At 38.0% G+C, this 71,075-nt stretch overlaps 4 protein-coding genes across 7 annotated transcripts; all 4 read left to right on the top strand.

Moving 5' to 3' along the window:
* Positions 1–1,816: 1,816 nt before the first annotated feature.
* LOC121175498 (gap junction gamma-1 protein-like) lies at positions 1,817–9,541 on the top strand. 2 transcript variants are annotated; one of them, XM_041029277.1, is made up of 3 exons: positions 1,817–2,074; positions 3,044–3,118; positions 6,767–9,541. In XM_041029277.1, exon 3 carries the CDS (start codon positions 6,820–6,822, stop codon positions 8,197–8,199), a length of 1,380 nt encoding a protein of 459 aa, XP_040885211.1. In that variant the 5' UTR covers positions 1,817–2,074; positions 3,044–3,118; positions 6,767–6,819; the 3' UTR covers positions 8,200–9,541. The 2 variants fall into 2 exon arrangements, with proteins under 2 accessions (XP_040885211.1, XP_040885212.1); XM_041029278.1 differs by lacking the exons at positions 1,817–2,074; positions 3,044–3,118 and adding an exon at positions 4,146–4,252.
* A 474-nt stretch (positions 9,542–10,015) lies between these two features.
* On the top strand, positions 10,016–16,488 carry dbf4b (DBF4 zinc finger B). 2 transcript variants are annotated; one of them, XM_041029276.1, is made up of 12 exons: positions 10,016–10,095; positions 10,480–10,681; positions 10,921–11,112; positions 11,538–11,588; positions 11,715–11,784; positions 12,024–12,088; positions 12,208–12,247; positions 12,378–12,423; positions 13,320–13,448; positions 13,646–13,784; positions 13,882–14,015; positions 14,141–16,488. In XM_041029276.1, the coding sequence occupies exons 2-12, from the start codon at positions 10,532–10,534 to the stop codon at positions 15,642–15,644; spliced, it is 2,520 nt and encodes an 839-aa protein (XP_040885210.1). In that variant the 5' UTR covers positions 10,016–10,095; positions 10,480–10,531; the 3' UTR covers positions 15,645–16,488. The 2 variants fall into 2 exon arrangements, with proteins under 2 accessions (XP_040885210.1, XP_040885209.1); XM_041029275.1 differs by having other exon boundaries at positions 10,046–10,095; positions 10,477–10,681.
* A 1,157-nt stretch (positions 16,489–17,645) lies between these two features.
* adam11 (ADAM metallopeptidase domain 11) lies at positions 17,646–38,978 on the top strand. Of its 2 annotated transcripts, XM_041067023.1 has the most exons (27): positions 17,646–17,879; positions 18,154–18,287; positions 20,719–20,795; positions 21,276–21,342; positions 26,236–26,318; positions 26,815–26,872; positions 27,968–28,022; positions 28,926–29,065; positions 30,058–30,132; positions 30,298–30,369; positions 31,393–31,559; positions 31,966–32,050; positions 32,248–32,338; positions 32,671–32,722; positions 32,855–32,954; positions 33,095–33,166; positions 33,528–33,620; positions 33,791–33,871; positions 33,985–34,035; positions 34,140–34,203; positions 34,298–34,403; positions 34,524–34,643; positions 35,157–35,325; positions 35,415–35,529; positions 36,254–36,344; positions 37,866–37,883; positions 38,806–38,978. In XM_041067023.1, exons 1-27 carry the CDS (start codon positions 17,822–17,824, stop codon positions 38,819–38,821), a joined length of 2,310 nt encoding a protein of 769 aa, XP_040922957.1. In that variant the 5' UTR covers positions 17,646–17,821; the 3' UTR covers positions 38,822–38,978. The 2 variants fall into 2 exon arrangements, with proteins under 2 accessions (XP_040922957.1, XP_040922956.1); XM_041067022.1 differs by lacking the exon at positions 38,806–38,978 and having other exon boundaries at positions 37,866–38,017.
* Positions 38,979–42,269: 3,291 nt separating this feature from the next.
* On the top strand, positions 42,270–49,704 carry fkbp10b (FKBP prolyl isomerase 10b). The gene is made up of 10 exons (XM_041066900.1): positions 42,270–42,644; positions 42,956–43,101; positions 43,898–44,087; positions 44,331–44,476; positions 45,684–45,873; positions 46,302–46,447; positions 46,912–47,101; positions 47,209–47,351; positions 47,873–48,036; positions 48,701–49,704. The coding sequence occupies exons 1-10, from the start codon at positions 42,448–42,450 to the stop codon at positions 48,893–48,895; spliced, it is 1,707 nt and encodes a 568-aa protein (XP_040922834.1). The 5' UTR covers positions 42,270–42,447; the 3' UTR covers positions 48,896–49,704.
* The last annotated feature ends 21,371 nt before the right edge of the window (positions 49,705–71,075 follow it).

The raw sequence follows: 71,075 nt of genomic DNA on the forward strand, positions 1-71,075 counted from the left end.
TCAAGCTAATAGCTTTGAGCAGTGACACTCCCTGAAAGAAACAGTCAGCTTGCAACAGATGGCGAGTGAAAGAAGAGGGATGTGAGGGCTGTCTGAGTTAATGTCCTTGAGATGAACGGTATTGATAAAGCTGAGATTCTTTGGCTTGTCGGTCATCAGCCACACAATGTCTGAATTGTATCTGCATGTCCTTGAAGATATATAATATCACAAATAAATCTCAATGTGACGCGAGAAGCTTTCGTGTATTCATGAGTTATCTGCCGAAGCTGTAGCAGTGTGAGAAGAAGCTGAACAAAGGAGTGGGATATTATAAAATAACCTGTTATCTTCTGGGACATACAAGGTAAAATGTATGTCCCAAATTTTAAAGGGGTAACTCCTGCAGTTCAGTTTTGTACTTCCATAAAGCAGTTGGACTTGCGAGATGCCGATTAAAAAGAAAAAAAGAATCATCAAAATTAAGCAGCACAAACCAAGATATACTGGCTTTAAATCACCAGTATGATTCCAAAAACAATGGATTCCCACAGTGCAACTACATCGTGTTTTTCATTAGAGCTTCTGTGTCTGTTAACTACCCTCATCTTTTACACAGGTTTCACACAGGCTGATCATATCGCCTGTGTTACTTTCTAGGACTTCAGAAAGCTCCCATCAGAATCACACATGACATTGTACAGCACTTTTTACAAGTAGTGTTCTCCGTGACGAGTCGACTGCCCTTCATGTGTAAAATTGGTGGAGCACCCCTATAAGGCAGCTTGTTGAGTGTATTGTGCGATAGCAGAAGGCAAAAAGCCCCTGACAAAACAAGGTTTACAGATCCACGATTTGTATCCAAAGCCTGGTGGAAGAAGATGAAACAAACTGTTGGTGTCTGTTCAGTCTCAGACTCAGTCTTAAGAAAGCAATGCGGTAAATGTACTGTACGTGTTGTCTAAAAACTCTTCTCTTTGCCCTTTTCATGAAGCGCTGACTCTGATCAACTCAGACCAACCGTCTGTGCAGCCAGAGACAGAAGGAGCTGGATGAAATCATATATTTTACAATGAGAGTTCTACATACTACAGTGTTGACATGTTTAACAACACATTTTTGACATGCTCTTCTGCACTGAATGCTATCTAATCGAAATCCATTCCTGCGCATTGTTGACAAAGCAGCATATGTGCATCTGCCCTGTCTGGAGTGGATAAATCTGCCATTTAAAGTTAGTGAACGGCAAAGTCCCTCATTTGTCACTAGATAATCTTCCACGTATCCATGACGAAAGACAGACAAAGATCAAGATGATACCTGATAACCTCAGAAAATATGTCTACAGAACAATAGATTGTGGATGTGCCATGTTTTAAATAGCAGTAGAACTGGTATTTTAAACACAGTTAAGTCTTCTTTGGAATTGAACTACAGGCGGTGTATGTTAGGCAGTGACACAGTGAGAAAGAAATGAAGATGTGACATTGTTTGTAAGTTTCTAGGACCTGTCCTGACCCTGACCATGCTCATGGAGCACAAAAACAATAGGTTACTTTCAAGATATATTTTTTTAAAAACACCATGTCCTCATGATTTATATTAACTGGATGGAGGTATGTAAAGAAAGTTACTAATTTGCATGATGCAGATGTTGACCAGCCTGGCCTTGACATTTAGCTGTTATTTTGATGCTTAACTTGCTCTCTTTCTCTCTCTCTCCCCTTCAAACACACACACACACACACACACACACACACACACACACAGTCAAACCCCTCCTTGCCTTGCCCTGCACCAGCCCGTTTGTCTTCCTCTTCACATACAATCAAGCTCTCTCTCTCTCTCCAGTCCAGTCTCCATGACTTAAAGTAAATTTAACGTTAATTAGTCAGATTTTCACTCACCTGAAACTTTGGGGATATTTTTATGAGTGAACGAGAATACTGTACTTTTTTTTTTTGCTGTAATTCGGCGATGAAGATTTTATTTCCCCTGCACACTGGTACCATATTTTGCCGGTTGATTGGAGACGTCCTAACGCATATCCAGCTCTCTGGCCGATGGGAGCGGCTCCAAATGTGCGTCTGAAAAGGTGAGGATGCCGCTGTGGTGAGGTAGGCAAGTAAATGTCCGTCTCCCGTTACTGGAGCAAATGTATTCGAGGAGAAAAAAACACTAGAAGATTGTAGAGAAAAGCTAAGAAATACAATGGGATTAGTCTGTTTCCAGGTCAGTTGGGATGAATTTTGACTTCATGCTATGTTAGCTGAGTTAGCTAGTTAGCTAAAACTAACGTTGGCTGGCAGGTTCAACTACCCAATCTTACCTGCATATCAGCTTTGTTCGTTATGTTTTCACGCTTTAAAAGTTATTGTAACATGACATTTGTAATTGATAATAACTGATAGGCATTACTGGGCATTATACGACAGTTTGGTAGTTAAAACTTTATGACAGCCCTTTCTTAATTACTTTAATGTTAGCTCAGTTTTCCAGTCATAGTCTTGAAGGTTTAGGGAAGTTTAGGGTGGGCAACTATTATTTGCTATTTAAGTTAATCTGTCTTTGTTTTTTGCTTTTTTTAAATGAATCGATTAGTCTGTGACATGTCAGAAACAAGTAAAATAGAGCCATCACAAATTCCTGGAGCCCAAATCAAAGTTGTTGACCGACCAACAGTTTTTTATCATTAGAAAACTAATGATAAAAATTAGAGGGAAGCATCAAATGCTTGTCTGTTTTTTTTTAATTTTGTTTTAGAATCATCTACTTAAACGATATAAGTCTATCATCAATATTGCCAGCAATTAGTTTTAAGTGAAACTTTATACTTTATATTTGCAATACTATGCAGCTGTAAGTGAGAAAGAAATTTAACTATAGTCAACAGGCAGAATCATAAAGTGAAAGCTTTATGATTTAAAACAAGAACAAAAACATTTACATTTGCTTGTTGAAAACACAGATCAACTGTCAGTTAACAAATATAGTGTTAGCTATAAAAACTGTCAGGAATTTGATTAAATAAATGTTTTTGGTGTTATCTCTCTTCGCTTTGCAGGCACTTGGGGTTTGAAATCTCTCCAGATTCTTGCTGGGAAAACAAGGAGGATAAGAGGGACAAAACGAAAAAAGGGTAATAAGAATGATGACATTAATTCATTAGAGCCAGTGCTGCAAGGACATTAAAATTTAGAGCATTTTATTGTTCTTTTTTTTTTTTTTGTAATTAGGTGAAGTAGTTGTGGAGAAAGAGGAGGAGGAGTAGGACCAGCGGGGGTTGCTGTAAAATAGAAGTCAGAAGTAGCATGTTCAAAAATCGCTTATTTGTAGTTCACACAGTTAACACCCTGAATATATGTTACATCATAAACAGATTTTACTATTTGTTATTATTGTCACTTGGTCAAGTAAAATGCTAGAAACCTGGAATCTGTTTAAAATTAAAGGCAAATACTAAGTAGTTTATGGATTGTGTTTACTTCCACAGTAAAATAAGATTCTTTTAAATTCTTGAATTGACACTGGGCAAAATAATTACTACAACTGAATTGCCTATATACAAGGCAGCAGTTCTTCATTTGCTTCTGTAGTAATACTGGGTACTTCCCAGCTGGATATTTAATGGTTTTCCAGTGATAGTGTACTTGTATGGACTTTCTGCACATGGACAAAGTCACTGTCTTTGCTAGAGGCTGTGTCTATTTACTTGAGTTATTGTGACTGGATTTCATTTTTGTTCTCTCTTCTTGGAGCATCAGAGTGACCCATTGTACCTTAACTATGTCTGTATGACATGGCAGGTGTTGGTTGCATTTCGGATACTGGCCGTTTGGTTGTAGTGTACCTGGTTCAAGTCCAGCCAGGGACCTTTGTTGCATGCCATTCCCTCATTTCCCGTTTTTCCCCCTGTCAGCTTTCTTCTGTGTTGTGTATATCTAATGAAAAAAAAATACTCCCCAAAAACAAGGTTTTACAGTTGCCTTTCAAGTTAATAATGGGCAAGCGTTTCATACTCAGAAAGTGGAGCATCACTTAAACTGTGTAGAAAGAAACCACAACCCTTCACATTCACAGCTTGAAGCCTTCTTACATAGGCATGCACACGGGTGGCTGCTCTTTTAACTTACACTCCTCAAATAGTTCTTTTACTGGCACTGTAGGAAACTGGAGGCTGGTGGTCTGGGGCTGGAAGACATCTGGAGGAAAGTGCACTGTAACAGCTTCAAGCATTCAGTGTGGCACTGCTAGCAACCTGGACTATGGAGCTGTTAGTACATTTTTTAAACTAAGCGGTTTTATGCAAATACATGAAGTATATGTGAGGTTCATTATCTGGTCGACCTACAACAGATTTTAGTCGTTTCCTGACAGCAGGGTCTGATTTGGTGCATGTGTGTTTAATAAGAGAGGATGATATGTTTATCAGAAAAATCTGCTAACAAAACTGAAAGATAATCCCTGTTTTCCTCCCCGAAGAAGTCTGGTAAAGTTGGGGGATTGTAACAGCTGACACAGAACAAGATACAAACAATAAGGGAAACCACTCATCAAAATATTTACTTGAACGTTTATACGGTCTGTGACTTGAACAAAACTCCACAGGGTACATTTAGATTTATTGAAAATGCAAACAAAGCTCTGATACCTACTGTCACTGTTACTCGCCCTGATCTGTTGATGAGTCACTTATTAATTTGATTCAAGGTGGCCGATAGGTAGCCTTAACGTCTTTTGTGCGTGTTATTCTGAAGGTAACAGTGCATTCTTAAATTATACACACAAGATTTTTAGGACGAAAAATGCATGAGTCAATGGCAGGCAATTAAATTTGATTTGCTCTATGGTTGTGCAGCAACGTGATAGACTTTGCTGATGAGCTGAAAGAGGGAGTGTTCCCAGTTTCTTGCCTCCGCTCGACTTGTGTTTGGGTGGTGAAAGCTGTGCTACTGGGTCTCCAAATAGTACATTACACAACATGGCCATATGTGCAGTTTTAGAGAGTACGTGACTCTTAATGAGACAGTCTGGAATTTTTTTTTTCTCAGCTGAGTGAGACATGAGGAACATTGTTAACTCTTGTGTTAGTAACAGCTGGAACCTGCTCTCATGAAGGTGTTTTTAGGTAAAATGTCACCCTGCTTTTGGTCCAACACTGTGTGTTAACTCTAGGACCAAAACTGCAAGCAGATTTTAAAAAATGGCTTACTGATTTAAGCCCTAAACACTAATCAAGCTCTTTCTGTGTTTTGCTAAATAATATGATAAGATAATTAACTTCATACAGTCACTCAGAGCAACTTTGAGCCTTTGGCGTTTTTCACCTGCTTGTGTTTGTTTCAGTCTCTGTCCCCTGATGATAGATGATATCAAGTGGAGCTTGACTGTAGGAATATACACAAACCTAAGAAACCTTTTGAACTCACATGCAAATTGGTAGGTTAAGCAGAGGATTTCCAGGGTTAAATTTAGCATGAGGTGGTAGGGTTCAGTGGAGGACAACAATTATTTTGCTGGGTACCTATGAATACAACTGAGAATCCATGCAAAGTTTACTTTCTGCACTAACTTCAGTCATACAGATTAATTTGATCCTTTGCACTCCCTCTGCTGTGTCTGCTGCTTCTGGTAGTGCCATATATCTACTTAACCAGCCATCCAGTCTTCTCCCGCCTGTGCCTCAGAGCATCTCCAGCCCTCCTTTTCTAGCTAATTATGGTACACAGAACTGTGTTAGCATGTAGCCGAGCAGTATTTAGCACTGATGCTAGGGTTAGGGTTAGCTATTTTTGTCATGTTGTTCCATCCATTAATTTTAATCGCACGGCTTCACACATGGAAACCAAAGGTTTTCATATGTGAAAGGATTGCAGCTTGTTTTCAGCATGTTAAACAGGAATTTTTTCTTATATATTCATGTCACATTCATTAGGGACAAATGGCAGATTCATTTGAGGTAATGTCTATTCCACAGGGATATAAAGAATAAATAAAGGGCTCACACTTTTGAGAATGAGAGTTCTGTACCACATTAGCCTCCTCAAACCCTGTATATTACCACTACTTCCTCTGCCTTAATATTTAAATAAGTGTAACTTCACAAAATTAAATAAGAAGTAAATGAATGAATAGCTAGAACAATGGATTGACTGATACAATGAGTACATGATATCAGTAATACTTTAAATGGCATGAAATAAGAAAATGTCCTTATTTTTGATGACCTAATGTAAAATGAAAAACTCAGGGACATTCAGTTGACAATAGCAAATATGGTTAGACATTCCATTGTCGTCATTACTCTTCCCTTAGTGTACTATTGCCAAGGGTATGTTTATACATGAGCTTTAGGGCACAGCTATTAAAAGAATCAAGGATAAATGTGTTGCTATTGTTGAGAATTGCACTATTTGATAGCCATGTATAGGAAAGACAAAGTACTTTTCTGTGTTACAAACTGTATTTGGTTTTATGTAGGTGTGCTTTCATTGGTTTTACATCTGGCAGAAGAGCTCATACTCTTCATTGCTAACAAAGGGGGTAAAGAAAACTAAGAGAACAGAGTAGAATACTGTGTAGTGTCTTTATTTGTATAATAGAAACTGGTTTATTTATTTTGTGTGTGTGGGAGAGAGATGAGAATGTCTCACAGATTAATCAATAGTCTTTTTCATTTTTTCTCTCCATGGCTTTAAATGGTAAAAATATTTTACTACAAGGAGTTTTAAATGAAATATGTGTATTAAACATGTACAGATGAAAACTATTTCTGCTCTCTCCACAGGTGAGTAACACGAGGTGTGTGTTGCCTCTCGCTGTAGTTTCCGTGCCACTACCATGAGTTGGAGTTTCCTGACTCGCCTGCTGGAAGAAATCCACAACCACTCCACGTTTGTGGGCAAGATCTGGCTCACTGTCCTCATTGTTTTCCGCATTGTGCTGACAGCTGTAGGAGGAGAGTCCATCTACTACGATGAGCAGAGCAAATTTGTCTGCAACACAGGTCAGCCGGGTTGTGAGAACGTCTGCTACGACGCCTTTGCTCCACTCTCACACGTCCGCTTCTGGGTCTTCCAAATCATTCTGGTGGCCACACCTTCTCTCATGTACCTGGGCTATGCCGTCAACAAGATTGCTCGGACAGAGGAGCGGGCAGACGGTGGGGGAGTGAGTGGATTTTCACGGAGGAAACCCAAGAAGCGCTATCTTGGGGCCAGAAAGCAACACAGGGGCATTGAAGAGGCTGAGGATGACCAAGAGGAAGACCCAATGATCTATGAAACGGCAGAGGTGGAGAGCGATGGTGGTGGAGCAGCAAAAGGGGGAAGTGGTGATGGACAAGTCAAGCTCAAGACGCGGCATGATGGGCGCCAGCGTATCAAAGAAGATGGACTGATGCGGATTTATGTGATTCAGCTCTTGGCCCGCTCCTCGCTGGAGGTGGCTTTCTTGTGTGGACAGTATGCCCTTTATGGATTTGCTGTACCTCCTACTTACGTGTGCACAGACCTGCCCTGCCCTCACAGCGTGGACTGCTTTGTGTCACGACCCACTGAGAAAACAATCTTTCTCCTCATCATGTACGCAGTCTCCCTGCTCTGTCTGGCACTCAATATATGGGAAATGCTTCACTTGGGCATAGGTACCATCTGTGAGATTGTACGCTCCCGCCAGGTGCAGCTCCCTGACGAAGAGTTGTACGGACTGACACAGGGACAAGGAGCTCTTAGAGAGGCAGGACTTGGCAGAGACGAATACAGCAGCTACCCTTATTCCTGGAACGCACCATCAGCCCCACCTGGGTACAACATCGCCATCAAGCCTCTTCTGGTGTCTACAGGGAACCATGACAAACCACTGCCCGTTACTGATCTCGCTAATGCTAAGGCATGCCAGCAGAACCACGTGAACATTGCACAAGAGGAGCGTCAGCAGTACACCAGTAATGATGACAATTTGGGCAGAGTAAGGATGGGAGATGCCCCCAAAGTTGTTCAGAGGGACGTCCATCAGCCTCAGAACATGCTGGAAGCGGACAGTCAGGCCTACAGCCAGCTGCAGAGCCACAGCAACAACCACAGCAAGCTTCACCGTGAACACCGCAAACACCGGCAGACCTATAAACACGCCTCCAGCAAGACAGATGCAGACAGAGGCAGCAGCAGCACCAGTAGTAACAGCAAATACGGAGTGATAAAGGGCTCTGAGTGGATCTGAAGTACAGGCTGTGACTTTTTGTTATTCTTCAAACAATATGAAAGCTCCTCAGACCAACGCAGTATTTACATTTGTAAGTCTGATATTAAACTATAATAAAAAAAAAAAAAGACAGGGCAGCCACTTATCTTCAGTGATATTCATGCAATTAAAATAGTATGACAGTATTGTACTATTAAAATATTTAGTGAAAAATAGTGCCAAGATCCACCTTATACCAGCCCACTAATACCTCTCTCCTACAAAAACAAAACACTTAAAGGATTTGCCACACTTTTACATACCTAAACGTCCCCCTGACAATAAATAGCACATTTAATGTGGGAATATTATACGTATTGAATCAGTTTACACTAGTATGGAAAAAAATGTGTTTTTATTAGTATAAACATGTTAACTCCAGTTGTTCAGATGGAGAGTTGGTTTAAAAGAAATCTCTCCACTTCTGGGAAAAGACAAAATGTCCATGGCCTGGTTTTAATGTGTCAGCTTGTGATAATTTCACACTTTCAGTATTCAGTATTACAACAACTCAAAATAACATTTTGTTGAATAGCTTTTTCTGGAGGATGTTAGTTCTGTCTTTAATTCGTTGTGGATACCGGTATGCAGAGGTTTTCATGCTGTAACCTAAGGTGCCTTATTTAACCAGTCAAAGAGCTGCTTCATACTGACTCAGCATCACTGTTCAACAGTTGAATAATTAATTGTTTTCTACAAAATGTCCTCGTCATTATGGACCGAAAACAGAATCTAAGTCCTGTTGTCTGTGTGACTGGTTTCATTACCATCAAAGGCCTAAAATGTGGAACAGAATTGTTGTTTCTGAATATACAAAATTCTCTTTTTATTTTCACCAAACAGGTTTGATGGTGATTGATTGTTTTCCAAGCTTATAAAGAAGAAATGAGAGTGTGTGTTTTCACATGGTAATTTTACAACTTTTCTGTGTTATTTTGGGGGTTTTGTGCTTTTAAGGATTTTGAAATGTTTCTGTAATTGGATGTTTGGCAAAGTTTAATGACCTAATTCTGCTGTTCAGACTGTTGTCAGTGTTTTGTTGTCAACCTGTTACAGTTTTTGACATATGTGATGTTTGAAGTTTATGCTATAAAGGTTTTCTCAACCATTAGTTAATTACTTTGTGTTTCTGGCCTGTGTTTTTTTTTTTTTTTGTCCTGGTATGAAGAATTTCTTGTTATTGATACATACTTTCATTTTCAGATTTTCAAAGTGGAGTGCCATTAAGGCTTGTCCTTGGTACTGTGCCAGTGTTTCATTTTGTTGAAAAATATTTTTATGAACAAAAAATGCATGTTTTGAATAAAGAATTTGTATTTGTCTTGCTGTCTCTGTCTTGAATTTTATTGTAAAACATAATATTAATGTAGGTTTGCATCATGGTATGGGTGACACATTGCATGTTTAACTAACAATGAATACATTTAATCCATGTGAACGTATGGGTCACAGTTCACTCTATGAAGGAAAGTAGAAAGGTTCAAGGTACCAGTGCACAGTCACCACTGGGATTATTGTATTTACAGTCACACTGCTCTCTGCTGGGCAGGGAGGGGAAAACAAATATACATTTGCTTGAGTGAGGCTCCAGCTGACAAAGCGTATTTTCAGTCAAAGTTGTTCAGCGACTAGAGTAGTCTTTGTGCTGCGTTTGGGGTACTGTCACAACCTCGTGTAATTACAGCGGACCGCGTGAAATTGACTTTAGCGAGATGGTGTACACAGCGCTTGAAGGCAGCGTATTACCGGATGTGACGCCATGTCACGTTGACGTCTCCGCCAGTGTTTTTAAAAAAGCGGCGGTTGCTGCTCCACATTTTGGTGAATCGGAAGCATCTATTTCTTTATCGCACTTTTCCAGCACATTAATTAAACGTAAGTCTTTCTTTCGTTTTTAGGCCTGACGATGTGGACAACCATTTACCAGACGATTAATCCTTATTAGAAAGTAGCTAAACGCTTTATATTGCCCAGGCGTTGTCTGTTTAGGGGAAAGCTAAGCTATCAAAGACCAGCTAACGCTAACTAACCACAGCTAAGTTTGTTGGCTAGGTGGCTAAGGCAGTGTTATGTTTGTACTGTAGTGAAGATGCAAAGATTCAAAAGGTTTATTGTCATCTAACGCTGCATGCTTTTTCGGCTGCCAGGCTATTAATAGGATATCTTATTTTTTTATTTACTCTTTGTCAAATGTGTATACGGGCTTCTGACATTTCATTAACACCTGTGTTTTGTTCTCTTTTCTCTCTCTCTAAGTAGGACCCTGGTGTTTGTACAGTAAAGTTGTTAGCTCCTTTACTGCCCCAGGATCATGCACCAGCAGCAGTATACAGAGGAGCGAGGCCTTCTGGGCAAACTGTGTCCTGGGGAGAAGAAGCTGGAGGGAAAGACGTTCTACCTGGACAACGTGAAGAAACGCTCCACAGCACTGCTTTTGGAGGCCATAACTCTTCTAGGAGGGGTAAGCTTGAATGAAGATGGTATGCCTGTGGATACTATGATTTTTACAGATGCTGTGAACATTGGTTGTTTATGTACAAGGTTTATTTTCAGGTTTTGCTCTAGGCAGTTGCATCCCAAATAACGCATTTTTTTTTGGGTCAGTCATGCACCTACTGAAGCCCAGTGAAGAATTCTGACCATGAAAGATGTCTCTCTGCAGAAACTGATGAGTGGATGTTTTTTTTTTTCCTTCTGAAGAGGGTCGAGAGTTTCCTGCACAAGGATGTGAACTTTGTTGTGACTGGAAGCCAAGAGGGTCTGAAGGAAGAGAGGTGTGTGGTTACCAAAGATGGGGCAAAGGGGGCGAGTGAAGAAGCCCAACATCCTGTTAAGTGCCGGGAGAGTGTCCTCAGCAGTGAAAGACAGAGACCAGGAACTCCTCGACCAGTGGTACTGTACCTCAGTCAAACATGTATCCAAAGTCTTTTTGTAGCCACTGCTCAAGCTTAGAAGGGTGTTGGTACTCTAGAAATATTACTGCTACTATCACCTAATAATTGGAATAGAAAAATCACTTAACTCTTAAAATGTTGTAGTCTAACCCTAAACCTTACATTTACGTTGATGCTGATTCTTTTAAATTTATTTATATCATTAGGAATTATTTTCCTAGATAATATATTTCAACAGTCTAAATTAGCTGTAACTGTTCAGTACATATTTTTATGTGAATGAAAAAAAGGTAAAAAATATGTTTTTATATTAGTTTATATTTGCTCTTTACATTTCTTGCTGTAAAATTTAAAGGTTAATACTTAGATGCTATTTAGTGCCCTGATACAACCTATATATCTGTGCTGTATTTTTCTCTGCAGGCCTGTGGCAGCCGGGGGAAGGCTCTGCTTGAAAGAGCCATTCGCAATAATGTAAGTCAGTCAGAACTAGAACATGGTTTATTGTTTAGATCTATGGCCTTACAGTTCTTGTTTGTGGGATTTGGTGATATTATACTGAGTTTATCGCGATTTGATTCTGATGGATCTGTCTTGTAGGAACGACTGCAGTGGAGCAGTGTTTTGGCCAATGCCCAGTCATGGGGGGTGAAGATTTTGTATGTGGATGGTATCCTTTTACCTAACTCAAGTGGTAACTGCAGAGGAAATTCTTGCAGTGTCTGACTTTGGATGTGTTCACTTCTGATGTGCTATGAAGCTCTTCTCACAGCAGATGGCGCCATATGCGTGCTTAGTTTTTGTTCTTACTGGAACAAATGAGAGAAGTCTGCTGTGAACCAGCGTAGACATGTCTTAATCACAGAACAGGGTTTGAAAATTTGGTATTCTTCCTTAATGTGGTATGAGATGTGCTTTTATATCTGAAACAACTGACTCGAGAGAGCTTCAGTGTGAAACACAAGAGGCCGGAGGTAAGATTTCACTTACAGCAGTTAATATTTTAAAAATCAGTTAAGTAAATCTTTTATGAATGAATCTGTTTGCTCTTTTACATTAATGTCTTACTGTAAATTTTACTTTTTCAATGCAGAGGACTTACACCAAACAACAAGGATCTTCTGTTGTCAAAGGTTAGTTTATGTTTATGTGCTATTAATGTGTCTATATCCCTAAAATGCTTATTGCTAATTTCTGTCAGTACAAGTGTTTGCAATAATTTTATTGCCTTTTCTGTTCCTCCTTACTTGTCCTTGTCCACAGCTGCAGCTTTAAGGTCTCCATATCTTAAAATTGAAGATTCATGCAGGTGAGTTTCTTACCCAGTCCAGTGCAGTTTCTGTTTGTTTTTTCTCTTTCAGAAGAGGGGGGTTTGAGTCCAAGTGTCACACAACACTTATGGAGGAGAAATTCCTCAAAATTTTCTTTGACCTCTTATTCCAGTACGAAGACAGCCCAGTCCTGCTCTATAATATCAAGACAGATAAGCTAGAATTCAGCGAGGCAAAGGGGAGTTACATTTTAGGCCTGCCTGGGTTCATGTAAAGGTTCTTTAGTATCAGATTAGATCCTTTTTTGCAGTTGAAGCATAATGACAGTGAAACAACAATTGGTGGCAGTGACCCGTCTCTGTGCTTCTGCCCTTCCTGCCCCACTGGGTGCAAGTTCTGGAGGTTTGCATTTCAGCCCAGATGATTTTCTTAATTGAACCTGTTAAGGAGTCCCATCATGTAATGTGACAACCGCCCCCCCCCAGCGATGACGCTCCCCAGGAGCCCAGCGCACAAGCAGATACGATTTCTATTCGATGAGGCTTTGTAAGCTCCACTGCCTGCTCCTGCAGGGGATCTCTATGTGTTAACAGCTCTTTTCATTTGCCCTCTCATTTCAGTTAATTGAAGTGCTCTGGCTAATGCGTAGGCCATTGCTATGAGAAACTGAACCCATGACATCTGAAACAGTTGAATAATTAGCCTAGCTGGGGTCGATCTCAGATAAGACTGAAAAATTGTCTGAAATATTTCCAGTGTAAGAATAGGATAATAGTGATAATAATAAAGTTATAATATTGTTCTGTCTGCATTCAGATGTGCAGTGTCATTGGATTGTGTTTTTGTTTTTTCATTTTTACTTTTTTTTTTATGCTAAAACATTATTTGATTTTTATTTTCTGTATCAAATTCTGTTGCTTTGTGATCTAACCAGGAAATACAGGCCCTTGCATATGCAGTCAATGACCTTCCCTTCTCTGTGCTACTTGGGCCGATTTAGTCCCTTTGAGTCTCCTCCTCCTCGGTTTGAAAAAAAGACAGAGCAAGGAGAAAATAAAACAAGGTTTGTTCAGCTGCGCTTGGCTCACCATTTACATGATGTTTGTACATTGTATTTATTTCCCACCTGGCTGTGATAGTAAGAAAACATGAAATGAAAAAAACTGAAATCCATTTAGAACGTGTTGTTTGATATTATTTTTTAAAAAAAGAGTATATTGAAGGGTTTATCATAACTGCTGTTTATTGTTTATTGATTAGGGAGAAGAAAAAAGCTGAGAGCAGCATTCAGGACAAATCCCAAACACCACTCAATTGTAACCCTTCACCGTGGCGGCCACGCAAAAAGGACACGTCATACTGTGAATGCTGTCATCAACCTTTCACTAATCTGGAGGAGGTGGAGCTCTTTTGAAAATGATTTTTTCAGATTTTTTAAACTTTATTTTATACATCTGTGACATAGTCTTTGATGGGATCTTTGTTGGTCCTTGCAGCACTTGCAGTCTGATCAGCACCGGATGTTTGTGCTGGATCCCTCCAACTACAGTGTGGTGGATCAGCTCGTGGCTGAAATGCTCCCAGGATTCAACCCCAATCCATCTCAACAGTCAGAAGAAACCTTGGACAGGTAAGTTTGATTATATTACCAAGCGATGTCCAAATGTTCTTGCAATTTGTTTGTTCACTGGAACACTGTGTTTTTTTCTGAGCTCAAATTAAGGATGTTTTGTATTTCTGATGTCCTCCTCCTAGACCACCAACTCCTTTGCCCATCCAGGACGTCTGTGAACTGGAGCCTCTCACTGATGTTGAGGCGGAGCGTGCTGTTCAGGCCCTGCATAGACAAAGTTCATCATTCAATACTCACATCTCCAGCCCGATTAAGGGTCCTCTCTCCATTGGTCCTACCAGCCCATCACCAGGAGTTCAGTTTCCCATCCCAAATCCTGCCCCACCACCTGCTGACATCCGGTCTTTCACTCCCACAGAGTGCCCTGATATCCAGCCTCGTGCTTCAAGCCCAGCCATGCCTGTACTGGATATTGAACCAGAAGCTCACACCTCAGCCATTCAGCTGCTGTCCCCATGCCCTGAACCCCCATGTCCATCCCCCAGCCCTTACTCAGTGCCCCCAACCCTCAGCCCACAAGTCCCGTATTCCTCCTACATTATGGAGCCGCACAGCCCGTACTCAGAGCCCCCTGTCCTCAGTCCTCAATGGTGCACTGCAGAGGAAGCCGAAGGAGTTGTTTGTGAAATGGACACTGCAGAGTGTTTGTCCGAGTTTGTCTCTACTGTCACACTTCCTGTCTCCATCCCACTTCTTCCCACTGTGCCTATGACAAATGCAGAAGAAATGAAGGGATCAAACCAAGACAGTTGTTTAGTATTAACTGGGTTTGTATGTTCCAGCACTGGTTTGGAGTGTGATACACTGACGTCATGTAGATCCCAATCCCTGCCTCGGCAGTCAGCTGTGGCGCCAAACTCCAAAAAACGCTGCCGGTCAGCGAGCCCTGAACACAACCACAGCAAAAGGAGGAGGATTACAGTGAAATTTGGCTACAGTTGTACATGGCCTGAACAAGGACATAAATCTACAAACCCAGAAAGTGACATTATGGCAAAGCCTGAGGACTGTTTAATATTTGACAAGACCTCTTGTCAGATGATACAGAGCTGTTCTCACCAAAAGAGCTCTCCGAAATGTACTGTGGAAACACTTGATTCAAAACGGGCTTTGACCACATTTTGTGTTCCCACTGTACAGAATTTCACATGGTCATCAAGTCAAATGAACATTCTGGGTCATGGCAGCACCTCTGTGTCTACTCCCACAAAAGCACAGACTTTTGATCCTCCACTTCAGTTCCCCAATGATAAATCTCAGAGTGCGCTTTCCAGCCAAGACTCTCAGCGTTCACTTTCCCACTCTACCTCGGTGTGCATCGAGTCAGCCCTCATCCCGGACTTTGCCACGCTCTCTCCATCATCATCAGACTCTGACTGGGACTGTGACCTGCTATCACGGCTGGTCCCGACCTCAGCCACTCCTCTGCTGCCCACTGAGCAGAGCTGTGAGCTCGACAAGGATCTGCTCCACAGGCCGTGCACCTGGATGCACGACAGCAGCTATGAGTCACGTCTGCACACTGTCCTTCAGCCGTCAGCCCCAGCGACCTCGCTGTGTGGGGAGGAAATGGACCCCTCTGTGTTTTCCAGGACTGTGGTACAGATTGTTGAGGTTCAGCACTGATGATTATTTTCTTGATCGTTTACAAAAACTGGAATAACCACTACTGGAAGATGCATAAGGCACCTGGAGTAGTAAGTCTTCCACTTTGCAGCTGCATATCCCACCTTAAGAAACGATGTGCAGCAGTTAAGCTCTTTAATATAAGTCACTGAAGTGTACACTGAATAAATATTTAAAACCTAGTGCAAATTTGCACTATGCACATTTTTATGCTTTGCTGACAAAGGTGCTTAGTGGATGCTGCATCTTCCCATGAATTTAAAGAGCATCCATGATCATTTTTACTCTCACCCGCTAATTCTCCTTGAGCACAGAACCTCAGCTATATTCTGTATGTTGTGCTGACTGTGGTCTCTCTGCAGCTATGTCCGGGAACACATGGTGGTATTGAGAATTTAATGAGGCTTTTCTGGAGGGGGCATTACTCAATTACTGTAAGTGCTGCTCCCTGGATCAGATCCCGATTGTACCGGGGATGATGGTCAAACAGGCGAAGCGTTGGTAGAGTGGAGGACTCGCACGACCTGCGAGACATATTGTCTGATTAATGTCAAACGGAACAGCTTTTCCCGCCTTCTGAGGGTGGGTCAAAGGACTGGCTTTGTCAAGGAGCGACGAGTGCTTTACAGTAGTGCATGGCAGCTACAGGGCAGGTTTTTATCTTGTCCCTTTTTGAAATGTGAAGTCGCTCACTATTAATGACTCACCATAGCTCATCTTAGTCAAAACCCCATGTTGCCCAGAGATCACAGCTTCTTCTGAATCTATTACATGGACATTTATAACACAGATGCTTAGCGCAACAAGCAACACAGTATGTGGAACTCTAGCAGTTCTCTTAGGAAAATGTGAAGTCAAATCTTGTATAGTATTTTTGAATAAATGTTTTTAACCCTAAATATTTCCTGCTACGTGTTTTAGAAAAAAGTTGTTACTTAGGCAAAGCAGAGCTAAGAACTCTGAGGGTTTGCTGAATGTAATTTCTCCTGTTAATAAATGCTGACGCTGCTTGTAGTGTAAAGGAGAGCCAAACAGGGAGGCAAGGATGGAGCAAGGGCAACAGTGGGTCGATGTGTCCCGTTTGGCTCATCAGCCCGGCTTCCAGCTGACACAAACAATATTTGATATCTAATCTCTGTGCCTTGTTGCATAACTCTAGATTTGAAAAGAAGGGATCCATTGTACGAGTGGCAATGGATAAAAAATCGCAGCTGCTTGTTGCAAAGGAAGGAAGAACAATCCCACCCTTTAACTTTGGAGAGTATTTTGGTTGTTGTGGATTGTACAGACTTTGTTGATAAGTGGAAAGGAATGTATTTTTCTAACAGGGAGTCGAAGGTTCAAGGTCAAGTGAGATACAAAGCTCAAAATCCTATGTATTCCACTCAAAGTACTTGGCTCATCTGTTCACAGACTGATTATTTGACAGGGCTTTGTGTGAAGGGTTGCAGTCTGAGACTGTGTTGATGGATTACAGTCAGAAAGTTATAACTTGTCGTCAGTTTTAGCAGCTCTCTCTGAATTTGCATGTATATGCAGTGAATATGAAAGGAGTCCATTCAGTAGCTGTGCTGGAGTTGAATTGTGCTGTCGTCCTCAGCAGATGTTTGTCTGATTCTGGGAACTTTAGATTTGGGATTTGCCAAAAGTCATCAGGGTTTGTGGGTGGTGAGGCTGCAGCTGATTGATGTGCACATAGATGCGAATAATAATTATTATTATTACAATAATAATAATGATTAATAATTAAGACAGTGCTCCCGGACCCGTGGTTTTGGACCAGATCTGATCAGAGGGGGTGGGTGGGACTGTCACACCGCACGTGCTACTTGTTTCCCGATCAACAATTCCTCGCGCAGCCTCATTTCCTTCACGCAGGACCAGTAACGTTAGGCCAAAAGACGTGTGTGTGTGTGTGTGAGAGAGAGAGAGAGAGAGAGAGCGCTCCGGAGCTCGGTGACTCCGACACACACCATGCTGCTGGAGCCGAGCGGAGGAGCCTCGTCGAGGTGCGTTTAACTTGCTGGAGGCGGGAACGGGAGGTGAGAAATGCGGGCGCCGTGTTCAAAGGAACCCCGCTGCTGTGTTTGTCTTCACTGTCAACAACGGTCCTCCTGCTGCTCTCGGCTTATTTAACGGCGCTGCACCGGGGAAATCACTGGGACTATGTGAGCATCATGCTCGCCGTGAGATGCCTGCTGTTCGCTGCAGCGTGTGCGCGGTGCGCCGTGACAGGTAAGAATCTCCGACGCTTTTTGTTTTTTACCCCTAGATTTTGTTTGTCCCAGATAATCAGTGAGAAAACAAAGAAATAATACGTTTTTCTGTCAGTTGCTGCGTCCTCTCAACCTCCGCTCTCTGATAACCAGGGCCGTGTAATTGTTGCATCGAGCAGCTCACGATCCTGTAGGATACTATGAGAGAGCTGCAGAAATAAGACATTTAACATCCCATTCAGATCACACCTCCACTTTCCTGTGCACTGAACCATCTCCTGTGTCCTCTGCAGGTCTGGAGGGAAGGCAGCCTCCTGCAGGAGAGGTCGTTCAGCCCAAGCGGCTCCTGCAGCAGATCCACTCCCAAGAGGAGCTGCTCCACAGCCAACTGGACACCCGGGTCAAGAACTACACAGCAGGAGTGCATGTGAGTGTTCCCTGCACCTGAGACTGGCGCAGTATCTATGCATCCTCCAAACCAGTAAAGCCGAGCACACATTTATTATCACCCACCTTCGTTTAATCTCAGTTTCTCCATATTCTGTAGAATAATCAGATCACATAGTGACCGAGGTCTCCCCCACTAAATGGGCTTCATTCATTCTTCCTGTGAAGGACTGACTGCATGAATACTGTGTTTAAGCTTCTCAGAGTAGATTCATTGGCCGTGTGAAGAATGATTGAGTTCCTCCAAACAAAATGAGACAAATGAAAAGCCTCTATAAGCCATCTCCCTCTCCAGGAGTTCTCCCATCAGTGGAACCTAAAATCTGTTTAACAAAGAATGAGTAGAAGTGGATAGATACAGAAGGTTTTTTACTTTACACATTTGAATGGTGAATGATCTGAGGATATTTTTTAATGAGCTGTGCTCCTCACTGTCCTTACATTTTTAACCTTCATGTTTAAGTTGTAAATTTCTTAGTTTATCTTGAGATTACCATGGATGGAAGAAACTATGTAATAAATATAAATATATTAAAAGGGAAATGGGAGTTAAACTTGTATATTCAAACAATAAACATAAGACAGCTGATCTCTATATCTATTTGTACTTTTCACCCTGGTTCACCTGTTTGTCCTCTCTTCTGAGTTCATGTGTCTGTCACTCACTACCCCACCCTGTGATACCCCTCCACACTGATGCCCAGACCAGAGCAAGACAGATAAAAAAGGCTCAGCCCACCCCCGCTTCTGCCGCCTGCTCCTCTCCACCCCATTAGATTATATTTCACACCTCTACCTTTCCTCTCTCATTACCTTCACTATTACCGCTGCCTTGTCAGTCAGTGGCGGGCCCTGTCAGTGGATATGACACAGGCCTGACCTTGAGCTGCCCTCTGTGGTCAGCCTGTTGTCTCATGACCTGTCTTTTCTGTGAGTGGAGGAGTTGTTTGGAAGATATGTGCGGCATAAAGTGAATCTAGAGGTGAGGCTGAATCTGCAGAGTGTTGTCAGAGTTTCTCTCTTAGGTGTAAACTACAGGTTTAAAGGAAAATGTACCCAGAATCAAAATATTTGGAATTTGATGTTAAAATGAAAAATACAAGACAATAAAAAAAAAAAAAATCAAATGGAGGTTTAAATTGATTACTAAGTGGTTTGCATGGTCATACTAATGAGCCCTGCCTCGCAGCTGGCCAGTAAGCACTGATGGGAGCCACCACAGAGCTCTGTCTTATAACGTGGATGGGATTCACCTTGGAGCAAGATTAGATGGAGCCAATGAGCCCCCAACACAGGCTTTCATCCAAAGAGCCTCCGGGGATGGATGGGACTGCGTCGCCTTCAGGGAGAGGTCACTGAAGGAGGACATCCCCTATTGTCTGTGTCTTTGCTGCTTTGTTCTCTGTTCACACTGTTAAACTCTTCCATATTGAACATCCATCAGGTTTCTTCCCTCCTCCACTCTCTTCATCATATTCTGTCACATTGTTCTTGGCACAGTCTTATTCACAGTTTCCTCAAAGCATGAAATTCTTGCCAAATTAGTGAGTCATTTGTTTGAGTCAGTGACTGGGACCAACGCACTGCAGGGATATAAATTAGAAATGCGTGGTTTAGTAATCTAAAAGTACGCTTTAGACCTCCAAAATACTGATTTATTCTTAGTTTATGTTCTGCTGTACATCAGTGCAAGTTTTTATATTTGTTTATGCACAAAGCAGATGGAGCCGTGAGACATACACTAGGAACTGTGGTACAAAAATTAATGCCCGACCTTGACTTTGAAAGATGTAGATCTTTTGCACATTGTAATTTGATTACGATTACAGATTCCGTCACCTCTGTACATGCTGCACCTGCATGTGTTCGCCCTGGGGTTTTTACAGTTTTTTCTTTTGCCAAGTAGAAGGTCTAAGAGTAGAGAATGTTGTGTACTGATTTGCAAAGCTCTCAGAGACAAATTTGTGATTTGGGGATTTATAAATGAAAATTGATTTGATTTAGACACTGGAGTGCCCCAACTCAGTACAATATACACAATATACACCCAAGCAGGTTTTGAGTATGTAGTATGTTCATAATGGAAAAGTGGCAAAATAAAGTCAACTCAAAATGCCAGCATGCAATGGAAAAAAAAAAGTTTTTTTTATTAAGCTTGCTGGACACTTTTTTTTGGATCCAGATTAGTAATGCTAATATTGATTAGAACTGATTTACCAAAAGAACAATCTTGTCCTCACTTAGTGCCCAGTTGTTCTGTAAACTACATCTAAGGACGGACATAATTAATAGGTTTCAGTTCAAAGTTTAGTTACGAGTTTCTCCGTTTCTGTCATCAGTTTCTCCTTCTGTTTTCTTCTCTATCTCTCAGGCCTCTTCTCTAACTGTTCATTCCTCTGTTTCTCCCTCAGCCGGTCCATCTCGCCCAGAGCAGCTTTCTGGTGGAGGCGTTCGGCACATCCTTCATGCTTGACCTGGAACTCAACCAGTAAGTCGACACATCCACACCACAGACCCCATCACACAACATTTCAGTGGTTACAGCAGCCACCAGGTCGACTGTACTCGCATGCACACTCTTACTGCCAATCTTTCTTCGTCTGTCTCTACTGCCCACCTAATGTATGTCCTGTGTGCTGGCATTACACAGACTGGCTGCAGGCTAAACGACAATCTAAATGTATACCTCCCCTCCCCCTCTTCTCGCCTCGACACATATTTTCCTCTAATGGACTGCATTTATGTAGCACCTTTCACTGCCTGTCTAAGCGCCTACAACAATTGAATCTTCACACAATTTGGTTTTACTTATCAGCTGTTGGTTGATCCAGACTGGTGCACATCATAATGTTTGATTCTGATTGATATTATTATTTGTTAAATAGCACTCCACAATAATAATGATATTTTTCAAACTATTGTAGAAGTATTGAATTCAGGTTGAAACTGAATGTCCTCTTCTCTCCAGCAATCTCCTGTCTACAGACTATGTGGAGCGTCACTATGGTGAAGATGGGCAGCCATCACAGAACATGGTAGGACAATCTTCTAGAAATTGTTTTGCCATTATAGAAAATATGCTTATTTGCTTTTTGCCAAGAGTTAGTTGAGGAAATTGACACCACTCTCATGCTTGTACTGTAAATATGACACTATGGCTACCAGCTTTATGCCAAGCTAAGTTAACCGCTTGTTGGGTGTAGCTTCATATCTACCATACTGATACGAAGGCATTATCGATTTTCTTCTCTAACTCTTGACAAGAAAACAATGATGCGTATTTCCCAAAAATGTTGCACTGTTCCTTTAATAAACTCTTCCTTTAGTTAAATGTAGCATCCTCATTTCTGTCAGAATTTAATGGAAACTAGTTTTCCATTCCAACCAATTTAATAGAAATTGATTTTGTGCCAACGCCTACTACAGTATACGTCTTCTGTCCAGAGTATATTTGAACATGTTTCTGAGGGTGTTATTCTCGTCAAGTGAAATTAAAAAAGAATCAATAGCCAATAGCAGCAGCACTTGTTTATCTTGGCCTTCAGGCAGAAATAAGTCTCAGTTGCACTAAGGACTAATGACTGAATTGCTGGCATCGTCCTCTCTGTCATGCCGTATACATTTGAACCAACTGCTCCTATAATAGAGTCTAGTGCGATTGCACAGTTAATGCAGACAGCTTGACTCTCAACGCCATCTGGGATACGGTGTCTTTCTGTCTGTATCCTCCGCTTTATTTTAGTCTCTGTCCCTCCCTCTTTCTGTCTCTGTCTCCCTATCTCCCTCTGTCTGTCTTTCACTCCCTTTTTCTCTGCCAAAGACCACCTGACCAATCAGTAGACGGTTGCCAGGGTAAGCAGCAGTCAGCGGCAGCAGCAGCGTGGGTCTACTTTGTCGTGTCGTGAAGGGAATTGAAATCCATTTCCAGAAACAACTAATCCAAATCTTACAACCACCCTCTGAACTAACCTTTGGAAACAGATGTGTAATACTGAGCACACAGAGAGTTTGAGACAGATTTATTCATTATCTCTCGACATATATATTATAATAATATTAATATAGAATGTAAAACAATAATCATATTATCAAAGATGTATATAGATTAAGTAAGAAAAAAGTTCTGATTAAAATAATGAGCCAAAGGACTTACAGGAAGGCGTAATTTTGAGAAAAAGAGCTTCATAAGTCAGAAAGATATCTGGAAAGCTCAGATGTGGTTCATTTTATTTTTCTCTAAAATGAATATTGATTGTAATTTAGAAACAGTGTCTCTATTAAATAATTTATCCACCAGAGAGCAGTTTATTTTTCAACTGTAAAATGGTCCATTCAGTATTTATTATATCTTCAAAAATCTTTGATCACCGAATTTAAAGGATCCACCTCGAAAATGTCTATGTTCTATGTTATGTGAAAAAGGAATATGGACCAATGTATTGAATTTATTTATTTTAGTTCTCAAATGATGTAAGGGGAAACGTGGAAGACACTTAGATATTGGCAAATCATTTATATAAGTTAGAAATAATAGTGGCCCGAGAATGGATCCTTGCAGGACACCATATGATAAGATAAGAAAGGCAGCCCATTAATCTATCTGGTAGTTCTGTATTGTCACCATAAACATGCTCTGTTATGGACTAAACATATGCAAAGACCTACATGTATCTGTGGGGTATTTACACCATAAAATGCTCAAACTGCTTCATATGGGCATTTTTGTTTCGGGATGCTGGATTCAGTGTATGCAGCCCCCTCCCCCGCCACCACCATCTCCACCTTGATTTATTTAGTTTTACTGACGTGCCAATAAACTCCTCCTGCCTTTGTGTGTCACTTTTTTTTTTATTGGTCCCTGTGGATCCGCGCTATTGCATTGAGCTGGTGACTGTCTCGTTCAGATTGAATCTCAATGACACACGACTGAAAGAGGAATTGAATTAGGGATGAGGATGGGCTGGAACTGATGGGAGGTGTTTTATATATTTTTCAATGTCCTGCTAAAATGCAAGACTCTTTATTTTTTTTAAAAAGTTCTGGTTTGTTTCTCATTCTCTGCATTCACAAAGTCTGTTTTGAAAACCCTGTGAGACAAACTATTGATTAAGCAAACTATTGATCACATTTGTGATTGTGATTGGCACAAAACATACAAATGCCAATGGGGAAAACATATTTTTTTAAGTTTTTGACAGTCTGATTGATACAATGTTTACCACCCTCTGTCAGCTTGCAGTATCATATTAGATAATAGTCTCAGTACCTGGGCACAGGTGATATTAAAGGAAGTGTTTTAAGGGGATTTTTGTTCGCTGTTCTTATTAATTTAAATCTCTTAATGTTTTTCTCTAAATAGTTTCACCGTTGAATTATTCAGTGTCTTTGCTTACCAGTGTGGCTTTATTGAATCTGGGAGGGAAAAAAATCTTTTGCAAGTAAACATGCTGCTCTTACTCATTGAGGATGTCTAATATTCTTGGCTGATGCCTTTGCTGTATCTTGTCTCCCCTTCACTTTACATTAGCTCCTGTTGTTTCATTACCTTTCCTCTGCTCCTTTCAGCTCAACAACGCTGAGTCAAAGTCCAGACATGGAGTAATCTTGTCCAGTTCAGTTAAAGTTGCTAATGTCAAATTTAATCCTTTTGTCACTGTAGTCTCATGTAGTGTCCTGCAGACCTTCCCCTGTCCTCCCAGCACTGATGATACTTCACAATTAATAAGTGATTTCTCACACTATGTGGTTTATTTGCACGTGTGAGTGCCCATTATTTGCAGCCCATACATCTTGTCTAAAAAGCGCACTCAGTCTCCCACAGTCAGTGTGTGTCTGCTGTGTCAGGCAATTTGATTTCCTCCATTTAGCCCTTGTAATCCTACCTTTTATTTATTTATTATCTTGCTCAGGGCTAAGTGCTTTGGGCTGTCTCAATTTGCCATGTGAATGATGGAAGTCCTTTTCTTCCTTAACTGATGAGCTAATGCTGAATCTGAATACACTTTACAAAAATACAGGACTTAATCTGACTATGTGGTCATTATTTTTAGGTGCATCAGACTCTGTGTGGCTCTTCAGCTTTGAATTGGATTGAAACTTTTCTCCCAATTTTTGCATTTGTTTTTTTTACATTTATTGCAGCTGAGAATATTTATTTTTGTCAACATCCTCAGTCAGATTAAGGTATAATATTCATTCTCCCCTACCCTAAATTTCATCAAAAGTAAACCAGCAGTGTATGTCCTCTTGAGATTTAAGAGATCATTTCTGACAGACGGACTCAGCTCAGTCCAGAGCCTCTCACTCACTTACACTCTGTTTCGGCTGCTGGGGGATAAAACGCCTCTGATTTTAGTTTCCCCCCGTGGCTTAGTGTGACTAATGTGAGGCCAGATGAGAATGCTGTAGTTGACAGACAAGCAGGTCAGCCATTGATTTCTCATCAGCAGGAGCCTGGCTGACTATGTGTGACACCTTAAGAGCAGATCCCAGCGGAAATGTTGGACAAATGTTCCCTGAAAAATACATCACACTAACCATATTTCTATGCAGAGCAGCAAAGAAGTTGTATGTTTGGTGAGAAATGACTCCTTGCTTGCTCATAGTTGAGTGATTTTTTTTCAGCTTTGAGTTGCAGCTCAGAGTAAAGGTTTACGATGCATAAAGAACAGCAGCTCCCCGTCGCCTCTTTTCTCTTTGGCCTATCAGCTGTGTCAGACAGCAACAGTCTCGGGTGGCAGACATGACATTATTGGGGTTCGTTACAAACACCTGAAACTGACCCTCTCTTTCTCTCTTTCTCACACACACACACACACACACACACTTGCATACTTACACTCTTACACTAGTTCCAAGTAGCTACAAACAAAGACGTGTGACTGTAATCTCCATCCACTTAGAAGAAACCTCCTTGATTATAGAGTGCACAGCTTATTTTCTTCTCCACAACTTCAGCTCGCTCACATATTTAAACATGTGCACATGTTGCTTGACTGACAAGCGGAATGTCTCCTCTCTGACTGTCGTAATCTGATCATTCCTGTACTGTGAGAGGCAACGTGGAAACACTATATTCAAAACACGATCATCCAGTTGGAGCCTTTCAGGAGATTATGAATAATCAGGTGAAGGTATCTGGAAGAGGTGTGTACAGGTAACACCTTACAGCAGCTCTGCCAAACGGAAAGTATCAGCTGAAACTGGCACACACACACGCTGACAGTTTATTTTATCCTATATTAAAGGGCTGCTCCACCAGTTTTACTTTGCTGCTATGGAAGTGCTTATTCCTTCCATCTTCAGGATTAACTAGCACTCACTGTCACCTTGAGATGGGTTATTGCCGTACTCTGAAGAAATTGTTGCCTCATGCGGCATGTTGGCACACTCACCTATCAAATCAAAGAAATGAGTTTCCATATTCACAGTGTCAAGGTCAGTGCATGCACAAAAAGGACTTTCTTGTTAGACGTTGTGTTGTTTGAAGGTAACGTGAATTCAATTCACATTGCACGTGTTTACACACAATTACCTTACACTGAAACTGGATTCCATCGCTAAGTTTCTCCCATTTGACCCCTGCCCTTCCTGTACTTTAATTGATCTTTCCATCTCTGTCACACACACGCACATACCCACATAGCGTATGCACTCAGCTTTTCCTTGCCGAAACGCAACTCAGCTGCAGCCTCTGCAGGTATAGGTTTTCCAGGAGTCATGCATCAGTCACTGATATCCTTCAGTCAACCCACCAAGCCCCCTCAATGACAGCAAATACCTGCTTTGTGTTTATGTAGGGGCCAGGAGATCAGCGATAGCGAGGGGCTCACAGTCGGTGTTGGTTTCATTCTCTGAAATCTGACATGAACATGTTACTGGATGATGGTGGGTTTGGTGTCTAATCTAATCTATGCTTTCTTTGTCAGGGGGGAGAGCACTGCTACTACCACGGGCGAGTACGGGGGCTGCCCGGCTCCTGGGCTGCTCTGTCCACCTGCCACGGCCTGCGGTGAGTCAAATACTTTGACTAAGCTTTGTCACTTCCCCTGAAATCTAGACTCGGTTATGACCCAAAGTTTCATGTTTTTATTTAAATTCAGATGTTTTCCGCTTATCACTTTATTTGAAAATGACACATAAACATTGTAGGAATAATTGCTGGAGCGAGCACCTGTTTCCACTCTTTGTTCTAAACTAAGCTAACCACCTGCTGGAAGTAGCTTCATATTTACTGTACAGACATGTTGTCAGCCTTCTCATCTAACTCTGAGCAAGAAATTGAATATGGAATTTCCCACAACGAACTATTGCTTTAAAATGCATGCCAAGAAACACACAAAATGGTATACTACCATAATTTGGCCTCTACTAGGATTGCATGCCATTTTTTTGAACCTAAAAACCTTTTTTTTCTCTCTCCCAAATTCCAGGACTGTCAGTACAATAAGTCCAACTCCTCCATATTCCTCCAGGTTTTGGCTCCTAAACATGTGTTGTTTTTTCAGGGGGATGTTCTCTGACGGGAACTTCTCATATGAGATTGAACCTGTTGGGAGCGGAGAGGTGAGTCAGGACTTCAGCAAGGTGGATCAACTAGTTGGATTAAGTAGTAAACACACTTATCTGTTTCCAAGGACATGTGAAAAAAGATCTCGAAAAACTGGCACCAGTATTTAAAACTCATCAAAAATATGGTTGAAATGTTTACTGTGAGGCTGCCCACAGGCTCACGTTCTCTCTCCACATCTCTCCATGACTCGCAGTGAGCCCAGACAGTGTTACTCTATCTCTGAGTTGCTGTATGGAAAGTATTGAGTTGATACACAATCCACCACCACTGAAACACATCTCTTGTCTCATATCTAAAGAGAGACATCACCTGACTGTGTAGGGAGAGCGAAGGAGGACACATTTAAAATATAATAACCAAAAAAAAAAAAAAACTTAAGAGGCTTTTTAGATCTTTCAAAAATATTTGGATTTGATTTTAAAGAGTCTAGTCTTAGATCGCTTAGACGTTTAACAGAGTGGAAGAGGCTGAGCATTTTTTCCATTAAGACCCACAGTAATCGAAGTACAGCTCACTTACATAGACGAGAGAAATGGATCAATAGCCTCCCAGCTCATCCTCAAACTCCCTCACTCTCTTTCTCTCTCCTCAGCTCTCTGTATATCAGATGGGTCATTTTCATAAAGTATTTATCCCCAGCTCTAGTGTACCACAGTGTCCAGTAGTGTTTGTATTGCCATTATGACAGCTCAGTGATTGATTAATTATGCATCAGAGCACTTTAATTCCCGTTGATCCGTCTGTACCTCAGAGGACACTGCAACGTTTTCAGAGACAGAAAAGCTTTTAAGTTCAGGATGAGAAGAAGGCATTTTAAGGCTTGTACGATTGTAAAAGCATGTTTGCGGGAATGTCATCACTCATTTAGAGCTGCATTTGGTGCTGCATAAATCTAAGCTTAAAACTGTGTTGTTGTTTTTTTCAGATCAACATATTCAATCACCTTCACAGAAAAGAGATTTGCAGTTTCACTTCTGTTGGTTAAAGCATGAATGGTTAAAGCAAGAAAAGAAGCTCTAACATCTAATGTCAGTGACAACTCTTTTTCTTTCTCTGAATCTCTCGTGCTTATTCCTGATGCCCTCCAGGAGCACAATGACCACATTGTGTATCGTATGCCGGACATTGTCCTCTTCCCACCAGGTAGGACCTTCACTTTGATTACAGAAAAGTTGACAAAGAGCCTCCTCACACTCACTTCCCTGTGTAACCGACTGTCTCTGTGCTTTGGAAACTGTTTCAGCCCCCTCTGATGTGGTGTTAAAGAAAATAATAATCACTGTCTGGTCTGCTCTTTAATTTCTAAAACCTGCTATTATACAAAGTATTTATGACATCTCAAACATCTCTGGCTTGATTTGCTTAAACGTTGTGATGTGGTACATATTTGGTTTCTGTTACCTCCTTTGTGGGTGCTGTCGTTAAAAGTCAGATATCAGACTTTGATGAAACCTGGCAGGATGCAGCTTGGTTTTGATTCGCCTAAAGGCTGCCTGTCATTACTTCTTTGGAGGCGACATGTTCAGCCTTGTCCTTGACATTGAGTGATCTAAAACAATTTAATATCCTGTAATGCAAGTCCTGTTTTGTGGTTGTGTTTCTGTCTTTCTTCACGCACATTCACATTCACACTCACAAACACACACACACACACTGCAGCGTACAGTGTCCTCCTCAGGTTGTACAGCTGCCCTCCTTGCCCTTGCCTAACGTCTCATTTGGCCGCATCTCTTCTCTGCCTCTCCTCTCCGTCCCTGACACACTCTGGATTCGTCTCCTCCCTCCTTCCTGTTACCCAGCCTCTGCCGTTCCTCCCTCCCTGCCTCCTCACCCCTCTCTCTCCCCATTTAGCCTGTTATAGTCTCCCCTTTCCTCCTCTCTTCTCTGCTGGCTGCGTGATATTGATTTCTCCTACAGATCAGTGGACTAAAATACATGGTTACATCCATCCCTAGAATGATGGCTAGCCATTTTCCATCTCACTCTCACTTACTCTGTGTCTCTCCATACCATCTGTGTGTGTGTGTTTGTGTGTGTGCGTGTCAGGATTCTCCATGAACAGCACAGAGCCTGAGGGGCAGCCAGATGGCCACAGAGAAGGCGACGGAGAGCTGAAGGATGGAGACGACTGGTCTGAAGAAGAGATGCCTGTCCTCACGGAAGGACTGAGACGCTCAAAAAGACAAGTCAGTTTTCCTATAGCCTGTATGTCTCTCTTTGCAGCACACACCTCCATGTACTTATGCATGCAGATGGCCTGCCAGGGACATGTCGCCTGCACTGAAGAAAGTGTCACCATGAGGGAAACATCAGAGCTGTGATATGCAAACACAATTAATATTTTACAGAGAAGTCTGTCAGATGATGCCAAATCTCCACACACATGCTAATAGCTTGTCTCAGCTTTCATGCTAATAAAAATAGAATCCCGAGATCAAAAAAAAGGGAGAGAGAAAAGTGTTGTATGTCTGGAGGAGCTTTGTGAAATCTGAGAAAATTAATCAAGTGATGCCACTTGATTAAAAAGTGAGGGTGTGAAGTTTGGAAGATGGTTCTGGAAGGTTTTATCAGGGAGGTTTTATCTGTTAGGACATCAGTGATGTTCCCATCAGCCCATGTGTTTTTTTAATCTCCATTCTTCTCTCTGGTTTGAGTTGAAAGTTGTGGGATTGTACTGTTTGCTGATATTTCCTGCATTGTAAACCAAATCTAATCAAACCACACCCACACAGTTCTGGAAAAGACTCCTGGAGTTTTTGAGGTCTAGATAATATCTAAGGATGTTAATTTCAAAACATAAATTTTACTTTATAAATAATTATTATAATTATTATATATAATTTATATATAATTTAATTTATATATAATAATAATAACTTTCTTGTTAGACTCCTGAAGTAATCAGATATTGAAGCAGCTCGTATTTATTTTTTATGATGCAGAGCAATATTCCTCTTAATGAATGAGTGATTGTTGCTCTCCAAGTTGCCTTGCCTTCTCAAGGACAAAGACTAGACTTCCACCAGCATCAGCAAATGTGTGCGTCTGTGTGTGAGTCATGGTTTCACCTGCTCGGTTCGTGTATGTGTGTTGTGTTTATGTGTTTCTGTTTGTCCCCTGTGAAGGTTATCATGACAATGGACTCAAAACTCATACGTTCTTCTCTCGCCCCCTCCAGGTGCGGCGAGGCCAGCGCACCGTCCAGACTGAGACCAAGTACATCGAGTTGATGGTGGTCAATGACCATGAGCTGGTAAGTGTGAAGCTGACTGCTCCAGGGTTTTTCTTTCACCTTATCTCTGTAACTGCAGCACGAAGGCATTAATACGAAGTGAGTGAGACTGATAAGACTTTATAAATCAGTACAGAGAAAAAGACGAAAGTCAATAACACAATGTTTCTCTTCTGCTTTTGTTAGTTTGTGCAGCTCCGTCGTTCGACTACTCAGACAAAGAACTTTGCCAAAGCAGTGGTGAATATGGCCGATGCGGTGAGTGGTTTTTAAAACGCAACAGAATCTCTAAAAGTGGAAATATTGTTGAACTATGAGCTTCCTCTTCCTGTTATCTCTCTTTTTTTTTTTTAGCCATGGCACCCCTTCATAGTAAATCTGCAGCAGAGACACTCTTACTCAGGACCAGTTGCCAGATTTCATTGCTTTTTCCTGCAGATGAGACATTCCTGATTGGGACAGCTGCCATCCCTTATGCACAAAAAGCCACAAGCCTTTTTTTCTGTCTGTTATTTTTAACCGTCTCAGATCTGGTCACAGATTGTTTTGAGGACTGTTGAGAGTCCAGATTTCTTTTACTGTTAGAAATCTTTCACTTGTTTGACTCAACAACATTACCCTGAAAAATGACAGATCATTTGACAGTGGCTGTCTTTTTTTAATTGCTTTTATTTTGTCCATTTTGATATGTTTGAAAATGTACAAAAAAATAAACATGTAATTATGTATAAATATGTAAAAGACAGAAGTCATGTAAAAAGTAAGGAAATAAGGATGGGGTAAAAAAGGAAGTAAATAACAAAGAAGGTAAATAAAGAAGTTATGTTCTGTGAACAAGGAGCAGTTTTCCTTGACATTATTCAAAATCTAAACTTTGCTGAGGAGAGCTCTCTCCTACAGCGCCACCCTCCCTTAGAGGAAAGTTGTTGCAACCATTCACATGCCAAACGATCACTACTTAACCCCTTAAAAGCTGAAAGTTTTCCACTTACAGGAGACACATTTTGCAGTTTATACTTACAATTTGCACATAGGGCTCAATAAAAATATTTATGTCTTCTTGACTTTTTGTAATATTTATTTATTATTTATTTAATGTACATGAGTCTTTTCATGTGTTATCTCGTTTCCATTTATTTCCTCATGTAATTCATTTTTTTCTCCAGTTGTTTATAAATTCTCTGTCACTATCTGGCGACTGGACGCCAGATAAATTTACTGGTCTCACTCCTCACCTGTTGCATAATTACTGCTCGTGATTTTCCCCTTTGATGTGTTCAGATCTACAAGGAGCAACTCAACACTCGCATCGTCCTAGTGTCCATGGAAACCTGGTCGTCTGAAAACAGGGTCTCCGTGGGCGACGACGCCTTGCTCACCCTGCGTGACTTCATGAAGTACAGGAAGGAGAGCATCAAGGAGCGCTGCGACGCCGTGCACCTCTTCTCGTGGGTTCAGTTTTCAAATTTCAGTTTGCTGCTGCTGTTATTATCGATGTCCTCCTCCTTCCTCTTCTTCTCTTCTTCCTCCTCCGTCTTCACCTTTCCTTCTCTACCTCCTCCACTTTATTCTCAACCCTCCCTCCTCCTACTCCACATCCTCTTCCACCTCCTCCTTTCTCTCCCTTGTCTTTTCCTTCTTCTTTATCTCCAACCACCTTCTCCTTTTCTTTCTGCTCCTCATTTTTCTTCAACCCCCTTTCTCCTCCCCTTTAGGCTTCTCCTCTTCATCCTACTCCACCTTGTCCTCTCTCTTCTTTTTGTTCTTCTCCTCCTAATCCTCATCCTCTTCCTTCTTCATGCCCTCCTCCTCCTCTTTCTTATTATTAAAGCAGTCTCCCTGTCTTTACTACAGGGGCAGGACATTCATGAGCAGCCGTAGTGAGGCGGCGTACATCGGGGGCATCTGCTCTCTCACCAGGGGTGGAGGCATCAATGAGGTGAGGCTTGTGTCCCTTGTACAGATTTGAGAGGCTGACTACAAATCGTGACTAACACACTTGTGTAAAACTGTGTGTTTATGGAAGTAATGAGTCATTCTCACGAGTCTTTAAGTGCAGCCAGTTTGCTCTCTTTCCCCTCTAGTTCTTTCTTTCTTTTTTTTTTTTTTTAACTTGTTTTATGTGTGTCTCCTCAGTTCGGCAGTGTGGGCCCCATGGCCATCACACTGTGTCAGAGTCTCGGCCAGAACATCGGCATGCTGAGGAACAAGGAGCGACCAGCAGCAGGTGAGACCAAAGAAAACTGCAGACAATGACTTAAACGTTGCACAAGGACTCATTGGACTTACCACTAAGATTTGGTCATTTCAGCAAAGTATCTTCTATCTAAAATCTATCTTTAAGCGGCTTTAGCACAAAAGTAGTGTAAACCTGTTGTGCATCACCCAGTTGGTTTTCCACTGCTGCGAAAGTGCTGATTGCATTAAATTTGTGACTGAGAAAAGAAAACTCTCCACCACTACTGTGCTAACAGCTCCCTCAAGTGGTGAGAAGTCAGTATCACCCGTCATCATGACCTGTCTTGACCACAGAAATGTTTTATGTGTGTGTGTGTTCAGGAGACTGTAGGTGTCCAGATCCATGGCTGGGCTGTATAATGGAGGATACAGGGTATGCACTCATTTTACAGTGGATTGATCAATGCTGGTTGAAACGTTACCGTATTTAACTCTGAATTTGAAAGGTTTTTAGCCATGCTTCATAACAGCGGGTAATTTCTGTTTTTGTGTTTTCTTCAAACAGCTACTACCTGCCTCGGAAGTTTTCTCGCTGCAGTATAGACGAGTACCTGCGCTTCCTCCAGCAGGGAGGAGGCAGCTGCCTCTTCAACAAGCCCAGCAAGGTGAGAGATGGAGCAGGGGGGGCAGTTTTAGTACAGTGTACACTGAAATGAACTTTCCTGCTAAATGTAAAATTATTTTAATTTAGAGCTTTATGTATTAACTCAATACTTTCCTTACATAATGTTCATTTTATCTATAGCTGTTAGACCCACCAGAGTGTGGCAATGGATATGTAGAGCTGGGAGAAGAATGTGACTGTGGATCACTAGTGGTGAGTACACTCAAGTTTACTAATGACTTATTGATTGCCTTTTGCACAATGAGTTTGAACTGTCTACACAGAAACAAATACACATGTGCACATGTGATTGGGAAAGTTGAGATTTAACGACATGATTTGGTCTCTCAGAGGTTTTTTTTCTCATCTGCCTTGAACAGTTCAGTTTAAATTGACTTTCAAATAGTTTTCAAAGTTCAAAGTTTTATCTATTTGCCTGAATCATTGTTCAGATGACACAGTTTAAATTGCAAATCTATTTTGAAGTAATATTTGAAGTTAATGCTTTTTACTAAATATGTGACTAAACTGAGAACTGTACAGATGTGCTGTAAACCCCCTCTCTGTCCTGTAGGAGTGTGCTCGGAGTGGAGCCAACTGCTGTAAGAAGTGTACGCTTACCCACAATGCCATGTGCAGCAACGGGCTCTGCTGCAAGGACTGCAAGGTGAACTGCTGTTATATATCACACCTCCATAGCTGGGTGTTTTATTATTATTCACCGAGGCCCTGATTGACTCTTTCTATCCCTCCACCCCCACGTGTTTTTCTGGATTTGTTTGCCTTCTCCTTTCTTCATCTGTCTCCATTTTCTCTTCTTCTTCTGTGGTTGTGCAGTACGAGCTGAGAGGGGTGATGTGCCGCGATGCCGTCAACGACTGCGACATTCCCGAGACCTGCACAGGAGACTCCAGCCAGGTAAAAGAAGCCAACCCAACACATCTGTACATTTACCAAGATGCCTAAAAAAATGCAGAAATCTGAAACCCAGTGTGACTATGAATGGGTTGATAATCATCTTCCTTTTTCAGTGTCCTCACAATGTCCACAAACTGGATGGCTACATGTGTGATGCAGGCCAGGTAAAGTCATGCTAAATACCAAATGTGTGCCACAGCTGCTCAATAAAATATTCTTCCCTTAATCTCTGTCCTTGTCTCATCATTACGTCCACCCTCCTCCTCAGGGCCGTTGTTACGGAGGTCGCTGTAAGACCAGAGATGGCCAGTGCAGGACTCTGTGGGGCTACAGTAGGTTTGGATTAGATACTGAGTGTTATTTCTCAATGTTGCATGGCCATGGATTGCAGTGCATCCACTAAAATAATCTGTTCCGTCTTCTCAGACTCAGCTGACAGGTTCTGCTATGAGAAGCTGAACTCTGAGGGCACAGAGAAAGGAAACTGTGGCCCAGACTCCAGTGGTCAGGGTTGGGTGCAGTGCAACAAGCAGTGAGTGAACAGTACAAACTATATAAACTGTAAAAACTATAAACACCTCACGTGCATCTCTGAATTTTGAGCTTTTGTCATTATTTTCTTCCTGCATCTTCTCTCGTTTGCCTCCATCAGAGACGTTCTGTGTGGTTTGCTGCTGTGCACCAATCTGACAGCTAAACCCAGGTTTGGCGAGCTGCAGGGGAAGCTCACCAGTCTGACCATCCACCATCAGAACAGATACCTGGACTGCAGGTGAGGCAGCTTTTATCTGGTAGTTGGTGGGTTTGAACAACAATGAAAGGAATTACAGAAGTCTGTTTAACCACATCCAGGTTTCCTACATAAGGAAAAAATGGATCAGTTTTACTTTGTGTATATTGTGGTGTTGTTGTTTTTGTAGTGAGAGAAAGAGTGATACGGGTAAAAACAATAGTCCATGCGAAAGAGGAACTTGAGAAAAAGGGTCGAAAGTGAGATGAGTTGCCAAACAGTGCTTAGAGAAAGTGCTGATCTAGGAGGGTTATACGATCCCTGAACCAAACCTGACACCTGACATGGATTAAATGGTACCATCAGCTAATTTGGATTTACAGTATGCAAGAGTATGTGAGTGGGAAACAGCCGGAGGGACATTGTTAATTTTCTGTTCTTATTCCACTTTATAGGAATTACACTGCTTGAGATAATCCTAATTCAGGTAGACTCAAATACAGCTGGAAGATGTAGGATAAAGAAATTTTTATCTTAACTTTAACTCCCCTATAGGGGAGGCCACGCAGTGCTGGATGACGGTTTGGATCTGGGCTACGTGGAGGACGGGACGCCATGTGGGCCAAACATGATGTGTTTGGAGCGCCGCTGCCTCCCTGTCCCCACGTTCAACCTCAGCACCTGCCCGGGCTCCTCGTCCTCACGTATCTGCTCCCACCACGGGGTGAGTCTGTCTCTGTCACAAAGCAAAGGTTTGCTGGCAGTAAATTAGATGAAACGCTCTCACTCATGTTTTTTTCATTCGTCCCTCAGACATGCAGTAACGAGGTGAAGTGTATCTGTGATCCAGACTATACCGGGAAGGACTGTAGCGTGTTCGACCCGATCCCCATCCCCACCCCGCCTGATGGCCCAGAAAAATACAGAGGTAACCACACTGAGTAGTTTCATCAGACGGCCACAGCACAGTCACAGTGTTTCCTCACTTCTGTAAAATAACAGCTTTGACCAAGGAAAAAGTAAACAAAGCTTTGTTTTTCACAAAACAGATGATGTACTACAGGATGGTCTGAGAGTGGCAGACATAGACATAGAGCACTGAATCTGATAAAATGAAACCTCAAGGCCTCTGGGTAGTTGTACTGCAAATAGCAGGAAAAACTGTCACAGTAATGAAAAATGAATAAAATGAAAATCATTTCTATTTGTTACAGTTAAATCACAAAATATTTGAAAGGACATGACTGAAATCTATGAATTACAGCATGTTCAGAAATTAGCAAATACAGCATAAAAACAAATGGATATGAAGAAACATGAATCTACAAAATGAGCATGATTTGTGAGTTGTGCTTTCTTGTTGTTACTTGTTCTTGTGCAGCTTTTAAAGAGGTATTTCACTCTTCTTCTTTTCTCCAGATGACAGTTTGTTTATACATCGCTCTAAAATAAAACTAAATGCCTCATATGTATGTAAATTAATTTGTATGAGCCACTGGAATTTATTATGGGACACTTTGGAACATGGAGGCTGAGTGAATACGTACAGTCACAAAATATAAAGAGGATAACCACAAATATGTTTGGTACTCAGCACTCTCAAATGCAGTTTTTTTTTTTCCCCTCACTGGCTGACTCCTTCACTCCCACAGGTCCCAGTGGTACCAATATCATAATAGGTTCGGTTGCTGGTGCAATTCTGCTGGCAGCGATAGTCCTGGGGGGAACTGGATGGGGATTTAAGTAAGAGCTCTGGCATGCCTCCTTCTGTGTGTGCCTGCTGTGTTCCTCTGTCAGCTAACACACATGCCTGCGGTTCGCTGCTGAATGCTCTCCTGCTTGCTGTCTGATCCACACTCACAACCAGCGGCCACATGGGTTTGTCATTAATGCTGGTGGACGTGCAGAAATTGGTTTTCCATCTGCAGGTTTTGTTAGAGGAAGAGAGCATGAATGACGGCACTAATAAACCCCCACTAGAACATTTGGCTGCTGCTCTTGCATTCTATCATGGCAGGAGGTGACTGGCTTCAGTCTAACTAACACAGTATGTCTGGTATTTGTTTGATTTGTTGAGCCTGTAATGAATTTATATTATCTGCAATAAGCTGCTAAAAAAAAGCTGTAACAAGCTAAGATGGTAAGATGATAGTTGGCAACAATTTAAAAACATTAATCATTTACATTTTTAAACTAGTAAGCTGAACATCTTTGGGTTTTGGACTTTAGTCGGACAAGACAACCATTCTCTGGTCCCATCTCTTCAAATCTGGTTATATGCAGGTTTCTTCTTTCATATAATATATGTAAATGGAATAGCTTTGTGTTTTGGACAGGTGTCCCTTTGGTCTCTGGGAAATTTTGACAATTATTTTTCACTATTGGAAATTTCATAGATACAATGATTAAGTTCCTAATCAAAGCTATAACAAACACATTATTTGTATAAATAATGTGAATAATTAGTAGTTGCAACCTTATATTGGACACATGAGTAAAATCTCCTATAGACAGTCCACTAAATAAATCAGAGTTTGTCTCCTTTAATGGGGAACTTCAATTTTACATGTAAGTCTGTACTGCTGAAAGAGTGATTTCATCTGAGTCAAGCATTGGTTGCAGCTGAAGACTACAAATTTAAAAAATGTGCTGCTCGAGGCCAGCAGGTCAGGGCCACATTAGCTGCTACTAGCATAACACTTGAATTTTCAGCTGAGCTGGCAATGGTTGAGTTGCATTGTGGGTAATGTAGGCCTCAGGCTTTGACAAGGGCGATGTGTGGAATAAAACGGGATATCTGTGGCTCTGATGTGGTGATGCAAATTTCTTACAGTGCACAATCCCAAAGAAACAGATAAACACAGTCTTTTAACAGTCCCCTTCCTTCTCACTGGCATTGTTTTCACTGCACGGCTGGATTTGACTCCAGATTGCTTTTCTTTTATTCACACTCTGCAGTGCTGTTTTGCCTCATGCTAGCTTTGCTGTGGCATGCAAATAAACAAAAAGTCTAGTCTCTGACTGTAATCTTTGGCCTTAATCTCAAGACTGTGCCTTGTGCAATAGCATCAGATCTGCCGTTTATCTGTTATCTGTTTTGTTATCTAGTACTTTGCTTTTAAGGCCTTGGGTTCATTGCATGTTTTTTTTTTTTTGCACTACATCTGACAAACTTTGTAGTCTTACCTAGTTTTATACTTCACTTGCTCTCTGTCTTTTCTTGTCTTCTCCCCCCATCTTGTCTCTGCTTCACCGCGGATCCAGAAACATCCGAAGAGGAAGGTATGATCCCGCCTTTCAGTCCTGATCTAAAGTCTTGAATCTCTCTTTATTATGTCAACATAATACCATCTTCTTTTATAAGAATGCTCTGCTTCTTTATCCTCTGATCGCCCACTACTTTCAGATATTTCTAAGCCCACACATGTATATCACCGGCTTACTTAACCTAAATTTTTTTTTTTTATCTTTCATGCATTTTTTTATTTAATGTTTATTTGTATAAGGATACATTAGCATGAAGCAATGCCACATACCACTGCATTTATATAGTCTGTGCAGCACAAAGCTTAATTTAACTCAAAGTTTTATTTCTACATGTACAACAGCTCATGAATAGTTTAAAGAAACTATTCAGTGTATCTTAGTTTGCTCCATTAGTATTTTTACTTCGTGTCAGCTTATGAACGTGGCTGCCATTCATAGAATATGGCTGGAGCGTTGACTTTGTAATGTTCATTTCATAAGACTTTCAATAATAAAAGGTGAATAGCTCTTACGTTTTTATTTTCAGTCATTTTTCTTTTAATTTTATGATCTATTTGCATTAGAGCTTTGTCGATTAGTTGATGAATTGATTAGTTAGTCAACAGAAAATAGATGTGCAACTATTTTCAATATTGATTAATTATTAAGGTTATTTTTTCAAGCAAAAATGCAGGACATTTCAGTCCCATGTTCTCCCATGTTGTTTTTTGGACAAAGACATTTTATGGCACAAGGAATTTTTTTCAATGTTTTATAGACCAAACAATTAATTAATTGGGAAAAAAATCGAAAATGTATTTATAATAACAGGAATCATTTGTTGCGTACCTAATCTGCATCAGTTTTAATTCATTGTAGATACCCTGTTTGTTCTATCAGACTCTTTAATCTTTATCTTTCCCTCTTTTTCTCCACTTCTATCCTCATCTCTTTCCAGATCTGCAGGAGTTTGAGTTGTATCTCTCTGCTGTCCTGTCTTCCTTACACTGTGTCCAGTCCACTCTGAGGAGACAAAACAAAGATGTCTTCCGCCTACGAGCCATCATACTTTTTACTTTCCCTTTTCTGACTTGACTGATGCTGACTTCATCTGTATTTTCTCCCTCTGGAAAGTCTAATTATTTGTTTTGACTGTGGTGCAGAAACCCTGAGGGCACACTCCCTCAGATCTGAGCGGCTGTCAGGGATTGTCTGGTTACAAACTTTGTTGGTATCACCTCCTGTTTCGTGTTCTTAACAGGTTTTATTTGCTACATTTTCGTGTTGCTTGAATGGATCTGAGAAGATCTTTTTGTTGTGGACACAAACACACAGAGCCCGTTAACTGAAGTGTCTTTCACTTAGCTTTTTGGGGTTTTTTTCCCTTCCGCTGGTTGTTATCGACTGTTATTATGCTTTACCCCTTTAAGTGATTTCACAGAAGAAGGCTGTGTACTTCTCTTGGTCTGGACTTTTTAAGGACGCCCTCTGTTAATAGGCATTTAACATATTTAACCTCACAGAGAACACGATCACCTCCTCTCAGTAGTGTGACTTTAACTGCAATAGATAAGTGTACAAATATACAGAATAGTGAATGCTGACATTTTATCTGTGTAGATGAGGGTTATTTTTGTGTACTAGGACTTTACATTCCACAGTAATAGCCATAATTCCCCCTCTAGTGCTGTCTGTCATTATCAAGCAGTAGTCCATCCTAAATCAGTGCTTTGACATAATATGCATTAATGTATGAATGTATAGTTCAAGCCTGCAAGGAAGCCTGTTGTGTCTCTGTGCAGCTGACATCCGAGTACTTTGTACTTAACTGCAGCCAAGCTGGATAGACAGTCGCACATGTACACACCGAATGTTTTATGCCACTGTATGATGTGTAATCCACATACAACCAATATGCATACAAGTATGCTGAATATGGGTGCTGATGTACATAGTGTACATAATAACGTGGACTCATTTAGAAAGCGGTGACTCACTGCCGCTCTGAATGGAAGCACAAGAAAACCCTTCCTGCCTCTAAGCCTAAAACTGCTCATTTTGAAGATTTAATTGGCTCGAGGGGATTCAAATCCTTGCAGTTTGTACGTTTTAGGGAAGTTGGAGTTCTGCTGGATTTCCAAAATTGTTGATGGCTACATGCCTGATTATTTAGACTGCAGCAGACAAGATTGTATGTGTGTGTTGTGTATTTCATATATGCCTACAAAGGGGATTTTCAAGTTTCAAACTGCAAAGTTATGATGTAGACGCCATATTTAACACAGGATCTCCATCAATATACATAAAGTTTATATGTAAAGTTTTACCAATTCAAATTTGGCTTCAGCTCTATGTACTCACTTACATGTATGCATAAATTGCAGAGAATTTAGAATTTAAGGCCTTTAAAGCCAAATGTGCTTCATCTCTGAATGGCACAATTTGGATGATTTAATGAACCTAATAAGTGATAAATATCTAAAAGAATAAACATTGTAAAGTTGATTTCCAGAGTGTTTTCAGCGTGAATCAACAAAAATCACTACAAATATAAAAACGGGTCTCAAAAATGGTCAGATAAATCCAGTTCTGCAGCGTTTATGTGCATTATTCTCTCCATTTATCCTCTCTAGACCTCAGAGAGTCTTATATCAGGTTCAGAGATTATACTCTGGTGGTTATTATATACAAAGACTGCTTGAGAAGCTTTGTTTCACCAATAAGAACTGAGCAATAGCACAGGTGCCAGAAGAGATGATCCAAGTTACACTGCCAGTCGACCCACAGTTGCATTAAAGGAATATGCCGACATTTTGAGTTGAGGTCTCTTACAGAGATTTCTTTAGGGAAAGCTTCTGAAATCAAGCTTATTACGCAAAAAGGCCTAATGAAATTCCTCGTAGAAGAAGATAAGTGAAGTAGAAGAGGAGCAAATTATACAAAAATCCTAAATGACAACATTAACTAAATTTAAAATGTCAGTGTATCCCTTTAATTGTAATTGAACTACTCTTTATTCCCCAAGCACTGTCTAAAAACCTAAAATTACTCAAGGACAGACTTGCTTGAAAGCTCAGGTCACGCTGTGTTTACTGCCACAGTTTGTGATCACACATCGTAGTTGGACTCATCAAAGGATTTTGGCACCATTCACATACAGTGTGGAAGTCAGCTTTGTCTGGTCTTACAGGAAGGTAACCAGTGTTAGCTTTCAGTGTAAATACTCATGTTACTGTATATTAAAATACATATTAAAACATATCTGAATACCAGTGACTGTGTGATACTTTAAACGGTTCCCAACGTCTGTTGTGTAAATCCACATGTCGATAGAAGCAGTTTGTGCCTAGGCCTTTTTCTTGCTTTAGCAGAAATGCTGGTGGTGATGGTGTAGCTAGCAGATGAGGGCTTTGTCCAAAAAAAGGACAACCTGTGTGTGATTCTTTTTGGGGGGAGTTATTTTATTCATGTAAAATAGAATTTCTTGGCAGCATTTGTTTAACTATTAATCTTGTGTCATTTGTTGTGATAAAATCTTGAGTAAAAGTTATTGTTTGGATTCATAACGGAAAATTTAAATAACTAAAAGTTACAGATTTGATCAGATATTGATTTGATCATTTTTGCAGAGCTTTCCTTTATTTCTTTTTACTTGGATCCTACAGGTTCGTGTAGTTCTAAGAAAAAGCTCATTTTAGGCAACTCATTCTTGCCTGAACTTCACGGCATTGATGAAAACGCTGAAACTCTTGAGGCTCTCAGGCCACTTTACGGCTCCGAGGGGCTGATCCAGGGAGGCGGGTCTCTCTGCTCCCTGCAGCTGTGTACAGCTGTGCTGACGAGTCAAGCCGCGCGCACCGATAGGAGAGTCTTCTTTCAAAATAAAAGCGGAAAATGGACGATTTTGAAGATGACAAATAAGAATAACTAAATATTCAGTCATTTGAATGAAACTTCAAACAACAACAAAAGATGCCTATATCTTAGACACACTGTTTAGCATAAATAACATTTAATGAGTTCAGCTCAAAAAGAAGGTGCTTTATAATGCAATCAGAATTTATTCACTAATTTCTACAAAGCCTGTCACTGTTCTCTCCATATTCTAGTATAGGAACTAAATATAACTCACATTTCATTATAAAAATGGAAGTATGTGGAGGTAAAGAACTTGTATGTGTTACATCTATTTTCATTTTCCTCTTTTTTCCCTTATACTAACAAAACCTTTGCAACATGTTGAAACTGAGCTCATTACGTGACTTTTTATTTATCTATTTATTTATTTTAATCGGGACCCTCACACACACAAACACGCACACCTTTTTTAACGGAAGTAGTCCTTTTTTCTTATTGTGGTGAGTTTGAAAGAGGAGCTTCCCACTCCAAACATCCGACGTTTCTTCCCTCTGATTAAAAACTCTGCGCAGCAACCTGGGGACTGTCCACGTTTACAGCCGCTAGACGCCTCTTCCCTGCCCCACATCTGCAACCTCTGCGTAAAGAGCGCAGACGGCCATAGACCCTAAATTAATTTGTTTTATTATTATCGCTCCATTGTTTTGAATCCCTCTAAATTATCTGACTTGATTCTGTAAAGATGTTTGCCCGCTGCCTTGTCTTTTTCCTCCTCGCTCCCTGGTCTTCCGTGGACTGTAATCCCAGTCCTGTGTTAGGAGATGTAGTCGTGGACAGATACTTCATTCCCAAAATGTGTACCAGAGAAGCGAAGGACGGAGACTATGTTCGTTATCACTATAATGCCACGTTTGTCGACGGGAAAACCTTTGATTCGAGGTAAGTTCATTCGCTTTATGTCTGAAATTCTTCATGTATTAGTTTTAATTTTGTGTCGTTTGCTCGCAAAGTTGCTTTTTATTCTGCACAGGCCCTAAAACCAGATGCAAAGCCCGGCTGCAACAGCAACGTCTTTAGGAAGTGTAGGAATGAGAAGCTGGTGATTTACACGTTAAAACAAGTTTGCAGTAAACCATATGAAAAGCTCTACATGCGGCTCTTCGGATGTAGTTCTGCGAGCTCCAGACTTTCACGTCCCCTTTAAGTGGACACCTCCTTTGTCTTTGACGTCCTCTCGGTTTCTTTCACAGCCATCAGAGAGGAGTCGCCAAGGTCGGCCTGATAGGTGAGGGTCGCCTCATCGCTGGCATCGATAAAGGTCTGCAGGGCATGTGTGTGAATGAGCGCAGGACAATCACCGTCCCGCCTCACCTGGCCTATGGAAGCACCGGTGCAGGTAAATAAAAAAAAAAAAAATTTGCATTGCAAAGTACATTTTATTTTAGGCTGATCCTTGTTCATTGGAAAGTTGTTTGTCCTCTCATCATGGCGGGATTACCAACCAGGGAAAGTGGACAACTGTCTGGGGGCCCCAGAACCTGAAGGCCCCAGGATTTCTGTTAATTACTTAGATTCATTACAATTTTTTACAAATGTACCCTCAGGTGGATATGATGCTATTTTATAGAGATATGTTGAAGATTCTCAGTCATCTAGATTATGATTATCCAGGAAGAGCTGAATCAAGGGCAGCTGGACTTGGTTGTAGGTGTTGAAGACAAATCTAAGGCACAGTAGAATTTCAGAGTTGAAATACTGGTTCATTTCTGGGACTTCGGGCAAAATGAGTTGGAAAATATTTGTGTCTAGGAGCTCAAAAGGGGCCCACAGCTCATTTCTGCCCTGGAGCCACCTAGTGGGTTGATCTGGCTCTGCTTTTTAGAGTTTCTGTTGCTGTTTGGGTGACCTTTAATGGCATCTGCAAGTTTTGAGCTCCACTTGACAGGAAAAAAATCCTGCTATAAAATATTAATGTTATCTCCTGTTGTACTCATATATGAAAATGTAATTATTTAACTTTCTGGGGGAAAAAAGCTGTATCTTAAGTGGTAAGTCAGGAAGTAAAGATAAGATAAACCTTTAATAGTCCCACAATGGGGAAATTGCACAAATTCATAGCATAGATCAGTGTAGATAACATGTACAGTTTGGTTTAGTAGTCACTGCTGTTGACTTTATCTAATTGTTTTCAGGTGACGTGGTTCCTCCTGATGCCACCCTGGTGTTTGACATCCATCTGCTGGATCTGTGGAACAAAGCCGACCTGGTCGTCACCACGACCATCAGCACTCCCAGGGACTGCAAACGCTCTGTGATGCGCACTGACTTTGTGCGTTACCATTTCAATGGCACCCTGCTCGACGGCACTGTCTTTGATTCCAGGTGAATTCTGGTTTGTTGGTGTTTGTTGGAGACGTTTTTCATTCAAAATGAGATATTTACTGAGTGATCTAACAAAGTGCTGACCTTTTTTAAGAAGCAATATTGAATGAAGTTTGTGCTTCAGGCTCTGAAACAAAGCCCTGTTCGAATGACAGCTCTTTTGTGTTTTGTACTGTGTCATCCAGGTATGTTGTGTGTGTGAGGTTGTGTGTTTGACTTTGCGCTTGTATGAGCCCCACACAGCTACATCAGGAAGCAGACCCACGACTCCTTAGTGGGCGAGGGTTGGCTGATTAAGGGCATGGATGAGGGCCTGCTGGGCATGTGTGTGGGAGAGATCAGAAATATCGTCATCCCGCCCTTTAAGGCCTACGGAGAGAAGGGATCAGGTGAGTACAAATGACAGGAGATGAGAAGGAAAATGAGCTGGTTAAAATAAAAGTGTGGATTTATTATTCCTGCTTTGAAATCAAACCCTGAACACCAGCAGATCAGAGGACAGAGAAATAAAACATTATTACAATGGACAAAGATTCAGCAGGCAGACACCCCAAATCACATCTTATCATTAAAATGCCTATCACAGGTCACTGTGAAAATACTTTTCTTTTCATGGCACTTGTTTTATGAGGAAGAAAATGCATTTAACACATTTGTTAGGCCTCAAGAATGGACACTGTGTTTTGATGAGAAAACTGAGAATGTAAACAAATGTTTGTTTATTTATAAGATATTTCCACAGAGAAACTTAAAAGTGGAAATAAATGTAAACCATTTCAAGATTGTCGGCCAAAGCTTAAGATCAGCAAAATAATCCCATAAATTCTGATTTAAAAATCAGCATAAATATTACCAAAATACTCATACATTCAAACCAGCATTTTTTTTCTTTTATTGCTTTAATTTGGGGTTTTTAAATCTGAAAACAGCACATGACAGTGGCACGAATACAACATAACAGAAGGAAAAGTTGTCATGAGGCACCTCCACATACAGTATACAAATTCAGATTTCCAATTATTCCATATTTAATCATGGAAGTTACTTGTTCAGCTTCTTGTTACACATAGATGCACACATACCTTGTACCATTCTACATCAAAAATTTCAATATTTAGCTCAGATTTTTTTTTTTTTTTTTTTTTATGTGTAGTTTTTAGTTTCCTCTGCTTTCCCCTATAGCTCAGTAAGATGCAGAGCTGACCCAAGGTCTGACTTGGTTGCAGACATTTGCAGTAATTTTAGTAATAACTCTCATCTGTGTGGAGGTCAGACCTCATCGCTTTTATAAAATAGTTTCTTAATTGGAGGTAGCTAAAAAATCTTGATTTTGACCATATTTAGCAAAATGAACAATTATTATTTTAGATTCTGCTCAATATATAGATCAAAAGGTTTCTTTGCATTATGTTCTGTTATCTTGTGTCTTGTAAAGGTGCTCATACAGCAAAGAGAACATCAGTTTTATAAACACAACAGAGTCAACAAGTAATTGATAGTGTAAAATAATTTTGGTCAAAAATCAATTTAAAAAAATCTCCAAAATAAGATTCCCCTTCAGTGAAGTTTTCAAATTCTCCCCTTTCTGCTAAACAGGTACAGAGATTCCCTCCCAGGCAACTCTGGTGTTTGACGTCCTGTTGGTGGACATTCATAACCCAAAGGATAACATCACCATCGAGAACCAGGTGGTGCCCGAGTCGTGCACTCGCAGGTCTGTCGTCGGAGACTACATTCGGTACCACTACAATGGTACCTTCCTGAACGGAGTCACCTTTGACACCAGGTGAGCTCAGGTCTTACTGACAACGAAGATTGTAACTGGATCACTAGTTAATTTGGGTGGATTTCACATTTTCTTTCACAGAAATAAAAAATTGTATTTCTGGCATTAAAATCAGACCTGGGCAAATAACGGCACGTGGGCCGCCTGCATCCATACGTAAAATGTCACGCTTTTGGCTTTTCAATCATTCAATCAAGAACTTTATTTGTCTCCTGGGGGGGCAATTCAATTTTTTAAAATAAAAGCCTCACAGCTGTATTGCACGCACGGCATGAATATTTTTTCATTTATATTCTAATTTATGATTGGCCTCACGCACAAATTGCTGGGTGCGGCCCGTCGGCCGTAGTTTGCCCAGGCCTGCTTTACATCAGTTTCTAATAAAATCGATGCATCGATGATCTGTCCCTGTCTGTGACTGCCCACAGCTACCAGAGAAACAGCACATACAACACCTACATCGGGATGGGGTATGTGATTGCAGGCATGGACAAGGCCCTGCTGGAAGTCTGCGTTGGGGAGAGGAGGAGGGTCACCATACCCCCACACCTGGCGTATGGAGAGCAAGGAGCAGGTGAGTTACTGAATCTTTTCCTGCAGCTTAATTAGTTTTGATAAGTAATCAAATACAAAACATTTTCTTTTCCTACCGTCTCACATTTTAGGATTTGCCACTTTTTTGTTTTATTTCATTGTGAATTAAATGTATTTTCATTTTGGACTGTTAGTCAGACAAATACCAAAACAATCCAATCTGAAGATGAAACTATAATGGCCATTTTTCACTATTTTTTTACATTTTACACAGTAAAGGATTAATCACAGAAATACTTGAGAGATTTATTGATTATGAAATTATACAGTAATCATTAGTTGCAACCCTATTAAATGTTAGCCTGGTAATCAGACTGACAACACACAGATCACACTGTATGTGCTGTAATGAACTTGTGATCTAGTCTAGTTTCTGTAAATACATCTGAGCATGAACACTGGGAGTTACCAAAAAGAGGAAATGGTTTTCTGGGGTCTTTCCAGGTGATGTCATCCCTCCTTCAGCTGTGCTCGTCTTTGACATTCACGTCATCGACTTCCACAACCCCAACGACACGGTGGACATCCAGATCACCTTTAGACCCGAAGTGTGTAACGACACCACCGCGGTGAACGACCTCGTCCGCTATCACTACAACTGCACCCTGCTGGACGGCACGCTGCTCTTTTCCTCGTGAGTCACCCAAACACACCATCATACCGTGTTATTGTAATTTTAGATCAACATAAACATACATGTCCACTTTCATTTGTCCAAAACGCAATCAACATTGTCTTCAGACATGACTACGAGAGCTTCCAGGACGCAGTGCTGGGGTCAGACAAAGTGATTGACGGGTTGGATGAGGGTTTGCGTGGCATGTGTGTGGGAGAGAAGAGGGTGATAACAGTCCCCCCTCACCTGGGCCACGGAGAAAAAGGAGGTGAGATTTCAACTCCATAAAAACCAAGAACCACCATATATCTAATATCTTATTAGATGACATCTAAAACATATGAACCAGTTGCTTGTTGAAGTTACTGTATACTTTAGAGATAAGATAAACCTTTAATAGTCCCACAATGGGGAAATTGCACATAGCATTTGAATGTTTAATTGAATACATGTGCTGGATCAACCATGATATAATAACAGTATCAGTGTTTTTTATGCACTATATGACTCAGTTTATGTTGAACTCTGACAGGTTTCTTAAAATCCTGTGCTACATGTCTAAATTTGAATTGAATTATAATTATAGTGGTGACTGAAAAGGTGTAGGCTGAACCCATAGTGTATTTTAAGATGCCTATCTGTCTCATAATACAAGATTTATGAACAAGCTACACTGTCCTGACAATAAATAAAAAGGTGATTGTATTTACACATGTATACTTTTCACAGATACTAAGAGGAAAACCCAAACTTTAGCAGTGTCTTTCTTGTTTTCTGTCTGTCTGTCAGCCACTGGTGTGCCGAGCAGCGCCGTGTTAGTTTTTGACATTGAACTGGTGAGCTTTGAGAAGGGAGTGCCCCCTGGTTACCTGTTCGTGTGGCTCGGGGACAGTCCTGCAAACCTGTTTGAGGCCCTGGACATCAACAAGAACGAAGAGGTTCCACAGGAGGAGGTAGGCTACTGCTGACAATCCGATCACCTTCATTGCCAGAGAAGAGCTTTGTAACTGTAGCTGTTTAGATTTCCACGTTTGAGCGCTCTAAGGAAGCCAGCATTCACAGGACATCCTTAAAATGCTCAGAAAGAATGAGCATTTTAAGAAAAGCATTTTTGAGCATAACTCCATCTGCTGATAAAGATCATATGATCAAAAGCTCCAGAACAGCCACTAAATGAACCTTGAAGAAAGTCTTGTCAACCTTTTAAAAGTTTAATTAATTCCTGTAAACTTGTAGGGGTAATAGTAGTAGTGGCAAAAATGTGAATGGGAGATCTTAGCTGCAGCTACTGGAATAAGTAGGGCATTGATTAATCAAGAACTAATCATTAATTGACAGACTGACAAAATATTAGGCTATCCCTGACCTTAATCACATATTGACCAGTTAATTCCCTGAACTCCTCCAACCTAAAAGAAAAAGAAAAATCAGAATAATTCTAAAATACGATTTAATTAATGATGTTCAGTATGTTTTCCTTACAGGTTTTGCTGAATCCTGAGCTATGGCATCTTCCATGTGTGCAGTTTTAGGAGCTGCTTTTTCTCTCTAAGTTGATGAAGCACTCTGTTATCACGCTGTTATTAATCAGTAATATTCCTCTTTGACCATTTTTAGTTTGGAGAATTCATCAAGCTGCAGGTGGCAGAGGGCAAAGGTCGTATAAAGCCTGGACTGACCATGGAGCAGATTGTTGCAGACATGTTCCAAAATCAGGACCGAAATAAAGACGGCGTGATCACAGCCAGTGAGCTCAAACTGAAGGTAGAAGAGGACAAGGAAAGGGAACAGGCGAGACACGAGGAGCTGTGATGAGGACAAATGTTTTGATTCCCTCTCAGGGATACAACCCCAACACCTTAAAAACAAGCAATGAGAGACTTTTCCTATACAGCATCAAAGTTTTAATATAGGACCGTTTTTTTTTTTGAGATGACAAGAAAATAGTGCAAAAGATCTTTCTGTGGAGTTTTGTGTTGTATGAGTGTGTGTGTTTGATAGTTGTATTTCATAAAACCAAACAAGCACCTTTATTTGTCCCTGAAAGCCACATTAATTAAAATGTTTGTAAGAAAAAAACATGGTTGAAGTTTTTGTACGACTTGTATCGCTGCATAGAAAATCTGAAATAACTGCATCTGAATTTACAAGAAGAAAGGTGCCCAAGTTTTGTTTTTAAGCTACACATTAAAATTCACTATCTCACACTTTTTTGGTGCAATGTGCAAGATTTCTCGATGTCCACTTTTTTTTATAGGACTTGGGGAATGCTAGTGCATAACACTGAATTATCAGCAGTTAGAGTTGTACTGTGAGTTTTAAAAAACTATGCCACATACTGGTGGTTAAGAGATTACAGCCAACACTGAGAATCTGAAATAACCTCAAATAAATAAACCTTTGGTGCTAATTGATGATATCTTATAAAAATGTTAAATTGGTTTTGGTTAGGATATTTCTGTCACCGGTATGTGGCATATTCATAACTGAACTGAACTTCTGCATCCTGCACCAAAAAGTCTGGTATACTCTGACTTGAACATGCAGCTTAAAAAAAAAAAACACCAGGAAAAAGCAATGTTCTTTGTGTCCTATCAGTCTGTAATTTAAGGTCAAATTAGTAACAGTAAAATAGCCATTTTAAAACTTTAAAATACTGATATTGATTCATTCCTAACTGAAAGAATTAAAAAATGACAACATGATTCAGGACTCTCAATCTAAGGACCATCTCAATGACATAAGACTGCATTGCAAAAAAATATTAGTAACATAAAAAGATAATGTCAAAAAATGTGTATTAAAGGGATAGTTCACTTAAAAAACAAACAAACCATACAGTATGTTTTACATCAAATTTGTGTTGGAGACATGAGTTATTAATAATACTAAATAAATTAAAATTGTATTTTTAAAATTGTAAACTATACCTTTTGCTGAGAAAACAACACTTACAAGCTCGTCCATATTCATCTTTTCTTCTACGTAAGTATTAAACCTATAGTAAAGTGCAGCTAGCTCAATGTTAAGTCTTCCTATATAGCAGCCACAGTGTTTCAATTGAAAGACAACACTTGTTAGGAACATACACACATATCAGATTGTGTATTCCCTTCTTGAAAATACTACTGAACTGTATAGTTTTCTGTTTGATGCTGGTATTACTATATTTGCCTTCACTGTCACAGGTAAAACAATGGTCAGAATTAACTTGATTAATGACTAATAGCTTACAGACTGAGCATCATTGTCAACTTACATGCACCCTGGAAGTAAACTGATGATCTATGTTTACAGGTACAATATGTGTAGCCTGGAGCATCAAGTACTTGCAGTGTACACAGAGGTAATACACAGTACACACAAAACACACCAGAACAGCATTAATATGAAGTAAAAGACAGTTCACAAATGTGTTATGCCTTTGCTTGTTTGTTTGGTTTATCAACATAAATGCCAAATTCTGAAAACCTTAGGTTGTAAATGAATGACCTAATTTAGATTCTTTAAACCTTTGAACTACAGTGTGTGTGTGATTTGCACCATTAACCACTTCAGTGGACACAGAGGTTAAAAAGTCCAGCTTCAAGGTCTGATTTGAGGTAAGTGATGATGTGTGATTGTCCAGCATGCAAGCTTGTGAGTGGAGTGAACAAGTCCATCTCTGAGACTTACTTGTTGTCTCTCGATGTAATATATCTGAGGATGGCATTTGGAACGTCCAGTGTCTTGTCTTTCACCAGTACGATGTCAAAGGAGTTAATATGCGACTCTTTCCTCTCGTCCACCTGAGAGACACAAAACACAGACAATGATAAGCCAATGGCTACAAACTCAATGTGTTGATCTAAGAAATACCAGTAACAAACACCAAACATTAGTCCATTCAACCAGCGTATCCCTCACTGTGGTCTGACCTGGTCATTCAGGAAGCCGACAGTCAGGACGTTCTGGGGCTCAGACTCTCTGTCAGCCATGGTCAGGTCTCCCAGAGAGTCTCCCAGCAGCTGCATGTTGGGTCGGCCCTGCAGCTCCCTGAGGCCAGCAGCGTGTAACAGAGCACCTTCCCTCTTGTTAAAAGTGTGGATCAGTTGGCCCTAGAAGGCTTGAAGATTCTCTCACAAAGATACTGAAGTTTGTGGAGTAACATCATGTTAATCCTTGTAATGACTGACATAAAAATGTGTGCAATACAAAGGTGCAATAAGCAGTGACTATTACCTTGGTCTTTATTTGCAACCAGTAGAACAACAGATTAAACTCAGACTTCCTGAAGAAAGGTAATATTATGGGAAATATACCAGTGATATTGCTCTGTATTTTACTTTAAAATTATTCTTTTCAAGACTTTTGCTGCAAATATGTGCATCATGTTTATAATGTTTTGTTTGGTCTATTTAATGATGTTACCAATTATGTTGGTAATTGAATTTGATATTATTTCATTATTATAGTATTTCTTGCCTTGAAATCGATAAATTTGTGTGAAAAAATTGTATTGGTATCATTTGTGTTTATCACCAACAGGGAGAGTCTTGTATTTTGCCCCTTTGCTATTACCTGTTTTTGTGCTTTTAATATCAGTAAAGTTGGCAACTCACAGTTTGGTTGAAGTCCATACAATTGGAGATGACATGGACATTGGGATGGAAGACAAGGCTCTCTGGATCACCTCCTCCGGAACGTCTCCAACACCAGCCGAGAAGATCAACAGAGGAACCTGGCGCTTGTCCAGACGTTCAAGAAATTGGATATGATTAACATATGATTAAACATATGAACCAAAGACTATCCTTTGCCAGTATTGGAGATTCTTCCTATATTTTTTGTCAAGAAGTAAAACAAGAAGTTAGATTGATGTAATGTTCAATGATACCAACGTGTACCTGAGCATAGTGCTAGATTGGGAGAGCATGTCTTTTCTGATCCTCTGTTGAATCAGCAGCTCATGAACTTTGGTCCACCTGTAGAGAACAGCACAAGACAACTTCAGGACCTAGACCATCCTCAGCTTTAATTCCCTTTTCTTTAGTTCACAGGACATTGAGCTTATCCAAATTCCAAAAACTGAAAAAAAAATTGCTAAAGAAAAAATTGATTACGAAAGAAAAAATTAATTCTGCACTTTTTTGTTAAAAGAAAAGCTACAACCACAATACATATAAAGTTTATATTTACATTATTAGCTTATCCTGGAATGAGCTAATTTTGTGAAACAAAGTAATGCTTGAATGTTTGTGAATTTTGTCCTCAGACCTCTTTGATCAGAGCAAAGTTTGTGTTCTTTAAATGGACCAGGGCCTCACACACTCACACCTGATTTTCACCCCACTGAATGAAACATCTGACTCTATAGCCTATTAAGTGAACTGATAATTCATGAGGTTCACATACATTGTCCAACAACATATTGACTGTTAGATCATTTTGACCAAAAAATGCACAAAATTGTATTATATTGTGTTTTCAAGTTATTTGTTTAAATATGACTTTAAGTTGATATATTTTGAAGCCTTACTATACTATGATGTTTTTTATGACATTTTGAGGTCAAAAAAAGTTTGACTTAATTTGGCCGAAAAAAACGCCTTACTATACTATGACGTTTTTTATGACATTCTGAGGTCGAAAAAAATTTTGCCTTTTTTTGGCCGAAAAAAAAACGCCTTACTATACTATGATGTTTTTTATGACATTTTGAGGTCGAAAAAATTTTGACTTTTTTTTGTCCGATTTTGACGCCTTACTATACTATGACGTTGTTTATGACATTTTGAGGTCGAAAAGAATTTTGACTTTTTTTTGGCCGAAAAAAAACGCCTTACTATACTATGACGTTTTTTATGACTTTTGGAGGTCGAAAAAATGTTTGACTTTTTTTGTCCGATTTTGACGCCTTACTATACTATGACGTTTTTTCTGACATTTTGAGGTCGAAAAAAATTTTGACTATTTTTGGCCTAAAAAAACGCCTTACTATACTATGACGTTTTTTATGACATTTTGAGGTCGAAAAAAATTATGACTTTTTTTGGCCGAAAAAAAAAACGCCTTACTATACTATGACGTTTTTTATGACATTTTGAGGTCGAAAAAAATTTTGACTTTTTTTGGCCGAAAAAAACGCCTTACTATACTATGACGTTTTTTATGACTTTTGGAGGTCGAAAATTTTTTTGACTTTTTTTGTCCGATTTTGACGCCTTACTATACTATGACGTTTTTTATGATATTTTGAAGTCAAAAAAATTTTGACTTTTTTTGGCCGAAAAAAACGCCTTACTATACTATGACGTTTTTTATGACATTTTGAGGTCGAAAAAATTTTTGACTTTTTTTGGCCGAAAAAAAAAACGCCTTACTATACTATGACGTTTTTTATGACTTTTGGAGGTCGAAAAATTTTTTGACTTTTTTTGTCCGATTTTGACGCCTTACTATACTATGACGTTTTTTATGACATTTTGAGGTCAAAAAAATTTTTGACTTTTTTTGGCCGAAAAAAACGCCTTACTATACTATGACGTTTTTTATGACTTTTGGAGGTCGAAAAAATTTTTGACTTTTTTTGTCCGATTTTGACGCCTTACTATACTATGACGTTTTTTATGATATTTTGAGGTCAAAAAAATTTTGACTTTTTTTGGCCGAAAAAAACGCCTTACTATACTATGACGTTTTTTATGACTTTTGGAGGTCGAAAAAATTTTTGACTTTTTTTGGCCGAAAAAAACGCCTTACTATACTATGACGTTTTTATGACTTTTGGAGGTCGAAAAAATGTTTGACTTTTTTTGTCCGATTTTGACGCCTTACTATACTATGACGTTTTTTATGACATTTTGAGGTCGAAAAAAATTTTGACTTTTTTTGGCCGAAAAAAACGCCTTACTATACTATGACGTTTTTTATGACTTTTGGAGGTCGAAAAATTTTTTGACTTTTTTTGTCCGATTTTGACGCCTTACTATACTATGATGTTTTTTATGATATTTTGAAGTCAAAAAAATTTTGACTTTTTTTGGCCGAAAAAAACGCCTTACTATACTATGACGTTTTTTATGACTTTTGGAGGTCGAAAAAATTTTTGACTTTTTTTGTCCGATTTTGACGCCTTACTATACTATGACGTTTTTTATGACATTTTGAGGTCAAAAAAATTTTTGACTTTTTTTGGCCGAAAAAAACGCCTTACTATACTATGACGTTTTTTATGACTTTTGGAGGTCGAAAAAATTTTTGACTTTTTTTGTCCGATTTTGACGCCTTACTATACTATGACGTTTTTTATGATATTTTGAGGTCAAAAAAATTTTGACTTTTTTTGGCCGAAAAAAACGCCTTACTATACTATGACGTTTTTTATGACTTTTGGAGGTCGAAAAAAATTTTGACTTTTTTTGGCCGAAAAAAACGCCTTACTATACTATGACGTTTTTTATGACTTTTGGAGGTCGAAAAATTTTTTGACTTTTTTTGTCCGATTTTGACGCCTTACTATACTATGACGTTTTTTATGACATTTTGAGGTCAAAAAAATTTTTGACTTTTTTTGGCCGAAAAAAAAACGCCTTACTATACTATGACGTTTTTTATGACTTTTGGAGGTCGAAAAAATGTTTGACTTTTTTTGTCCGATTTTGACGCCTTACTATACTATGACGTTTTTTATGACATTTTGAGGTCGAAAAAAATTTTGACTTTTTTTGGCCGAAAAAAACGCCTTACTATACTATGACGTTTTTTATGACATTTTGAGGTCGAAAAAAATTATGACTTTTTTTGGCCGAAAAAAACGCCTTACTATACTATGACGTTTTTTATGACTTTTGGAGGTCGAAAAATTTTTTGACTTTTTTTGTCCGATTTTGACGCCTTACTATACTATGACGTTTTTTATGACATTTTGAGGTCAAAAAAATTTTTGACTTTTTTTGGCCGAAAAAAACGCCTTACTATACTATGACGTTTTTTATGACTTTTGGAGGTCGAAAAAATTTTTGACTTTTTTTGTCCGATTTTGACGCCTTACTATACTATGACGTTTTTTATGATATTTTGAGGTCAAAAAAATTTTGACTTTTTTTGGCCGAAAAAAACGCCTTACTATACTATGACGTTTTTTATGACTTTTGGAGGTCGAAAAAAATTTTGACTTTTTTTGGCCGAAAAAAACGCCTTACTATACTATGACGTTTTTTATGACTTTTGGAGGTCGAAAAAATTTTGACTTTTTTTTGTCCGATTTTGACGCCTTACTATACTATGACGTTGTTTATGACATTTTGAGGTCGAAAAAAATTTTGACTTTTTTTTGGCCGAAAAAAAACGCCTTACTATACTATGACGTTTTTTATGACTTTTGGAGGTCGAAAAAATGTTTGACTTTTTTTGTCCGATTTTGACGCCTTACTATACTATGACGTTTTTTATGACATTTTGAGGTCGAAAAAAATTTTGACTTTTTTTGGCCGAAAAAAACGCCTTACTATACTATGACGTTTTTTATGACATTTTGAGGTCGAAAAAAATTATGACTTTTTTTGGCCGAAAAAAACGCCTTACTATACTATGACGTTTTTTATGACTTTTGGAGGTCGAAAAATTTTTTGACTTTTTTTGTCCGATTTTGACGCCTTACTATACTATGACGTTTTTTATGACATTTTGAGGTCAAAAAAATTTTTGACTTTTTTTGGCCGAAAAAAACGCCTTACTATACTATGACGTTTTTTATGACTTTTGGAGGTCGAAAAAATTTTTGACTTTTTTTGTCCGATTTTGACGCCTTACTATACTATGACGTTTTTTATGATATTTTGAGGTCAAAAAAATTTTGACTTTTTTTGGCCGAAAAAAACGCCTTACTATACTATGACGTTTTTTATGACTTTTGGAGGTCGAAAAAAATTTTGACTTTTTTTGGCCGAAAAAAACGCCTTACTATACTATGACGTTTTTTATGACTTTTGGAGGTCGAAAAAATTTTGACTTTTTTTTGTCCGATTTTGACGCCTTACTATACTATGACGTTGTTTATGACATTTTGAGGTCGAAAAAAATTTTGACTTTTTTTTGGCCGAAAAAAAACGCCTTACTATACTATGACGTTTTTTATGACTTTTGGAGGTCGAAAAAATGTTTGACTTTTTTTGTCCGATTTTGACGCCTTACTATACTATGACGTTTTTTCTGACATTTTGAGGTCGAAAAAAATTTTGACTTTTTTTGGCCGAAAAAAACGCCTTACTATACTATGACGTTTTTTATGACATTTTGAGGTCGAAAAAAATTATGACTTTTTTTGGCCGAAAAAAAAAAACGCCTTACTATACTATGACGTTTTTTATGACATTTTGAGGTCGAAAAAAATTTTGACTTTTTTTGGCCGAAAAAAACGCCTTACTATACTATGACGTTGTTTATGACATTTTGAGGTCGAAAAAAATTTTGACTTTTTTTTGGCCGAAAAAAAACGCCTTACTATACTATGACGTTTTTTATGACTTTTGGAGGTCGAAAAAATGTTTGACTTCTTTTGTCCGATTTTGACGCCTTACTATACTATGACGTTTTTTATGACATTTTGAGGTCGAAAAAAATTTTGACTTTTTTTGGCCGAAAAAAACGCCTTACTATACTATGACGTTTTTTATGACATTTTGAGGTCGAAAAAAATTATGACTTTTTTTGGCCGAAAAAAAAAACGCCTTACTATACTATGACGTTTTTTATGAAATTTTGAGGTCGAAAAAAATTTAGACTTTTTTTGGCCGAAAAAAACGCCTTACTATACTATGACGTTTTTTCTGACATTTTGAGGTCGAAAAAAATTTTGACTTTTTTTGGCCGATTTTGACGCCTTACTATACTATGACGTTTTTTATGACATTTTGAGGTCGAAAAAAATTTTGACTTTTTTTGGCCGAAAAAAACGCCTTACTATACTATGACGTTTTTTATGACTTTTGGAGGTCGAAAAAATTTTTGACTTTTTTTGTCCGATTTTGACGCCTTACTATACTATGACGTTTTTTATGATATTTTGAGGTCAAAAAAATTTTGACTTTTTTTGGCCGAAAAAAACGCCTTACTATACTATGACGTTTTTTATGACATTTTGGAGGTCGAAAAAAATTTTGACTTTTTTTGGCCGAAAAAAACGCCTTACTATACTATGACGTTTTTTATGACTTTTGGAGGTCGAAAAAATTTTTGACTCTTTTTTGTCCGATTTTGACGCCTTACTATATTATGACGTTTTTTATGACATTTTGAGGTCGAAAAATTTTTTGACTTTTTTTGTCCGATTTTGACGCCTTACTATACTATGACGTTTTTTATGACATTTTGAGGTCGAAAAAATTTTTTGACTTTTTTTGTCCGATTTTGACGCCTTACTATACTATGACGTTTTTTCTGACATTTTGAGGTCGAAAAAAATTTTGACTTTTTTTGGCCGAAAAAAACGCCTTACTATACTATGACGTTTTTTCTGACATTTTGAGGTCGAAAAAATTTTTGACTTTTTTTTGCCGAAAAAAACGCCTTACTATACTATGACGTTTTTTATGACTTTTGGAGGTCGAAAAAATGTTTGACTTTTTTTGTCCGATTTTGACGCCTTACTATACTATGACGTTTTTTATGACATTTTGAGGTCGTAAAAAATTTTGACTTTTTTTGCCCGAAAAAAACGCCTTACTATACTATGACGTTTTTTATGACTTTTGGAGGTCGAAAAAAATTTTGACTTTTTTTGGCCGAAAAAAACGCCTTACTATACTATGACGTTTTTTATGACATTTTGAGGTCGAAAAAAATTTTGACTTTTTTTGGCCGAAAAAAACGCCTTACTATACTATGACGTTTTTTATGACTTTTGGAGGTCGAAAAAATTTTTGACTTTTTTTGTCCGATTTTGACGCCTTACTATACTATGACGTTTTTTATGACATTTTGAGGTCGAAAAAAATTTAGACTTTTTTTGGCCGAAAAAAACGCCTTACTATACGATGACGTTTTTTATGACATTTTGAGGTCGAAAAAAAAGTTGACTTTTTTGGCCGAAAAAAACGCCTTACTATACTATGACGTTTTTTATGACTTTTGGAGGTCGAAAAAATTTTTGACTTTTTTTGGCCGAAAAAAACGCCTTACTATACTATGACGTTTTTTATGACATTTTGAGGTCGAAAAAATTTTTGACTTTTTTTGTCCGATTTTGACGCCTTACTATACTATGACGTTTTTTATGACATTTTGAGGTCGTAAAAAATTTTGACTTTTTTTGCCCGAAAAAAACGCCTTACTATACTATGACGTTTTTTATGACTTTTGGAGGTCGAAAATTTTTTTGACTTTTTTTGGCCGAAAAAAACGCCTTACTATACTATGACGTTTTTTATGACTTTTGGAGGTCGAAAAATTTTTTGACTTTTTTTGGCCGAAAAAAACGCCTTACTATACTATGACGTTTTTTATGACTTTTGGAGGTCGAAAAAATTTTTGACTTTTTTTGGCCGAAAAAAACGCCTTACTATATTATGACGTTTTTTCTGACATTTTGAGGTCGAAAAAATTTTTGACTTTTTTTGGCCGAAAAAAACGCCTTACTATACTATGACGTTTTTTATGACTTTTTGAGGTCGAAAAATTTTTTGACTTTTTTTGTCCGATTTTGACGCCTTACTATACTATGACGTTTTTTATGATATTTTGAGGTCGAAAAAAATTTTGACTTTTTTTGGCCGAAAAAAACGCCTTACTATACTATGACGTTTTTTATGACATTTTGAGGTCGAAAAAAATTTTGACTTTTTTTGGCCGAAAAAAACGCCTTACTATACTATGACGTTTTTTATGACTTTTGGAGGTCGAAAAATTTTGACTTTTTTTGGCCGAAAAAAACGCCTTACTATACTATGACGTTTTTTATGACATTTTGAGGTCAAAAAAATTTTTGACTTTTTTTGGCCGAAAAAAACGCCTTACTATACTATGACGTTTTTTATGCCTTTTGGAGGTCGAAAAATTTTTTGACTTTTTTTGGCCGAAAAAAACGCCTTACTATACTATGACGTTTTTTATGACATTTTGAGGTCGAAAAATTTTTTGACTTTTTTTGGCCCAAAAAAACGCCTTACTATACTATGACGTTTTTTATGACATTTTGAGGTCGAAAAATTTTTTGACTTTTTTTGGCCGAAAAAAACGCCTTACTATACTATGACGTTTTTTATGACATTTTGAGGTCGAAAAAATTTTTGACTTTTTTTGTCCGATTTTGACGCCTTACTATACTATGACGTTTTTTCTGACATTTTGAGGTCGAAAAATTTTTTGACTTTTTTTGGCCGAAAAAAACGGCTTACTATACTATGACGTTTTTTATGACTTTTGGAGGTCGAAAAAATTTTTGACTTTTTTTGGCCGAAAAAACGCCTTACTATACTATGACGTTTTTTATGACTTTTTGAGGTCGAAAAATTTTTTGACTTTTTTTGGCCGAAAAAAACGCCTTACTATACTATGACGTTTTTTATGACATTTTGAGGTCGAAAAAAATTTTGACTTTTTTTGGCCGAAAAAAACGCCTTACTATACTATGACGTTTTTTATGACTTTTGGAGGTCGAAAAATTTTTTGACTTCTTTTGGCCGAAAAAAACGCCTTACTATACTATGACGTTTTTTATGACTTTTGGAGGTCGAAAAAAATTTAGACTTTTTTTGGCCGAAAAAAACGCCTTACTATACTATGACGTGTTTTATGACATTTTGAGGTCGAAAAAATTTTTGACTTTTTTTGGCCGATTTTGACGCCTTACTATACTATGACGTTTTTTATGACATTTTGAGGTCGAAAAAAATTTTGACTTTTTTTGGCCGAAAAAAACGCCTTACTATACTATGACGTTTTTTATGACTTTTGGAGGTCGAAAAATTTTTTGACTTTTTTTGTCCGATTTTGACGCCTTACTATACTATGACGTTTTTTATGATATTTTGAGGTCAAAAAAATTTTGACTTTTTTTGGCCGAAAAAAACGCCTTACTATACTATGACGTTTTTTATGACTTTTGGAGGTCGAAAAAATTTTTGACTCTTTTTTGTCCGATTTTGACGCCTTACTATATTATGACGTTTTTTATGACATTTTGAGGTCGAAAAAATTTTTGACTTTTTTTGTTCGATTTTGACGCCTTACTATACTATGACGTTTTTTATGACATTTTGAGGTCGAAAAAATTTTTTGACTTTTTTTGTCCGATTTTGACGCCTTACTATACTATGACGTTTTTTATGATATTTTGAGGTCGAAAAAAATTTTGACTTTTTTTGGCCGAAAAAAACGCCTTACTATACTATGACGTTTTTTATGACATTTTGAGGTCGAAAAAAATTTTGACTTTTTTTGTCCGATTTTGACGCCTTACTATACTATGACGTTTTTTATGACTTTTGGAGGTCGAAAAATTTTGACTTTTTTTGGCCGAAAAAAACGCCTTACTATACTATGACGTTTTTTATGACATTTTGAGGTCAAAAAAATTTTTGACTTTTTTTGGCCGAAAAAAACGCCTTACTATACTATGACGTTTTTTATGCCTTTTGGAGGTCGAAAAAATTTTTGACTTTTTTTGGCCGAAAAAAACGCCTTACTATACTATGACGTTTTTTATGACATTTTGAGGTCGAAAAATTTTTTGACTTTTTTTGGCCCAAAAAAACGCCTTACTATACTATGACGTTTTTTATGACATTTTGAGGTCGAAAAATTTTTTGACTTTTTTTGGCCGAAAAAAACGCCTTACTATACTATGACGTTTTTTATGACATTTTGAGGTCGAAAAAATTTTTGACTTTTTTTGTCCGATTTTGACGCCTTACTATACTATGACGTTTTTTCTGACATTTTGAGGTCGAAAAAATTTTTGACTTTTTTTGTCCGATTTTGACGCCTTACTATACTATGATGTTTTTTATGACATTTTGAGGTCGAAAAATTTTTTGACTTTTTTTGTCCGATTTTGACGCCTTACTATACTATGATGTTTTTTATGACATTTTGAGGTCGAAAAAAATTTTGACTTTTTTTGGCCGAAAAAAACGCCTTACTATACTATGACGTTTTTTATGACTTTTGGAGGTCGAAAAAATTTTTGACTTTTTTTGGCCGAAAAAAACGCCTTACTATACTATGACGTTTTTTATGACTTTTGGAGGTCGAAAAAATTTTTGACTTTTTTTGTCCGATTTTGACGCCTTACTATACTATGACGTTTTTTCTGACATTTTGAGGTCGAAAAATTTTTTGACTTTTTTTGGCCGAAAAAAACGCCTTACTATACTATGACGTTTTTTATGACATTTTGAGGTCGAAAAAATTTTTGACTTTTTTTGTCCGATTTTGACGCCTTACTATACTATGACGTTTTTTCTGACATTTTGAGGTCGAAAAATTTTTTGACTTTTTTTGTCCGATTTTGACGCCTTACTATACTATGATGTTTTTTATGACATTTTGAGGTCGAAAAATTTTTTGACTTTTTTTGTCCGATTTTGACGCCTTACTATACTATGATGTTTTTTATGACATTTTGAGGTCGAAAAAAATTTTGACTTTTTTTGGCCGAAAAAAACGCCTTACTATACTATGACGTTTTTTATGACTTTTGGAGGTCGAAAAAATTTTTGACTTTTTTTGGCCGAAAAAAACGCCTTACTATATTATGACGTTTTTTCTGACATTTTGAGGTCGAAAAAATTTTTGACTTTTTTTGGCCGAAAAAAACGCCTTACTATACTATGACGTTTTTTATGACTTTTTGAGGTCGAAAAATTTTTTGACTTTTTTTGTCCGATTTTGACGCCTTACTATACTATGACGTTTTTTATGATATTTTGAGGTCGAAAAAAATTTTGACTTTTTTTGGCCGAAAAAAACGCCTTACTATACTATGACGTTTTTTATGACATTTTGAGGTCGAAAAAAATTTTGACTTTTTTTGGCCGAAAAAAACGCCTTACTATACTATGACGTTTTTTATGACTTTTGGAGGTCGAAAAATTTTGACTTTTTTTGGCCGAAAAAAACGCCTTACTATACTATGACGTTTTTTATGACATTTTGAGGTCAAAAAAATTTTTGACTTTTTTTGGCCGAAAAAAACGCCTTACTATACTATGACGTTTTTTATGCCTTTTGGAGGTCGAAAAATTTTTTGACTTTTTTTGGCCGAAAAAAACGCCTTACTATACTATGACGTTTTTTATGACATTTTGAGGTCGAAAAATTTTTTGACTTTTTTTGGCCCAAAAAAACGCCTTACTATACTATGACGTTTTTTATGACATTTTGAGGTCGAAAAATTTTTTGACTTTTTTTGGCCGAAAAAAACGCCTTACTATACTATGACGTTTTTTATGACATTTTGAGGTCGAAAAAATTTTTGACTTTTTTTGTCCGATTTTGACGCCTTACTATACTATGACGTTTTTTCTGACATTTTGAGGTCGAAAAAATTTTTGACTTTTTTTGTCCGATTTTGACGCCTTACTATACTATGATGTTTTTTATGACATTTTGAGGTCGAAAAATTTTTTGACTTTTTTTGTCCGATTTTGACGCCTTACTATACTATGATGTTTTTTATGACATTTTGAGGTCGAAAAAAATTTTGACTTTTTTTGGCCGAAAAAAACGCCTTACTATACTATGACGTTTTTTATGACTTTTGGAGGTCGAAAAATTTTTTGACTTTTTTTGGCCGAAAAAAACGCCTTACTATACTATGACGTTTTTTATGACTTTTGGAGGTCGAAAAAATTTTTGACTTTTTTTGGCCGAAAAAAACGCCTTACTATACTATGACGTTTTTTCTGACATTTTGAGGTCGAAAAAATTTTTGACTTTTTTTGTCCGATTTTGACGCCTTACTATACTATGACGTTTTTTATGACATTTTGAGGTCGTAAAAAATTTTGACTTTTTTTGGCCGAAAAAAACGCCTTACTATACTATGACGTTTTTTATGACTTTTGGAGGTCGAAAAATTTTTTGACTTTTTTTGGCCGAAAAAAACGGCTTACTATACTATGACGTTTTTTATGACTTTTGGAGGTCGAAAAAATTTTTGACTTTTTTTGGCCGAAAAAACGCCTTACTATACTATGACGTTTTTTATGACTTTTTGAGGTCGAAAAATTTTTTGACTTTTTTTGGCCGAAAAAAACGCCTTACTATACTATGACGTTTTTTATGACATTTTGAGGTCGAAAAAAATTTTGACTTTTTTTGGCCGAAAAAAACGCCTTACTATACTATGACGTTTTTTATGACTTTTGGAGGTCGAAAAATTTTTTGACTTCTTTTGGCCGAAAAAAACGCCTTACTATACTATGACGTTTTTTATGACTTTTGGAGGTCGAAAAAAATTTAGACTTTTTTTGGCCGAAAAAAACGCCTTACTATACTATGACGTGTTTTATGACATTTTGAGGTCGAAAAAATTTTTGACTTTTTTTGGCCGATTTTGACGCCTTACTATACTATGACGTTTTTTATGACATTTTGAGGTCGAAAAAAATTTTGACTTTTTTTGGCCGAAAAAAACGCCTTACTATACTATGACGTTTTTTATGACTTTTGGAGGTCGAAAAATTTTTTGACTTTTTTTGTCCGATTTTGACGCCTTACTATACTATGACGTTTTTTATGATATTTTGAGGTCAAAAAAATTTTGACTTTTTTTGGCCGAAAAAAACGCCTTACTATACTATGACGTTTTTTATGACTTTTGGAAGTCGAAAAAATTTTTGACTCTTTTTTGTCCGATTTTGACGCCTTACTATATTATGACGTTTTTTATGACATTTTGAGGTCGAAAAAATTTTTGACTTTTTTTGTTCGATTTTGACGCCTTACTATACTATGACGTTTTTTATGACATTTTGAGGTCGAAAAAATTTTTTGACTTTTTTTGTCCGATTTTGACGCCTTACTATACTATGACGTTTTTTATGATATTTTGAGGTCGAAAAAAATTTTGACTTTTTTTGGCCGAAAAAAACGCCTTACTATACTATGACGTTTTTTATGACATTTTGAGGTCGAAAAAAATTTTGACTTTTTTTGTCCGATTTTGACGCCTTACTATACTATGACGTTTTTTATGACTTTTGGAGGTCGAAAAATTTTGACTTTTTTTGGCCGAAAAAAACGCCTTACTATACTATGACGTTTTTTATGACATTTTGAGGTCAAAAAAATTTTTGACTTTTTTTGGCCGAAAAAAACGCCTTACTATACTATGACGTTTTTTATGCCTTTTGGAGGTCGAAAAAATTTTTGACTTTTTTTGGCCGAAAAAAACGCCTTACTATACTATGACGTTTTTTATGACATTTTGAGGTCGAAAAATTTTTTGACTTTTTTTGGCCCAAAAAAACGCCTTACTATACTATGACGTTTTTTATGACATTTTGAGGTCGAAAAATTTTTTGACTTTTTTTGGCCGAAAAAAACGCCTTACTATACTATGACGTTTTTTATGACATTTTGAGGTCGAAAAAATTTTTGACTTTTTTTGTCCGATTTTGACGCCTTACTATACTATGACGTTTTTTCTGACATTTTGAGGTCGAAAAAATTTTTGACTTTTTTTGTCCGATTTTGACGCCTTACTATACTATGATGTTTTTTATGACATTTTGAGGTCGAAAAATTTTTTGACTTTTTTTGTCCGATTTTGACGCCTTACTATACTATGATGTTTTTTATGACATTTTGAGGTCGAAAAAAATTTTGACTTTTTTTGGCCGAAAAAAACGCCTTACTATACTATGACGTTTTTTATGACTTTTGGAGGTCGAAAAAATTTTTGACTTTTTTTGGCCGAAAAAAACGCCTTACTATACTATGACGTTTTTTATGACTTTTGGAGGTCGAAAAAATTTTTGACTTTTTTTGTCCGATTTTGACGCCTTACTATACTATGACGTTTTTTCTGACATTTTGAGGTCGAAAAATTTTTTGACTTTTTTTGGCCGAAAAAAACGCCTTACTATACTATGACGTTTTTTATGACATTTTGAGGTCGAAAAAATTTTTGACTTTTTTTGTCCGATTTTGACGCCTTACTATACTATGACGTTTTTTCTGACATTTTGAGGTCGAAAAATTTTTTGACTTTTTTTGTCCGATTTTGACGCCTTACTATACTATGATGTTTTTTATGACATTTTGAGGTCGAAAAATTTTTTGACTTTTTTTGTCCGATTTTGACGCCTTACTATACTATGATGTTTTTTATGACATTTTGAGGTCGAAAAAAATTTTGACTTTTTTTGGCCGAAAAAAACGCCTTACTATACTATGACGTTTTTTATGACTTTTGGAGGTCGAAAAATTTTTTGACTTTTTTTGGCCGAAAAAAACGCCTTACTATACTATGACGTTTTTTATGACTTTTGGAGGTCGAAAAAATTTTTGACTTTTTTTGGCCGAAAAAAACGCCTTACTATACTATGACGTTTTTTCTGACATTTTGAGGTCGAAAATTTTTTTGACTTTTTTTGGCCCAAAAAAACGCCTTACTATACTATGACGTTTTTTATGACATTTTGAGGTCGAAAAATTTTTTGACTTTTTTTGGCCCAAAAAAACGCCTTACTATACTATGACGTTTTTTCTGACATTTTGAGGTCGAAAAAATTTTTGACTTTTTTTGTCCGATTTTGACGCCTTACTATACTATGACGTTTTTTCTGACATTTTGAGGTCGAAAAAATTTTTGACTTTTTTTGTCCGATTTTGACGCCTTACTATACTATGATGTTTTTTATGACATTTTGAGGTCGAAAAATTTTTTGACTTTTTTTGTCCGATTTTGACGCCTTACTATACTATGATGTTTTTTTATGACATTTTGAGGTCGAAAAAAATTTTGACTTTTTTTGGCCGAAAAAAACGCCTTACTATACTATGACGTTTTTTATGACTTTTGGAGGTCGAAAAATTTTTTGACTTTTTTTGGCCGAAAAAAACGCCTTACTATACTATGACGTTTTTTATGACTTTTGGAGGTCGAAAAATTTTTTGACTTTTTTTGGCCGAAAAAAACGCCTTACTATACTATGACGTTTTTTCTGACATTTTGAGGTCGAAAAAATTTTTGACTTTTTTTGGCCGAAAAAAACGCCTTACTATACTATGACGTTTTTTATGACTTTTGGAGGTCGAAAAAATTTTTGACTTTTTTTGTCCGATTTTGACGCCTTACTATACTATGACGTTTTTTATGACATTTTGAGGTCGTAAAAAATTTTGACTTTTTTTGGCCGAAAAAAACGCCTTACTATACTATGACGTTTTTTATGACTTTTGGAGGTCGAAAAATTTTTTGACTTTTTTTGGCCGAAAAAAACGCCTTACTATACTATGACGTTTTTTATGACTTTTGGAGGTCGAAAAATTTTTTGACTTTTTTTGGCCGAAAAAAACGCCTTACTATACTATGACGTTTTTTATGACTTTTGGAGGTCGAAAAAATTTTTGACTTTTTTTGGCCGAAAAAAACGCCTTACTATATTATGACGTTTTTTATGACATTTTGAGGTCGAAAAAATTTTTGACTTTTTTTGGCCGAAAAAAACGCCTTACTATACTATGACGTTTTTTATGACTTTTGGAGGTCGAAAAATTTTTTGACTTTTTTTGGCCGAAAAAAACGGCTTACTATACTATGACGTTTTTTATGACTTTTGGAGGTCGAAAAAATTTTTGACTTTTTTTGGCCGAAAAAACGCCTTACTATACTATGACGTTTTTTATGACTTTTTGAGGTCGAAAAATTTTTTGACTTTTTTTGGCCGAAAAAAACGCCTTACTATACTATGACGTTTTTTATGACATTTTGAGGTCGAAAAAAATTTTGACTTTTTTTGGCCGAAAAAAACGCCTTACTATACTATGACGTTTTTTATGACTTTTGGAGGTCGAAAAATTTTTTGACTTCTTTTGGCCGAAAAAAACGCCTTACTATACTATGACGTTTTTTATGACTTTTGGAGGTCGAAAAAAATTTAGACTTTTTTTGGCCGAAAAAAACGCCTTACTATACTATGACGTGTTTTATGACATTTTGAGGTCGAAAAAATTTTTGACTTTTTTTGGCCGATTTTGACGCCTTACTATACTATGACGTTTTTTATGACATTTTGAGGTCGAAAAAAATTTTGACTTTTTTTGGCCGAAAAAAACGCCTTACTATACTATGACGTTTTTTATGACTTTTGGAGGTCGAAAAATTTTTTGACTTTTTTTGTCCGATTTTGACGCCTTACTATACTATGACGTTTTTTATGATATTTTGAGGTCAAAAAAATTTTGACTTTTTTTGGCCGAAAAAAACGCCTTACTATACTATGACGTTTTTTATGACTTTTGGAGGTCGAAAAAATTTTTGACTCTTTTTTGTCCGATTTTGACGCCTTACTATATTATGACGTTTTTTATGACATTTTGAGGTCGAAAAAATTTTTGACTTTTTTTGTTCGATTTTGACGCCTTACTATACTATGACGTTTTTTATGACATTTTGAGGTCGAAAAAATTTTTTGACTTTTTTTGTCCGATTTTGACGCCTTACTATACTATGACGTTTTTTATGATATTTTGAGGTCGAAAAAAATTTTGACTTTTTTTGGCCGAAAAAAACGCCTTACTATACTATGACGTTTTTTATGACATTTTGAGGTCGAAAAAAATTTTGACTTTTTTTGTCCGATTTTGACGCCTTACTATACTATGACGTTTTTTATGACTTTTGGAGGTCGAAAAAATTTTTGACTTTTTTTGTCCGATTTTGACGCCTTACTATACTATGACGTTTTTTCTGACATTTTGAGGTCGAAAAATTTTTTGACTTTTTTTGGCCGAAAAAAACGCCTTACTATACTATGACGTTTTTTATGACATTTTGAGGTCGAAAAAATTTTTGACTTTTTTTGTCCGATTTTGACGCCTTACTATACTATGACGTTTTTTCTGACATTTTGAGGTCGAAAAATTTTTTGACTTTTTTTGTCCGATTTTGACGCCTTACTATACTATGATGTTTTTTATGACATTTTGAGGTCGAAAAATTTTTTGACTTTTTTTGTCCGATTTTGACGCCTTACTATACTATGATGTTTTTTATGACATTTTGAGGTCGAAAAAAATTTTGACTTTTTTTGGCCGAAAAAAACGCCTTACTATACTATGACGTTTTTTATGACTTTTGGAGGTCGAAAAATTTTTTGACTTTTTTTGGCCGAAAAAAACGCCTTACTATACTATGACGTTTTTTATGACTTTTGGAGGTCGAAAAAATTTTTGACTTTTTTTGGCCGAAAAAAACGCCTTACTATACTATGACGTTTTTTCTGACATTTTGAGGTCGAAAATTTTTTTGACTTTTTTTGGCCCAAAAAAACGCCTTACTATACTATGACGTTTTTTATGACATTTTGAGGTCGAAAAATTTTTTGACTTTTTTTGGCCCAAAAAAACGCCTTACTATACTATGACGTTTTTTCTGACATTTTGAGGTCGAAAAAATTTTTGACTTTTTTTGTCCGATTTTGACGCCTTACTATACTATGACGTTTTTTCTGACATTTTGAGGTCGAAAAAATTTTTGACTTTTTTTGTCCGATTTTGACGCCTTACTATACTATGATGTTTTTTATGACATTTTGAGGTCGAAAAATTTTTTGACTTTTTTTGTCCGATTTTGACGCCTTACTATACTATGATGTTTTTTTATGACATTTTGAGGTCGAAAAAAATTTTGACTTTTTTTGGCCGAAAAAAACGCCTTACTATACTATGACGTTTTTTATGACTTTTGGAGGTCGAAAAATTTTTTGACTTTTTTTGGCCGAAAAAAACGCCTTACTATACTATGACGTTTTTTATGACTTTTGGAGGTCGAAAAATTTTTTGACTTTTTTTGGCCGAAAAAAACGCCTTACTATACTATGACGTTTTTTCTGACATTTTGAGGTCGAAAAAATTTTTGACTTTTTTTGGCCGAAAAAAACGCCTTACTATACTATGACGTTTTTTATGACTTTTGGAGGTCGAAAAAATTTTTGACTTTTTTTGTCCGATTTTGACGCCTTACTATACTATGACGTTTTTTATGACATTTTGAGGTCGTAAAAAATTTTGACTTTTTTTGGCCGAAAAAAACGCCTTACTATACTATGACGTTTTTTATGACTTTTGGAGGTCGAAAAATTTTTTGACTTTTTTTGGCCGAAAAAAACGCCTTACTATACTATGACGTTTTTTATGACTTTTGGAGGTCGAAAAATTTTTTGACTTTTTTTGGCCGAAAAAAACGCCTTACTATACTATGACGTTTTTTATGACTTTTGGAGGTCGAAAAAATTTTTGACTTTTTTTGGCCGAAAAAAACGCCTTACTATATTATGACGTTTTTTATGACATTTTGAGGTCGAAAAAATTTTTGACTTTTTTTGGCCGAAAAAAACGCCTTACTATACTATGACGTTTTTTATGACTTTTGGAGGTCGAAAAATTTTTTGACTTTTTTTGTCCGATTTTGACGCCTTACTATACTATGACGTTTTTTATGATATTTTGAGGTCGAAAAAAATTTTGACTTTTTTTGGCCGAAAAAAACGCCTTACTATACTATGACGTTTTTTATGACATTTTGAGGTCGAAAAAAATTTTGACTTTTTTTGTCCGATTTTGACGCCTTACTATACTATGACGTTTTTTATGACTTTTGGAGGTCGAAAAATTTTGACTTTTTTTGCCCGAAAAAAACGCCTTACTATACTATGACGTTTTTTATGACATTTTGAGGTCAAAAAAATTTTTGACTTTTTTTGGCCGAAAAAAACGCCTTACTATACTATGACGTTTTTTATGCCTTTTGGAGGTCGAAAAAATTTTTGACTTTTTTTGGCCGAAAAAAACGCCTTACTATACTATGACGTTTTTTATGACATTTTGAGGTCGAAAAATTTTTTGACTTTTTTTGGCCCAAAAAAACGCCTTACTATACTATGACGTTTTTTATGACATTTTGAGGTCGAAAAATTTTTTGACTTTTTTTGGCCGAAAAAAACGCCTTACTATACTATGACGTTTTTTATGACATTTTGAGGTCGAAAAAATTTTTGACTTTTTTTGTCCGATTTTGACGCCTTACTATACTATGACGTTTTTTCTGACATTTTGAGGTCGAAAAAATTTTTGACTTTTTTTGTCCGATTTTGACGCCTTACTATACTATGATGTTTTTTATGACATTTTGAGGTCGAAAAATTTTTTGACTTTTTTTGTCCGATTTTGACGCCTTACTATACTATGATGTTTTTTATGACATTTTGAGGTCGAAAAAAATTTTGACTTTTTTTGGCCGAAAAAAACGCCTTACTATACTATGACGTTTTTTATGACTTTTGGAGGTCGAAAAATTTTTTGACTTTTTTTGGCCGAAAAAAACGCCTTACTATACTATGACGTTTTTTATGACTTTTGGAGGTCGAAAAAATTTTTGACTTTTTTTGGCCGAAAAAAACGCCTTACTATACTATGACGTTTTTTCTGACATTTTGAGGTCGAAAAAATTTTTGACTTTTTTTGGCCGAAAAAAACGCCTTACTATACTATGACGTTTTTTATGACTTTTGGAGGTCGAAAAAATTTTTGACTTTTTTTTTGTCCGATTTTGACGCCTTACTATACTATGACGTTTTTTATGACATTTTGAGGTCGAAAAAATTTTTGACTTTTTTTGGCCGAAAAAAACGCCTTACTATACTATGACGTTTTTTATGACATTTTGAGGTCGAAAAAATTTTTGACTTTTTTTGGCCGAAAAAAACGCCTTACTATACTATGACGTTTTTTATGCCTTTTGGAGGTCGAAAAAATTTTTGACTTTTTTTGGCCGAAAAAAACG

The sequence above is a fragment of the Toxotes jaculatrix genome, chromosome 21 (assembly GCF_017976425.1).
Source record: "Toxotes jaculatrix isolate fToxJac2 chromosome 21, fToxJac2.pri, whole genome shotgun sequence".
NCBI lineage: Eukaryota > Metazoa > Chordata > Actinopteri > Toxotidae > Toxotes > Toxotes jaculatrix.

What these genes read in the sequence shown, in the direction of transcription:
- adam11 (XM_041067022.1), top strand. Translation starts at nt 17,822, where the DNA reads ATGCTCGCCGTGAGATGCCTGCTGTTCGCTGCAGCGTGTGCGCGGTGC. An exon ending in GGCAGCCATCACAGAACATG is followed by an intron (nt 21,343 to 26,235) that starts GTAGGACAATCT and finishes TTTCTTTGTCAG; the next exon opens with GGGGGAGAGCACTGCTACTA. An exon ending in AACAGATACCTGGACTGCAG is followed by an intron (nt 34,644 to 35,156) that starts GTGAGGCAGCTT and finishes ACTCCCCTATAG; the next exon opens with GGGAGGCCACGCAGTGCTGG.
- fkbp10b (XM_041066900.1), top strand. Translation starts at nt 42,448, where the DNA reads ATGTTTGCCCGCTGCCTTGTCTTTTTCCTCCTCGCTCCCTGGTCTTCC. An exon ending in GGCACTGTCTTTGATTCCAG is followed by an intron (nt 44,088 to 44,330) that starts GTGAATTCTGGT and finishes AGCCCCACACAG; the next exon opens with CTACATCAGGAAGCAGACCC. An exon ending in GGAGTCACCTTTGACACCAG is followed by an intron (nt 45,874 to 46,301) that starts GTGAGCTCAGGT and finishes GACTGCCCACAG; the next exon opens with CTACCAGAGAAACAGCACAT.
- LOC121175498 (XM_041029277.1), top strand. Translation starts at nt 6,820, where the DNA reads ATGAGTTGGAGTTTCCTGACTCGCCTGCTGGAAGAAATCCACAACCAC.
- dbf4b (XM_041029276.1), top strand. Translation starts at nt 10,532, where the DNA reads ATGCACCAGCAGCAGTATACAGAGGAGCGAGGCCTTCTGGGCAAACTG. An exon ending in AAAGAGCCATTCGCAATAAT is followed by an intron (nt 11,589 to 11,714) that starts GTAAGTCAGTCA and finishes TCTGTCTTGTAG; the next exon opens with GAACGACTGCAGTGGAGCAG. An exon ending in GAAGATTTTGTATGTGGATG is followed by an intron (nt 11,785 to 12,023) that starts GTATCCTTTTAC and finishes ATGTGGTATGAG; the next exon opens with ATGTGCTTTTATATCTGAAA.